General features: G+C 33.7%; 8 protein-coding genes across 11 annotated transcripts in view; 4 read left to right on the top strand and 4 right to left on the bottom strand.

The window, feature by feature from the left end:
• Positions 1 to 641: 641 nt before the first annotated feature.
• Positions 642 to 5,801, bottom strand: LOC18111251 (calcium-dependent protein kinase). The gene is made up of 8 exons (XM_006389563.3): positions 4,813 to 5,801; positions 3,252 to 3,395; positions 3,000 to 3,152; positions 2,790 to 2,899; positions 1,680 to 1,847; positions 1,460 to 1,587; positions 1,095 to 1,194; positions 642 to 1,013 (listed from the first exon to the last, which is right to left on the bottom strand). The coding sequence occupies exons 1-8, from the start codon at positions 5,531 to 5,533 to the stop codon at positions 939 to 941; spliced, it is 1,599 nt and encodes a 532-aa protein (XP_006389625.1). The 5' UTR covers positions 5,534 to 5,801; the 3' UTR covers positions 642 to 938.
• A 5,732-nt stretch (positions 5,802 to 11,533) lies between these two features.
• LOC112323366 (uncharacterized) lies at positions 11,534 to 13,425 on the bottom strand. Its single transcript, XM_024581343.1, has 2 exons — positions 13,384 to 13,425; positions 11,534 to 11,983 (listed from the first exon to the last, which is right to left on the bottom strand). The coding sequence occupies exons 1-2, from the start codon at positions 13,423 to 13,425 to the stop codon at positions 11,534 to 11,536; spliced, it is 492 nt and encodes a 163-aa protein (XP_024437111.1).
• Positions 13,426 to 18,600: 5,175 nt separating this feature from the next.
• Positions 18,601 to 19,970, bottom strand: LOC18111252 (uncharacterized). The gene has a single exon (XM_024581603.2). It carries the CDS (start codon positions 19,823 to 19,825, stop codon positions 19,166 to 19,168), a length of 660 nt encoding a protein of 219 aa, XP_024437371.1. The 5' UTR covers positions 19,826 to 19,970; the 3' UTR covers positions 18,601 to 19,165.
• A 9,469-nt stretch (positions 19,971 to 29,439) lies between these two features.
• LOC18111253 (uncharacterized protein At5g41620) lies at positions 29,440 to 33,241 on the bottom strand. Of its 2 annotated transcripts, none has more exons than XM_024581008.2 (3): positions 32,716 to 33,241; positions 31,731 to 31,844; positions 29,440 to 31,362 (listed from the first exon to the last, which is right to left on the bottom strand). In XM_024581008.2, exons 1-3 carry the CDS (start codon positions 33,079 to 33,081, stop codon positions 29,800 to 29,802), a joined length of 2,043 nt encoding a protein of 680 aa, XP_024436776.2. In that variant the 5' UTR covers positions 33,082 to 33,241; the 3' UTR covers positions 29,440 to 29,799. The 2 variants fall into 2 exon arrangements, with proteins under 2 accessions (XP_024436776.2, XP_006389627.3); XM_006389565.3 differs by having other exon boundaries at positions 31,731 to 31,817; positions 32,716 to 33,240.
• A 9,036-nt stretch (positions 33,242 to 42,277) lies between these two features.
• LOC18111254 (uncharacterized) lies at positions 42,278 to 42,933 on the top strand. Its single transcript, XM_006389566.2, has one exon. The coding sequence runs from the start codon at positions 42,357 to 42,359 to the stop codon at positions 42,732 to 42,734; it is 378 nt and encodes a 125-aa protein (XP_006389628.1). The 5' UTR covers positions 42,278 to 42,356; the 3' UTR covers positions 42,735 to 42,933.
• Positions 42,934 to 46,790: 3,857 nt separating this feature from the next.
• Positions 46,791 to 51,837, top strand: LOC18111255 (uncharacterized GPI-anchored protein At1g61900). Of its 2 annotated transcripts, XM_006389568.3 has the most exons (8): positions 46,795 to 47,108; positions 48,252 to 48,431; positions 48,517 to 49,122; positions 49,681 to 49,926; positions 50,114 to 50,125; positions 50,452 to 50,592; positions 50,725 to 50,769; positions 51,376 to 51,837. In XM_006389568.3, the coding sequence occupies exons 1-8, from the start codon at positions 47,033 to 47,035 to the stop codon at positions 51,444 to 51,446; spliced, it is 1,377 nt and encodes a 458-aa protein (XP_006389630.1). In that variant the 5' UTR covers positions 46,795 to 47,032; the 3' UTR covers positions 51,447 to 51,837. The 2 variants fall into 2 exon arrangements, with proteins under 2 accessions (XP_052301442.1, XP_006389630.1); XM_052445482.1 differs by lacking the exons at positions 50,114 to 50,125; positions 50,452 to 50,592; positions 50,725 to 50,769; positions 51,376 to 51,837 and adding an exon at positions 50,055 to 50,101 and having other exon boundaries at positions 46,791 to 47,108.
• A 4,791-nt stretch (positions 51,838 to 56,628) lies between these two features.
• Positions 56,629 to 61,142, top strand: LOC18111256 (protein DETOXIFICATION 40). The gene is made up of 7 exons (XM_006389569.3): positions 56,629 to 57,039; positions 57,461 to 58,092; positions 58,226 to 58,282; positions 58,380 to 58,618; positions 58,713 to 58,831; positions 59,439 to 59,525; positions 60,758 to 61,142. The coding sequence occupies exons 1-7, from the start codon at positions 56,740 to 56,742 to the stop codon at positions 60,821 to 60,823; spliced, it is 1,500 nt and encodes a 499-aa protein (XP_006389631.1). The 5' UTR covers positions 56,629 to 56,739; the 3' UTR covers positions 60,824 to 61,142.
• Positions 61,143 to 64,117: 2,975 nt separating this feature from the next.
• The window catches only part of LOC18111257 (protein DETOXIFICATION 40), a 12,648-nt gene continuing 8,458 nt past the window's right edge, over positions 64,118 to 68,307 (top strand). Inside the window, exons 1-7 of one of the 2 annotated variants that reach the window (XM_006389570.3) lie at positions 64,118 to 64,423; positions 64,690 to 65,321; positions 65,484 to 65,540; positions 65,960 to 66,198; positions 66,960 to 67,078; positions 67,324 to 67,410; positions 67,576 to 67,900. In XM_006389570.3, coding sequence (XP_006389632.2) covers positions 64,118 to 64,423; positions 64,690 to 65,321; positions 65,484 to 65,540; positions 65,960 to 66,198; positions 66,960 to 67,078; positions 67,324 to 67,410; positions 67,576 to 67,641 — 1,506 coding nt within the window. In that variant the 3' untranslated portion in view covers positions 67,642 to 67,900. Of the gene's footprint in view, positions 64,424 to 64,689; positions 65,322 to 65,483; positions 65,541 to 65,959; positions 66,199 to 66,959; positions 67,079 to 67,323; positions 67,411 to 67,575; positions 67,901 to 68,307 lie in introns of those variants that run through there. The other variant, XM_006389571.3, reaches the window with a different exon arrangement.

Raw genomic sequence — 68,307 nt, 5'->3', positions numbered from 1 at the left:
TGCAATTTGGGAATCATGTATTGGTTCCATGAATCACACGGTTAATTTTGTTGTTAAATAGAATAAACACGAAAGAAAACAAAGTTGAACGAAAACAAGAAAAACAGAAAGGGCTATTTTGGTTGCCAAAATTCATTATTGTTGCCTTGTCAGCTTCCACAAAGACAAGCTTCGAAGGTAGTGTTGTCTATTTTTGTTGCCAAAATTCAATTTGATCTTTCCTGTGTTGGGTACAGATGCCACCGTTGCCTAAATTAGCTGGCAAGCAAGGTGACAGGAAAAGTCCACCAGTGTGCAGGTTCTTCGAGTAAAATCAAACCTCTTGTACAGTGAATCCAAGAAAATCCGAGAGGTCAACAGCACCTCAAATTGTAATTTATTTGGCTGGAAACACACAAATCATGCCACTAAAGGGGGAAACTGCAGAGATTTCTTGGCCCCCAGTTGTAGAGCAGTACTCATCTGTTCTGAAGGGACAAAAATAGTTTCTCTTCCCACATGATATCAAGTGTTAATCAATCACAGAAATCTGATGGCTTGGTGGCGATTGATTAATGCCACCAATGAGTTTGTAAACCCACATTACAGAAAATTCAGGCTGTTATCCGAGGAACGAGGAAAAAAGCCCCGATGCACTCCCAAAGAAAATAGCACGAGAGCTTATTCATTATGCACCATAATTTGTCAAAAGATTATTCGATATCTCATTGGAAAAAAAAAATCAGAGTGAGTTAAAAGGGAACCAGAAAATAGAACAAACAAAATACTAGATATGCACAAACATTACAGCTCAAATCCAAGCAATCCAAACTTGTGCTCAAAGTGCCATTTTTCAGATTCAAAATGTGGGACTGGACAGTGTATCCCTGCGTTCTCAGTGAGATTGCTTTGGTTCTTGTAAACTCTTTTAGGTAATAGTTCTGCACTCACCTTTGGAATTAAAAAAGCTTTCCTGCATGCTGAGTTCCACTTCTCATCATTGCACAGAATTCTTCGTAGTTGATCTTCCCATCCTATTAAATCCGAAGATATTATTAGCAACCAATAATGTCATTATTATAGGAGTCACAAGAGCTAGAAGTATGACCACTTACATTATCTGCATCCACCTCGGCAATTATTTCCTTTATGGTGGCTTCATCTCCCATTCCATATTCCTTCATTGCCGATTCTAACTCATCCCTTGTTATATACCTGTCATGAAATTTATAAAAATGAGCTTTTCTTCCTGGGAGAATCTAGTTTGCCCCGTGTCATAATAAATTGATAAGAGTTACTAAAGTTCCTTACTATGGTATGATCAGAAATCACTTTTACGTGTAAACTAACTATGAGGGAGAAAGTACAAATTACATTCACTTTCACATTCTACTAGTTGAAACTGATCAAACACGGTAAATATATAAAGTCAAGGATTTCCAAACAAGAAATGTGGCCATTGGGGAAAATGAGAACTCACCCACTGCTGTCCTTATCAAAGTACTGAAATGCTTTGTATAGGTGTTCATCTCTTTCTAACTTATATCTATGCATAGTAGCAGAGATAAACTCAATGTAGTCAATAGATCCATTTCCATCCACATCAGCCTGAAATGTATTGCATACATTACTAGAATATGAGTATGAGATACACGAAATAATCAGAAAATTCAGTTGTGTTAAAGCCTGGTATTACTTACAGCTTCCATGAGTTGCTTTACTTCAGCTTCAGAGAGCTTTGACCCGAGTCGAGCCAAACCTGTCTTCAGTTCTTCATAGGTGATGGTGCCACTCTTGTCAGTGTCCATGTTTGTGAACATTGTTTTAAGACCTTTAATTTCTTCTTCAGAAAGATTTTCAGCAATAACCTATGGGATTCCAAAGTATACAATGTTATGAATAGAAGACCAAAAGCAATCCAATATTCCCATCTAGACTCTCATAACTCAACTTGGAAAACATACCTTAGAGTTTCAACTGCTTTTAATAAAGCAAATACACCTTACACTTTTTTCAACTTCGAGAATGACACTTGAGGATATATTATTAAACAATATTTGAAAAGTGAAACTACAGGTTGAAATTACGTGCTTCCTTAATACATCTAATGGCTGATTGAACAAAAATCCCAAGCCTTATTAAAACTTCAAAGGATCTATCAGTAAGAGGAAATTGGTTCAAAGAACTCTTGTGCATAAAGCATACAATTGCAGGATGGTATTCTGTTAGCATCCACACCAGAGATAAGATGTGTCCATCATCTTGGGGAATGGCTGCTATGCATTTTTACTTTGGAAATACAATAAGAATATTTAATGTCAAGTGACAGAAAAAGGACTAGAAACTTCCATTTTACCATTACGGTCACCACCTACAGTTTATATGTTATATATCCAATCCCATTGAAACATAACAATAAATCTCCTATGAGTGAGAAAGTATGTCCTGTGCCTAGGGTCTCCAACTCTGAACTCTTTGATCTCTAAACAGAAAATCAGATGTGAAGGCACAAGGCATTGAGTGACATCTGCTGTGCCCATATGTAGTTAATAACTATGGAAGCAGAATATATGAATATATACACATGCCAAACCCTGCTACATAAAATGCAATAAATTACAATAACTCTTCTTGATATATCTATATAGTTTTTGCAAAATAACTTCCATACATAATCAGCAAAGATCATTCAACCATAGGACTTATAGACACATACGCAAATATTTAGAGCATAACCACAAATCAAAACACAGTACTTAGAAAAGAACTACAAGAACAATAAGGGCATATCAGATAATTTAAAAATTTACCTTCAAAGCAAGCTTCTTAAGCTTATTCATTGCCCTGAATTGTTTCATTCTAGAGAGAACAGCACTATCTAATGGCTTGTCAGCACCTCCTTCCTTAATCCATGGATGCTCTAACCACACACAACCATTGATTTTAGGCACAAAAAGCATGCCAGTGCAACGCAAAAGTCATGGAATACCAGAAACTGACCAAAAATTAAAGCTTCTTACCAAGAACTTGTGTAGAAGTGATTCGCTTTTTAGGATCCTGAGTCAACATCCTCCTGACAAGATCTTTTGCACTGTTAGATATTGAAGGCCATGGGTCACTTTCAAAGTCAATGTCTCCTTGTAGAATGGCATCAAATATTCCCTTTTCATTTTCTACAACACAAATTTAGTCAATTAAATTAATCCAGAGGAAATCTATAGTAATTTATAAGAGAGCTTTTCTAAAAAAAGTTGGCAAAAAATTGTCTTTACCAGCCCAAAAGGGAGGTACTCCACTGAGTAGAATATACAAAATAACTCCTGCACTCCAGATGTCTATTTCCTTTCCATAACTACGGCGCAATACTTCAGGAGCAACATAATATGCACTGCCCACTATATCACGGTAAACTTTACCTGCAAGGTTTTGGAAAATCTCAGTTAACATAATAATTCAAGGTCGATTTAATATTTCTAAGAACAAATTGAGACAATCCTACAGCTTGAATGGAATTTCAAAAGAGCAACATAGGTTGAAATTTGATGAGAACGAAGACAGAAAGATCATACAAATAAGTAAAATGAATGGAACACCTGATGTGACTTTTTGTCAATTGCTAGTGCCACAACAGCTTGTCTCATTTTTTTCAAATTCATCCACCTTGCTATATTTATACAGCTTATATTCTCCTCAGTTCAGATGAGTCATACAAGGCAAAAACAAAAAAAGAAAAAGAATCATTAGGCATTTCTTGATCATCCAGGTCCACCAAAATCTCTTTAGTTTACTTGATATCCCAACCTCAGAAAGATCCTTAATCGACAAAACATGCCATTATAGTGTCTTAGTAACTGTCTTGAGAAACAAAGAGTTCTAACTCCTTTTTCCTTCAGAAGTTAGATAGAACAGGTATAACTAACAAGTGTTTTCTTGTTAGTTAACATGCAGAATAAGGTTGAATCTGTTATTCTTATATAGAAAATCAGCAGCGGATAGATCTACCAGAAATAAACTGACTTGAAAACCTAACTGCTAGCCACATGAAACAGAAAGAGCAGGAAAACAAGTGTTTTCCACTCTTTACTTGTTAGAAATCAGCTGAAAAAAGTAAATTGAGCAGAAGACCAGATATAACTTGTTGTCAACTGCTGGCAGGCAACAGCGTGTCACATTTCCTGAAATCTATCCATCCTGCTCTATTTATATGGGTTACATTCCCCTCAATATAGCTTAACCCAAGGAATTCAAAAATAGTAAAAGAAAAGGATCACTTGGTATTTCTTCATCATCAAACTTCACCATAGCCTCGATATCATTTGCTAATTTGTCTAATATCACCATCAAGCTCAAAGTGTAATCTAATAAACAAAAGATGCTGTTATAGTATTCGAAGACATTTCCTGGATGACATTGTTTCTAACACCTTTTTATGGATAATCAAACTGTCTCACTAGGCTTTTACACATAAATATAGTCAGAGGCAGAACCACATCAAAATTAGCACATAATCCAGCAAATAGGATATGAACAGCGGGCCCCTATTCTCTATTTCACAGTTGCTCATTCTAATAGCAAATAGCCAATCCAATTGCATCACTTAATACCAATTTCAACTCCTTTTCTACTTCTTGAACAAATTCAGAACTAAAATCTGAACAATTCCAAAAATGTAATGCAGAAAAATCCTGAAATTCACTAAAAATTAAAGCTCAGACCTTACACAACACAGCAGATTTTAACACGATCCTCGAACAATTCAGCATATAATACAACATTACATATATCATATAACCAATAACTGAAACAAAAAGGAAAAAACATTAAGAAATTAACCTTCCTCAATGAACACAGACAACCCAAAATCAGTTGCCTTCAGTTTAGCACCCTCAGCTTTGCTAGACAGCAAGAAATTCTCAGGCTTGAGATCTCTATGCATCACTCCCATAAAATGACAAGCATGTACCACATTCACTATCTCCCTACAAATCTTAGCAGCATCTCTCTCTGAATAATGCCCTTTTGCTATAATCCGATCGAAAAGCTCCCCCCCTGCACAAAGCTCCATAACAAGATGCACAGATTGCCTATCCTCATAAGCCCCTCTAAATTCAACAATATTTGGCTGCCCTGACAAGTCCTGCATGATATGAACCTCTCTTTTCATATCCTCTTTATCATTCTTATTCACTAACTTCCTCTTCAATATTGACTTGCAAGCATAAGTATGACTAGTTGAATTCTCTGTGCACAAATAAGTAACACCAAACTGACCTCTACCCAATTCTTTTCCAAGAGTATAGTGTTGCTTGATGTCTTCAAAAGGCTTGCCAAGTATAGTATCAGGAGCTGGCCTTGTTGGGGTTTGTTGTTGTGTCTGTTGAGGTCTTGTTGGTGGGGTTTGTGTCTGAATTTGAGGGACTGTGACTTTCTGTTGGCTTGGATGATATTGAGGTTGTTGTTGTTGATTGGTTTGCCTAGGATATCCAGTTGCTGGTCCTCTATAACCATTAACATCTGGTGTTGGAGCATTTCCTTTGCTACCGCAACAACCCATCTCGAGATTTGAAAAATCTTGAAAGAAATGGAGTTAGAGATTGAGACTTTGGATCCCAAAAGCAGTAAAGATCGAAACTTTGTGAGAATCTGAGCAAAAAAGCAGATCAACTTTTGGGCTATGAAGGCTAAATCTTGAGAGAGAGCGATGATATATCGAAGTGATTTCTTGTAAGTTGACTCTTCACAGCTGCCATAAATAAAAGTCTTTTGAGAAATAATTTTGTGTTTATATCCGGGTAGATGGAAAGGTTAGACTCTGGATGCTGAAGAAAAAATGGGCTCAGGGAGGTTTAAATGCAAAATAATTATTATTATTACTTCATTTAGTTTTGAATATTTTAAATTTTACACTTAATTAAGTGATTATATTATTGAATCTGGGATATTTTCATTTTAAAAATTATAATATTATTTCTGATTTTTCTGGAAAGAAGATATTTTTTTATCTTTTTTTATTGATGGAAGATAATAATTATTTTTTATGAGTAATAACAGGATAATTATGTAAAAAATCTTACTAGCACAAATAGAATTTTTATATAAATAATATTATAAGTTATTTATAAGGTAAGCAAATCACTTGTGTAATACTATTTATTTAGTTGGGTTTTTATGTGCAATTTTAATTTTAATTTTAATTTTTGTGTAGAGTTTTTCTTTATTTTAAGAATAATGAAAGTGTATGGCTGGTCTACCCACTTGTACTACAAGACCTTGTAAACAGTGGGCTAAGCCATCTCCTTTGTATTTCTGGTTTTGATTAATTTTAAAGCTTTTAGGTATTAAATTTTATATTTAATAAGATTTTATACGAGTACCTCCATGTTGACCATCTACATTTATAAGAAATTTATTTACCATTTTTTAAAAAAAAATTGAATATGAAAAGATAATGTTGTAAATAAATCTATTTGTTATTGAACCATTTCTTAAAGGTTTTTTTTATTATTATTAATGTGAGTGTGCGGATCAGCATTCATGTATCTTAACTAATCTCACGAGCTAAAATTAACGATCATTTTCACGGACCCTAAAGTTAACGATCATGTAAGTTTTCAGTGACTATGAAATCATAAAATTTAATATTTGACCTCGATCAAATCTTAGTTAGACAAAACAAAATCTAATTCAATTACATCTTATAACACATTTGATATTTGATAATACATAGATAGATTAGGTAAAATTGTTATTTCTACTTAATATAAAACAATTGCAACACCTATTATGTTATTAGGTTGATGTTTAAATAATTAATTGATAACATTTTAAATTTAAAATTGATTTTTTTTATTTACTGTTTTAACAAAATTAAAAAAAAATTGAATACGTTTTTCGTGATAATAGTTTGTGATGTGGATAAAAAATCTAAATAATATTTGTATAACATATTTTAGTGGACCATATATGACCATGGTTTTTGTAAGCTTTTATTTCATTTATATATTTATTCTAAAAAATTAGATACTTTGAAATGTGAATATTGACTAAGTCTGTTAATGCTATTCAATAATAAAAATAAAAAAACATATTTGAAGTACAAAGAACCCCAACCCCCACATCCCCCGAGTGACAGTACTTTCTTTACATTGAATTTTAACACTTTGCCGTGTAATTATGTTAATTTTTTAATTAGTCAGTTTTTAAATTTATTTTTTAATAATTACAAGTTTGAATTCTCTTTGAATTATTAAAGGTTATATAGTCATTAATCCTCAGAACCCTCGCCCTTGAATTTGGGTTCCTTTTAAGAGTTTTTATAAATTATAATTAAATGTGATATAGAAAATATATTTATGGACAATAATTGAATAATTTTGCATCATTTTCATCATGTGGTCTCTTTACATTGAATTTTAACACTTTACCATCTAATTATGTCAATTTTTCAACTTGAAGGGTAGTTCAACTAGTCAAGTTTTTAGTTTGCTCCTTAATGGTCACGAGTTCAAATCTTTTCATGGCCATTGAAAACTTACATGGTCATTGACTTCAAGACCCGTGGGATTAGTCGAGGTACACGTAAGCTGGTCCAAACACCCACATTAATAAAAAAAAAATTATATCAATTTTTTATAATAATGGAATACCCATGTTGTCATGAGAATTACATTAATCATTTTTTTCTCGAACTAATACTTTTATTCAATGTGATAAAGTTTAAATGTAGACAGTGTATTGATGGAATGAGTATATTGATTTTCCACACAAATTACAGATGAATGAAGAGTTATATATACACATAGAATTAGAGAAGTTGTTTTAGGAAAACTAGCTATAATTGTGGCTGTGAAGATTGTAACTGTTGTGAGCCTTGATTCTGGGCTATTCTTGTGTGATTTGATTTGAGGCAGAATTTGTGGAATGATCTGAGGCAGGATCTGTGGAATGATCTTTAATACGCCCCCGCAAGATAGGGCTGCCATCAGCAAGGCTAATCTTGGTTCTGAGTTGTTCAGTGCGGTGAGTGGACAGGGGCTTGGTGAGGAGGTCGGCAAGCTGATCTTGGTTGTGGACATGATGAACCTATAGCATGCCTTTCTGAGCCATATCCCGAACAAAGTGCAAGTCGATTTGAATATGCTTCATCCAAGAGTGTTGAATGGGATTGAGACTGAGTTGAGTAGCACCCAGGTTGTCACAAAGCAATGTTGGTGGGGAAGAGAGAGATAGATCGAGTTCCTGAAATAGGGACAATAACCAGATGGTTGCAGAGGGTGCATTTGCAAGGGCTCTATATTCCGCCTCGGTGGATGATATTGCAACAACCCTCTGTTTTTTTTAGCTCCAGGATATTGGATTGGAGCCAAGGAAGCAAATGTAGGCAGATGTTGAGCTGTGATCATCATAGTTGTCGGCCCAATCATCATCTGTGTAAGTCACGAGGTGCAAGTGTGAACTTTTTCGAATATGGATGCCATGATAAATGGTATGCTTCAAATAACGTAGAAGTCTCTTTGCCGCTGTCCAGTGTGTAGCAGTGGGTTTGTGCATGAATTGTGACATTTATTGACCGCAAATGATATGTCAAGACGTGTAAGAGAAAGGTACTGAAGGCCACCAATGACACGCCTGAATTCTGTGCTGTCCACAGAGGAAGTGCCATCAATGAGTTGAAGAGCTGTTGTGGTGGACAATGGAGTGGACACCTCTTTAGCACCAAGCATGTTTGTCTTACAGAGAATGTCATGTATGTATTTGTGCTGAGACAAGAAAAGGCCATCTGTGGTTGGAATGACTTCCATGCCGAGGAAAAAATGAAGAGGCCCCATGTCTTTGAGAGAGAAAGCAACGCCAAATTGAGCAACGATGGAGCTCACAAACGTATTGTCATTGCCAGTGATGACCAGATCATATACATACACCAACAAGAAACATAAAACAAAGGCAGTTTTGTAGATAAACAAAAAGTTATCGGCTTTGGAATTTGTAAAGCCAAGCGCCATAATTTTTTTCTTTAGAGCAGAATACCATTCCCGTGGAGCTTGTTTCATACCATAGATGGTCTTTTGTAACCTGCAAACATAATTAGGATAGGACAAATATTTAAAGCCAGGGGGCTGAATCATATACACAATTTCATGCAATTTCCCACGTAAAAATGCATTGTTTACATCCAGTTGGCGCAAGGACCACCCCTGCATCACATAAATTATCAAAACAGTGCGGATTGTGGCCGGTTTGACAACCAGACTGAAAGTCTTTTTGTAATCCAACCCAGGGCGTTGATGAAAACCCTTGGCAACAAGACGCGCTTTGAACCTATCAATAGACCCATCCGATTTTCTTTTGACCCGGAACACCCATTTGCAACCCACTGGGTTGCAGTGAAGGGGTGGTGGAACCAAGTCCCACGTGTGATGGCGCATTAGAGCTGTTAACTCAGCAGACATGACACGTCTTCATTTCGTGTCACGGAGTGCTTGACTTACACAAGTGGGTTCGATGATGGGTGGAATGGGGTGTTTTGAAACGGAATGAAGTTGCTTTGGCTTGTAGATGTTGTTCATGGAGCGTGTGATCAAAGAGCGTGTATGAGATATGTTATTTGTGAGTTGATGAGCTATGGGCGCAGGGAGAGAAGTGGATTGACTGGGTGAGGTTGGAGCTTCGAAGGGGAGGGGGGCAGAACAGTGGAGCATGTGGCGAGTGAGGATTTCTGAAAATTAGGTAAAACAGGGGAGGAGGAATTAGGTAAAACAAAGGGTGAAGAATTAGGGGAAATACTTGAAGGTGATGCAGAAGCAGGTGGACCGTCCAGACGCACTGGTGGTGGTTGCGGCAATGGAAGCGACTTGATGGGCAACGACGACAAGGCAGAGGAACTAAAAAACGTTGCTGCAGGGAAGGAAGAGATGGGCGTCTGTGTTTCATGAAAAAGAACATGTCGTGAGAGATAAAACCTCTTGGTTTGTAAGTCCATGCACCGATATGCACTTTGAGTTTGGGAGTAGCCCAAAAAAACACATAGACATGCTTTGGGTTGTAGCTTATGAGTATTGTAAGGCCTGGTTAGGGGAAAACACAAACAACCACATTTTTTTAATTTTAGATAATTGGGTGATTGGTTGAAAAGACTTTCAAAGGGGGATTTATGGTGTAAAAGAGTGGTTGGTTGATGATTTATAAGGTAAACGTCGGTTTGAAAAGCGTAAGGCCAAAACAAAAATGGTAAGTCAGCATCCTTTAAAAGGGTGAGTCCTGTTTTAACTATGTGACGGTGATGTCGTTTGGCAACCCTATTTTGTTGAGGAGTGTGAGGAGCGGTGGTATAGTGACTAATTCCATGGATGGAAAAATAATTTTTAAGAGCCACAAACTCACCACCGTTGTCCGAGTAAACAGATTTTATTTTGGCTTGGAACTTTGTTTCAACAAGATGTTTAAATTGAGGGAAGATGCTACTAACGCTTGACTTAGCAGCCATGGGATAAACCCATATATATTTGGTAAAGTGATCAACCAAAATTAAGTAGTAGCGTGACCCATCAAGACCAATAATATGGGAAGGACCCCAAACATCGGTGTAAATAAGGTCAAGAGGTGCACGACTTTGAAGACTTGTGGAATGAAAAGGTTGTTGATGGGCTTTATTGATAGAACAGGGAGTACAAAGTGTTGACGTTTGAGAGTCTTTTTTTATTGGAAGGGAAAAAGAACGACCAAAAGAGTGTACAATTTTATAAGAGGGATGGCCAAGTCACTTGTGCCACCCATTAATCGTCATCCTCTCATGCACATTTACAACCATTTTTTAGGAGGAGCCCACCAATGAGTCCGGAAACACACCATTCTCACATGCACCTTTGAGAAGTATCGCCCCCGTGATCTGATCCTTGACAAGAAAGTAGAAGGGGTGAAATTCAATAAAAATGTTATTTTGGGTAGTAAAGTGATGGACAGAAACTAAATTCTTGCGAATACTAGGAACATAAAGTGTATCATTTAATTGAAAATCACGAGTGGGGGAATGAAAAACCAAAGAACCAATGTGTGAGACACGCAAACCTGAACCATCACCGATAACAACTTCATTGGTGCCATTATATTCCGAGTGGACTGATAAATTTATCAAATCACCTGTAATGTTATGAGAAGCAGCGAAATCAATTAACCATTTGGTATCCTTTTGGTGAGAGGTGGAAACACAAATGGCAGTGGGCTTTGAAAAGTGGACTTTCGGACACTGTTTGGCGACATGGCCCAGCTGGTCACACAGCTGACATTTGGGCTGGTAATGGCGTGGACCCGTGGACTTTCATCCATTAGATATTGGATTTCTGTGTTGCGGCACATTTGGAGTCCTATTTCCATTAGATTTGTTGAAGCCCCGATAGCCATGATGACCAAGTGAAGAAGCCATACCCTAGCGATGCCCACCAGAGCGGCTAGAAAAATTAGCCGTTACCACTAGGTGCTGAGTGGTGGTTTCAAGACGACGGAGATATGCCTCATGGCTTGCAAGCTGATCGTGAAGCTCCTCAAATGTGAGAGATTTCTAACGAGCACGGATCGGGGCGGCAACCTCACGAAAATCAGGTCCCAAGCCATTGAGAATGTAGAGAGTGAGATCATTAGCAGAAATAGGATGATCAATTAGGGCAATCTCATCTGCAAGAGTCTTAACAGTATGAAGGTATTCTTGAACTGTTTTATTTTCTCGTTTAATCAACGTAAGCTCCACTTTGAGTTGCAGAGCTCGGGTGCGTGACTTGCTGGCATACATAGTATGGAGTTTTAGCCATGCATCCTTTGAGGTTTTGGCAGTCGAAATGAAAGGGGTTATTGTGGGAGTGGTGAAGGCCAAAATGGCACTAAGGATAAGTTTATCCTGCCTAACCCAGTGAGATTTGTGAAGAGTGGATGTAGGAGTGTTGTTGGATGAGAGGCATGGATGATCACCAGTAACGTAATCGAGGAGATCATAGCCAATAAGAAGAGCCTCAAACTGAGCGCGTCATTGAAAGAAGGTGGAAGGAGTAAGCTTTTCGTTGATCTGGGTAGAGATATTGAAGGCAATCAAGGGAATTTCAATTGGAGATGTTGGTGTGGAGATGGGGTTATATGAACTGAGGATCGAGTTCTTGTTAGAGAGTGACTCTCTTAATACCATGATAAAGTTTAAATGTAGACAGTGTATTGATGGAATGAGTATATTGATTTTCCACACAAATTACAGATGAATGAAGAGTTGTATATATACATAGAATTAGAGAAGCTGTTTTAGGAAAACTAGCTATAATTGTGGCTGTGAAGATTGTAACTGTTGTGAGCCTTGATTCTGGGCTATTCTTGTGTGATTTGATTTGAGGCAGAATCTGTGGAATGATCTGAGGCAGGATCTGTGGAATGATCTTTAATACAATGAACTCAAATTGTTTTGAACCACAAAACAGTAAACCTCCAATATAGATTTCAATTCCATCTGAAAAAATTTATAAGATGTTACATTTCAAACCCTTAACCCAAATTTATAACTGAAAATGCAATGTCAAAAAAACAACAAAAACATAAAAAACACAAATGAATATCGGATGGTGAAATTCATTATTGGGTGTTATATTAAGTGTATATTTATTTATATTATCAACCGCATTTCAAGTTGCAATTGACCGCACAAAAAACATGATATGTATTTGTTTATACAATCAACTGCATTTTACACTAAGGTTAACTGCAAAAGATATTTTTTGCTATGTGTTTTGTGCGGCCAACCGCAGTTTAAAATGTTGTTGGTCACCCACTTACTGTGTTTGGTATTATGGTAGTTTTTATAATTATAGTTTGAAAATAATTGTTTTATAAAAAATATTTTTGATTGAGGTTGGTTTGGTATTTATATATGTTTGGTTAAAATTGTGGTTGAAATTGAGATTGAACAAAAAGTAGTTTAATGTGTTTGGTTAAAAATACTTTTCAAATTGAGGTTATAAAATAATAAAAAAGATATATATTAATATTGATGTTTTTTAATTTAAATATTGTAGATCTAACTACTGCTATTACATCATGAAATAAATAATACTTTATATAAAATATTTTTTATTGTTCCATTAAACTATCTACAATTTCATCACGTACAAAATTCATCCGACAAGAACTACAGTTTCCATTGTTTTTTTAGCGTGCAACAAAATCAAGTAAAATATCATCATGAACAAAATTGGGATTACGATCAAATTCTGCAAAATGCTACGTCATCATGCGATCTCCTTCTAATTTATGTAGTGTCATTGAATAATGTTAAACACTAGTTTTTCGAATAAAACACAATTAAAAACAAAAATAAAATAAATTTTTTTTTTACTTGGTCAGACCCAGTCTAATACATTTAGGTTTGTGCTGAACCTGGACTGGCCATGAATAGTTGAGACGCTCTCCACTGTTCATTTTTGTAAAGTGAGCAATGCAGAGTGAATTAATTCACTCTCCACAAACTTCATAAGAAGAGAATCAGTTTGAAGCTGCTTTTGGTTAACCTTCATTTTAAATGCAAATTATATTGGGTCCCACAAATAATAAATTACGTTTTATAATTTACTAGATGGTTTTTTTTCGTAATTTGCTTCAAAAGCAAAAACAACCACAGAAACAAACACCCGACAAATAATTCATGAAAATATGTTTCAATTGTTTGATATTTAACATTCTTCTTAATTGATAATATTTTTTTTTATCAATGAAATGTCAGTTAACTTAACTTATAAAATACAAATATGCTAGTTTTTCTTTGAATTTTCTACAATCATTTTCTTTTATTTTGTTTTGATTCAATGACCATGATATTTTAAACCATTTTTCATTTATTAAGACTAAATTCACTTCTAATTGATAAATTAGAAGTGAATGTGGTTAACTTAATTTATTGATGATTATAAAATTGCTGGGGGTATATTATTTTTTTTGTAGATTTTTTTTTTTGTATAAAAACCATATCAAAATAGTTTGTATGCAAAAAAATAAAAATAAATTAGAAGCCGCGGGGAACGCGGGTTTAAAAGCGTGTTTGCGTGTGTGAACTAATTAATGACATAAGCAATATGCAAGCCTACCTAACATTCTTTCCTGTCTGTCGTTGTCCAAGACCAAGCCAGTGCTAGCTACGAAACTACACCTGTCTTTCCTCTTTGCTAACACAGCTGGGAAGTGGGAAGTTTAAGCCTTAATTATTTCTTAGTTTTCCCATAAAGCAAGGCCTCTACTCTCGTCTCGTATGAATTCGGTGTTTTTCACGTTTTATTTTATACTGGATATAGGCAAAAAGGGAACATGCGGCCTCCTGTCGGCTTCGTTTGCTCCGTGACTGGGTCCAGAGAAAAAGATTCCAATCCGAAGAACATTTTGTAATCTTATTCCCATCATTGCAATGAAGAAGACTGATGGCTTTTTATTTCTTTCGTCTATAACGTGTGGAACTTGCTCTCCTTTCCATTCAATTCAGCCACTATGGAGCTCTTGATCATTCCTTCCTTCTTCCTTCTCATCTCTCTTGGAATTATTTTCTTTTTAATATTAAAAACATCCTTGTACTTTCACTCTTGTTTATAGTTTAGGGCTTGTGGCCATAAATAGATTTAGTTTTTGTATTATTACTTTAGATTTAAATTCAACAAGAGATTTGAATAATATTTGTTAGTAAATACATGAATCTATATGAATTATTGATTTGTCTGTTGCTCTTTGGAATCTACTTGGTGCCTCCATGGATGGATAAGTGAAAAGGACTCATTCACTGCTCTGTATATTCTGAGAAGTCTTGCGAGCCCATCTACATATAGTGAAGCCTCTTTCCAGGCCTCCCATTAGCCCATAGAGATTATTCACAACCATCTCCTTATTTATACGAGATGGGAAATGTAGGTTAAAAAAATAATTATAAATTGTAGTTTTTTCTTTTTAATCAAGGTTTTAACAGAGAATTTTTAGTAGAATTCATGTAAAACCACCGTGGTGTTTATTTATTAATTAAATATTTTTAAATATGTGAAAGGGACAAAATAAAAACTGCATCACACTGCACCATCCGGAGTTGTAATTTTCTAATTTCCTGCATTGAGGGTTTTTTTTTTCTTTGCAATTTCAACCATTTTCATGCCCCACATTTTTTTTCTTCAACAAGTCCGCAATCTTTTGGCACGTGAAAGATGCTCTAGCTGTATCATACAGTAATCTAAAACTAAACTATAGAAATGCAAGAAAGGTTTAAATAAACTTTGACAGGAATATGATACTACCCTGTAGTTTACATCAGTGGATCTTGGTAATGAAAAAGAAGGAACCTCCAGCGCAATACAGGGGCCAAAACTACTGTTTTTTGTACGTGTAGATTGCATTTTTATGTGCATACAATTTAGACTGTCATGGACTAATTTGGTTTGATCAGGATAACTTAGTCAGAGACAATTAAAGAGTGACAGTGATCGGGCGTGTGTGTGTACACTTGTAGGGCTTACTGCTGCTTAATTTGGAGTTTCAGGTGAGAATTTAAAGTACAGAGGGAGTGGAAAAGAACAGGTAATGCGGGAGCTTGAGATAGGTGAGGGCCTTGTGGTCGATGGTTGTCTGGCACCGATAATTTTGTTGGCAGACAAGTTTGGAAGTTTGATCCTAATCTTGGAACGCCAGAGGAGCTCGCGCAGGTCGAAAATGCACGGGACAAGTTCTGTCAAAACATAATCTGATTGATTGTGATTAAATTAAGGTGGGGTTCAACGACATGCCTTTGTATTAGATTAGTTTTCGGTACTAGCAACTAGGGCCTCCTCTACGTACTTGGGATATGGCTTTCTGGGCTGGAAGTGATTGTTGAGACTCAACTGCAGCAGCTGGTGCTGGTTCTTGGGGTTTAGTGATTCTCGCCTGTCACACACAGTAGCAAATTAGCTTCTGTTCCTTGTTCATCTGCCTCCAAAATCTATAAACAGATCCCGTATTCAACACCTGGCTTGCATAAATCTTCTATGTATAGCTCCAGGACAACACATGGTTGGTTACTAATGGAAAAGTTTTATTTGATGAATTCGGTAGCATTGTGAGTTCACCATTCGTAGATGCTCTGGAGACCAGCTGCTGCTGACATCCTGTTCCAGTATTCAGCATGAAAATATTGAAGCGTAAACAAAATAAGGACAAAACCTTACAATCTTCCCTTGCTTAAACCATTTGTTAAATAATAAATTAGTGAACAGGTTCTATTTTTGAGTTGGGATGGTTGTTCCACACTATTTATCAAAGAAGCTAGGCCCATCTGAATATTTCTCTGTTCCAAGAACACATGATTTATGTTTACATAACTCAGTTTTGACAAAACACACACGTATAGTATTTGTAATTTTAATACATGTTATAAGCATACCTGAAATATGTATTTATATATATTATTCTTTTATTTCATGTTGAATAAAAAATATATTACTCATATCTGAAACTTTATATTTAGAATATCAACATATAATTTTTTTTATCCAGCATAAGTTATGAATATAGTAAAAACCCGACCCATAGCTATCAATTATCATCCATGAATTACTTTTGCTGAGATTAAGGCCCTAAATCTTTATATATATATATATATATATATATATAAACAAAACTGTTATAGTTTAATTAGGCTTCGTTCTGTCCAACCCAACCAACTGGGCTGTTAGATATCTACCCTATGAACATGAGTTTACAATGGGTTCATACAGCCCAGAAAAGGATGGACAGTGATAACATTTTTGTAGAAGAGTGTTAACATCAAGGGAAAACACTCTAATACTCTATAATTTAAAATCAAATCGACTTTATTATCATATATTAATTAGTGCAATAATATAGAATGGTAGCTACTCCTAAAATGCTGAAGTTTTTTCCAGCATGGTATCGCTATCAAATACATAAATAGATAAGATAACACATTTAATGCCCTTATTCATCAAGTCTCAATCTTATGTTGCAGCCAGGTGTTCATGATTTTGAGTTTGGAATTAACAAAAACCACACCTTCTTTAGTATCTTCTCCATCTAGTATTTTCTATGATAATCAGTATTAACTCCATAGAGTGAAATAAGCAGGGTAATACAATTATTTGAATCGGAGTTTGTTTTCTGTAAATATCCATCTTTAGTAACGCAACGCATAATGTTTTTTAAGAATATATTTTATTTAAAAATATATATTTTATTTTTAATAACGTCATGTCAAAAACACTTGAAATAACATTAATTTGATGTTTTTTTTATCGAAGAGATAATGGATTGCATTATAACCATCAGAATTTTAGGTTATCGGTATCTTCCTTTTTCTCTTAAAGAACTCAACTGGAACTGTACGCCACTTCTTCCATTCTCTTTTCGAAGTCATGTCACTTGCATGGATCACAAAAGAACTCAGAATATATGTGAGAATCCGAGAGCATTGATCTTGATGATCATCGTGAAAATCTTGTGGACCCTGTAAATATCCCACAGTACTCTTGTATGGCAGTAGTGGAGTGTTTATTAACATCTTCAAGAGAAAAAAGAAAATACCAGGATTTTTTGGAAAAGGAAAAGCCAATGGCTCTAGACTAACGAGAGCTGTGAACCCAATAAAAAGAGTAGAGTCCTTGTCTCGAAAAAGGTTAGCCATAAGGCATAGACACCTCTTGATATTGTTTCTTTAGCTACAGCCTCTATTGACCTTGTCAAGAGGGTGACCCCCAACGACCCCTCTTGGCACCATCTATCATCATCCATTAAAAGCTGCCTCTCTCCAGGTGCTGCTGGTTCCCACAATTATTGTCCCATTTCTGTATCCCATGCCTTGTTTTTAATTCACTCAAACCGTTTGGGCCATTGGTTTTTGAGCACTCTCTTCAAGAACAAGATGCTAATGTTAGATTAGTCTTATTTGAGCCCCAGAATGACAGAGTAAACCCTATACTGCGAGAAATAATTAACTATCATTGATGAATGAATTGTACTTAATTCAACTGGTATATATTCCCATTATTTTCTTTAAAAAAACACTCGTAATCTATCTATTTTTTTTAGAGATTTTGAAGGAATAAGACGAAGAATTCCCCTACCTTGAATATCTCTGTGCTAATTATTAATTACACAGTATGTCCTGCAGGAAGTTTTCATGTAAGTTAATTTTTGTATAACCTATGAAATGAAGTTATTCCACATATCAAACCCAATGAGACAAAATAATTGAAGCATGGTATGCATTTGTTGAAAGGGATCTAATTCGGAAATCCCATTTAGATATCACAATGATGGCATATGATTCATTCATTTAAATTAAGTATTTAATTCATTATTTTAAGTGTGTGTTTAATATTAAAAGTATTCTTTACTTAAAAATATATCGAAATAGTTTGTTTTTTAATTTTCAACGCACATCAAAACATAAAGAAACAAGGAAAAATACTAATTTCGCGCATTCAAGAACTGATCAATCACGGTATTAACTGGACAGTTAAACCTTCACAGAGCTTGACTGTTAACACAAACATGAACCATGAATGAACAAGGAAACAGGTATCTTTCTTTATCTTCTAAATTTGAGTATAGAGTTAATGTCTAAACAACTAGAACTGATGTAAGAGATATAAATTAATGCCCCGTATGAACAAGAAGAGAGATAATTTTGTTTTCGTGGACAACAATGAAGAAGAAAGAAGAAAGAAGAAGGGAGATTGTAATTTAGTACTTGTATGTACTTGCATGTCCTGCAAGGGTTAACACTGTGCTTAGATTTGCTCTCATTCATGGTCTTTGCTAACTCACAAAAGTAGATGTGTTTTCCACAGCGTTGGACATTTTCTTTTGCCTTTTTTGTTCCCCTTCCATTTTTACATGAACAAGCCTCTCGGCATGGCTAGCTGCTACTTAATGATTGAAATTACCAAATTACCACTAACAGTAAGAGGGTACAAACTCCAAATTCCAACCTAAGCACAAGGACAGAGAAGCAATGGTAATATCGCATTACCCCTCCTTCAGAATCATGCTCGAGCTCACTCGCTACTGAGTTGACTCCCCTTCAAAGCCGAGCCAACCCGGCCGAATCATTGCCCAAGAAAAAATCACAAGCGTTCTTTTTTGTTTTTTTTTTTAACGATAGCGACAACGACTTCCATGTGATATAGCTACAAGATGATCAGCCATCAAACCCGGTCTGGCTCCACACTGCATCACGCACGCGCCTCATGTCGCGGCCCTTTAATGTCCGGCCAACACCCTCGACCACGGAGGCACCGCCTGTTTTCCTGCTCCGTGCATACTCACGTGCCAAGTATTCGTGCGGGGGGACCATCTCTGACTCCTGATCGTCGAACCCGTCATCCGAGTCATGCAACGACTCAACCGAGTTAACTCGATAAATCTTGCTCCAATCAGGCACGTTCACGGGAGCTGATGTGGCCATGTGACGAGGTGACGCCGATGCCACGAGATCGTTCCCACGAAACTGGTGCACGATTCTCGAGGAGGCTGTTTTGTTGCCCCCAGAAGAGGAATCTTCGAAGGCCAAGGACAGCCCCCCCATGTTGCGGTCATCTCGTGGGATTCTACGGCGGCCTCCACTGATAGACATGTGATCGAAACTACTCTCAAGTTCTGCGCGTGGATTCCACGCTCCGTTCGAATTACTAACAGCACTGTCACTCCGGTCAGCCGTGTCGTCCACCATCGACCACACATCTTCCTCACCCAGCTCGGACACCTCGTTCACCATCGGGACTTGGCCGTTGCCATAGCTGTAGTTACTCCCTAACAATCGTTCACTGCGACTTGTTGTTAGTCTCCTGCCCTTGGCCATATAGTGTCATGAAATTCTTGGTGACGAGGCAAAAAAATAAATATATACTACACTATACAGCTTCTATGAAGCACAGTGACGAGATGTTGTCAGGAGTCCATTAGAGAGGCTCTAACATAAGGAGGCCTTGAGGGAGGAGGCATGTATATATAATAACAGCATTTGTATTTCAGTAAAGGAAGCTTGATTTTTCATTTCATGTGAATTTGGAGTTCATTTTGTCTTCATCTCATGAACTCCGATCAAGCAAAATGTATGGATGGTGAGAGCGGAAGACGCCAAATCGGCAAGGAACTGTAAAAAAGGAAAAAGAAAAAAAAAAAGACAACGGAGTTTTTTATTTACTCGACGATTGAACTTATCAATTGAATAAATTAAATTGAGTAAATTAAATTTTTACATGATTTAATATAAAACTCGGTTTAAATGAGTGAACTTATCAGGTTTAACTGAATTAAATGAAATAAATTTTCACACAATTTAATATAAAACTCGTGAATTAACAAATTATCGAGTTTATCACGTAAGCGACATCAGGTTAATTTAATAACATTAATGATGTTTTATATGGGTGTGTTTTTCACTTGCTTTTGGGAGCAAGTGAGGTGCACTAACCAATGAGTGAGGAAAGAAGATTGTTGGGTGCGAAAGGAGAGTGAAGATTACATGAAAATGACTTGCCAAATTTGGATATTGGATTATAAATTGTGGCCTATTTTCACTATATTTAGTCTTCAGGATTTTCATCATATTCATCTCATGGGGCTTTCTTTGGTAGCTTCCACCTGTCAATACTATAATCATGCCATGTTTACCTAATGCATTTCATTTTTTTAAAACGTATCTGTTTGGTGTGTTGTTTTGAAATTCCAGTCATGGAGGATTAGGATGAACATTGGAGGATTAGGATTTCATAATCCCAGGATAAAGAAACACACCATTGTGATTAAGTCTATGTAATTATGGACTAATTAAGATGAATTAAGTCATACCCACTTCAATGTATTGCCAATTTTCTCGATTTTCATAAGATTTTGGAATTAAAATACCTGAATTATGATCGATTAAGTTCATAATTTAATCACCCTACTAATTATAAATTGATTTAGTTCAAATAACATGCAATATCCATTAAAAAAAAACTAATATTAAGATTTATCTCTGCAACAAAATCAAACCCTATAATAGCTCATAGTTTATTTACAATTTAATCCGAATACAACAGATATTGACTTTATCGAATGTAATCAATAGGGGTAATAAATAAGATATGAATATTGTCAAACCTGACCTGTACTTAACACGGAATATATATATTTATATTATATAGATATATACTTAGAACCTTTATATTTTCTTTCAATATGATATAAACATATCTTATTTTTTATTGATTATTGAATAATAAATATTCAATAGAAATGGAAACCAGATGAATATGTATAGTTTTATTATGAATATAGAGAAACCGACATGTGGGTTACCGGTTCCCCTTTTTTTCTTAATAACCCAAACAAGTCACGAGGGTTGATGTCAAGTGTCCATGCCACGTCAGATTTCATTATCTTCCTCCAACGGGCCCCACCCTATGAGCCTATCTTGTTTGACAAATGTTGATATGCAATTCAAAGCAGGCCCCATCATCCACGTGGGCTAGTCAGCACCCAAGCGAGCTCCTTTCCATGCCCTTTCATAGCCCAACACGTGTATGCTTCCAATTGACGTGTGCCCCACTGTCCCTGTCACCATCACGCCACGTGTCAAGAGGTCATCTATTGTTAGAATAAAGGAGGTGATGTGGAGCCGGTGCGTGACGACGGCCATAAAATTAAGCCACCATTTTTGCATATAATTGATGGATTAGGAAGTAAACTTGAATTTGGCGTGTGGTTAAGATAATCGCCCACTTGCAGCTCATGGGTTCTCAAAAGCAAAGTGTTCTGTGTCTTCTTGATGGCCACATTGGACGGCTGAGAATGGAGGTCATGGGTCCTCCAAGGACTTGTCCTTTCTCAATTAAACAAAGAAACCTTATCTCTATTAAATTCAAGTACATTCTTCCTTTCTATCAAGTTTTATAGCTATTAAATTCGGCAAGAGCTACGAAGATGGTCAAGATCAATTAAATATAATATAGTTCTGATTTCAATAAAATAAATTAAATTACTTAATCTAAATTAACTCTTACCTAACTTTTTTAAACTTCGCCTGGATGAGGTCCAAATCGTGCCGCGGACTCGAAATTCCCCGCTGCCCCACGGCTGTGAAGGAGGAGGTGTCAATTGATGAGTGGTGATGACCCCTCCCCTTCTCTTTAGTGGCATGAGGTGGGACCCGTTTTTACTTGCTGGGTTTGCCAGGTGGGACCCTCACCCATCCCTAGCAAGATAAAAGGATTGAACCTATCACTGTTGAAATCAGTATCCTATGCCCTCTGCTTGCACATGTTAATGTTAGGCAGAATTTGTTTTTACTATTGGAATTGCGGGTGGTGTGTTCTAAATGTATGTTTGGTTTTTTTAAAAAAATTAAGCTGATATATTTTTTAGAAGATTTTAATGTGTTAATATTAAAAATATTATTTTAATAAAAAATTATTTTAATAAATTTTAAAATAAAAAATACAGTGATAAAAAAATAGGTCTAAAATAAACCATAAGAGGTGTAGTTCAACTGATCAAATCTTAGGTTTGCTTTCTACAGATCACCAGTTTGAGTTCCACATACATTAGGGCTGCTTGAGGTTTATATGATCATTAACTTTAAGATATGTGGGATTAGTCGAGTTGTGCGCTGACTGACTCGAACACCCATATAAATAAAAAAAATTAAAAAAAAATAGGTCTAAAAAATAATAGGCCATATGAAAACCAAAACAATTACAGTGAATCATCAATCATTTTATTTTCCGACACCTACATTTCTCAAGCGACAAATAGTCGGGAGGGAGAATCTATGCTTAGATACCATGAAGAAATCTTATATGCACGTGATCAATTGATCTTGATTTTGTGTCTTGTCATTGGAGAAAAAAAATGTGAATGTCGACTGGAAAGAGTAAGTTTTTTTGGGGCAAGTGATCTCATGGAAGACGACCCTGCAATGGCACAGTAAATTAGGAGTAAAAAGCAGGAGGTAAAAAGTAGGAAATTGATGAGGTGGCAACTCTCTCGGCAGAAGGAGAACGTGTGCAAATTACAAGTCACAGTCATTCCAGGAACTGATGTAATGTAAGAAGGGGTAAATTAAGTGAACCAACAAGCGATGCATGCATCCCACTCCTTCATTTGGATCCTTTCCATTTCTTATCCCATTAATTTGGCGGCTATATGAGATTCTTCACCACCATATATATAAAATAACATCCAATCTTGTAGGAGCCAACCCCTTGTCATTTACTTTTCCGCCCAACGCCCCATTTCTTGACTACCTTTTCTATTTGTTTTTGTTCTTGTTAGGTTGTTCTTGTTTTAAAATGTATTTTAAAAATTTTAAATTTTTATTTTAAATTAATATTTGTTATTAATTTTGATATGCTGATATCAACAATAATTTTTTAAAATTAAAAAAATATTATTTTAATAAATTTCAGAAACAAAAAACACTTTAAAAACACTCAAATTCAAAAAAAAAAACTTGTTTAACTTTTTCACACTTCCTTCTGATATGATACGTAAATGCACCAACCAAAAACACAAAGGATTCTGTGTTTTCACGTCGATGAACATACGGAGAGAATTAAATCTAGAATAATGTAATTCAGTTTTTATTTTATATGAAGAAAATCAGTGGCCACCTAAGGCAGTATCTCGAGATTCCCATAATATTTATTAAAACCATTGACGGTTGATAAGTTATAATATAGAGGCACCCAGTACGTAGCGCAATTGCATGACCCACCACTTGTGTCCTCACTCACAGAACACGACACCAGAAGCCTTGATTGATTATTATATGTCATGCAATAAGAGAGTTGCCATTGGGATGGCAAAGACAAATATGTAGCTAGGTCATCCTGTTTTTTCCTACCTCCTTAATTATATATATATATATTAAGCCCCAGAACAGCATCACCCTCTGCAACAATATTCCAAATTAACCTTAAAACAGCAAGCACACACATGTGATCTCATGGTTCACAGTTGAGTATATACATTAATTGGCAGGTTGAACTGCTCAAATCAGAATCTGCACCCTTGGATGGATGATTATTCTTTATAATATGCAAATTGATTGACCAGATCAGTGGCTTTGGTACGTAATGATTGTACCTGGGTGGATTACAAGGGGATTCTTGTCTTTAAAAACTCTGCTGCGTCACTGTGTGCTGATTAATTTAAGTGTACCAGGCGGGTATCTTGTACTAAGAAAATTGCTTGAAATGCCATGGAAAATGTTCCTGTTGAAGGCTTGTCAGGAGCGACGACAAGCTTATCAAATTTGATTCTTGCACGAGCTACTATAAAAAGAAGGGAGAAAAGAAAAAAGAAAAAAGAAAAAAAGGGGTTCTGTACTGTTTCTAGAATCAAATTTAGATCCACGTACTTGCCTTTGAAGTGCGTGCCAGATGCAGCACGAAAACTATAATTTAATCCTTATATTTTAGTGAATTAAATTAAATAGTCCCTCTGCTCTTGGAAAGTAATTAATTGCTCTTTTATCCTTTAAAGTCATCAATAACTTAGCTGATGCAACCAAACCTGTAAAAACTGAAAGTTATGAGCATTCAAGGAGGGATTTTAGGTACGTACTACGTGCAACATTGATAGGTCTGTCAATGACTTGATGTTTAGAGACTAATTAATTAGTTTATGACACTAGAGGGCTTAATTAATTTGTTTTTAAAACTACAAGTACTATCTTATAACTTGCTCCAATATATATACATAAACCTAAGCATAGCGTGTGGCTTAAAGCATTACGGAAAATGCATTGACTTCTATGAATATAAAGACTCCAAGAAAAAAAGGGACACTAAAAAAAAGTTGATAAAAAGAAAAAAAGGGTTTTACGCATGGTTGGTGCAATGTATTCAAGCTTTATCCATCATATAAATGGAATATTATCATTCTAAATTTAATTTTAAAAAAGATTCGATTTTGAAGAAAATTATATTATAAGAAATAATTTAGGTTTAATTGAGAGCTGTGAATGTACATATACAAATTTATCTATAAACAACTTATTTATAAGATCGTTGTGATTGGAAAATAATTTAGTTTAATTAGAGAAATGTGGGGTTATGATAATTGTTAAAAACAAAACAAAATAGAATTTGAATTTTGTTTTTTTGTTTTTTTTTTAATTTAGCTTGAAACTTTGAGTTACACAACGTATAATATTGTGTAAAAGAGAGTTTGATGAGATCACTGTCCCCGGCTGGACAAATAATTTCTATTTTGTTGACATAAAAAAATATTTTTTAACATATTTATAAAAAAGAATATTTTAAAAAACAACCTAGACAAAACTTTCAAACAGCAGGTAAATTAATGATCTCAAAGTACATGGATTTGGGTTTATTTACGTTGTTACAATTTACATTGAATATGTTACATATGATGTCATCGAAGTTATACCCACATGATCTACAGGGCAATTACATTCATAGTCGACGAGAATTTTGCCTTTCAACGTAAGCCTGAGAAGACGAGTCACAGTCAAAGATTATCAACAAGGAAAGATGAGTCCACTGAGTGCAAATTGTGAACAATTTCAGTGGTGGCGACAATGGTGGTGGTGGTGGGATCCGTTTTATCCCTCCCTCCCTCCCTCCCTCCCTCCATGATAGGTTAAATTAAACAACTAACTTATTGTTATAGATATATGACGTCCATCTCTACTTTGGTATTGTTTCTTTCCATTGGGTCAGCAGCCAGCCATCCATATAGTCTCTTCGGCCATTGATGGTGCCCCAACAGCACACGAGATAAGCTCTCCTTGCTAAGAGTTTGATGTGATAAAATTAATACCTCCATAGTTTTCTATGCAACAAGCTTGATGGTGCTGGCAAAGTTAAATTGACGCATCCTTGATTGATCTTAATGTCCCCCTAGTAATTAAAATAGATGTAATATTGATTATATATTAGGATCATATTTCCCACACTATATCCATTAATGTAGAGGAAAACGAAGAAGAGGGCGTCGACGGGGCCGGAGGGCCATTGCATACCATGATTTATTACCACTCATTAGGGAATCTTCTTAAGGTAATCAAATCATGTTATTATAACCTCAAATATTAATTTATTTTTTTAATTTCAATTATTCATTATGGTTTCTACTCCATGATGACCTTGATTACGATCTCTTTGCCATAATTAAAAAGACAATTCAATGGGAATCTTGCCCTTTCAACGCTGAAAAGGGATCGAGCAATTAGGTGACTGCCACTTCACCATTAAGATTTGGTGCAACTAGCCATTAATGCCATGCCACAGAATATGATTGTTCAGTCTTTGCCTCTGTTTTTTAAATGCAATTCAACCTCTTCTTTAAAGTTTTTTTAATTTAATATCTTTTTTTCTAGTGTTAAGAATATAAAAAATACTACTTTAATGTATTTTAATTAAAAAATATTGTCATAAAAATATTTTAATTCAATCTTTTTTTAAATATATTTTTTAAATTATTTCTTGCTTGAAAAACCATCAAATACGAATGCGTTTTTTGGCTGATGAAAACTACTCTTGGTAGTTGTGAAGTCTCACTCTCAGGATGATGATAGTTGGCCAATGAATACATGGAGGGAGGGAGGGAGCCATGTCAATTAACTGTTTTACTTTGTTTCAGTTGCGATGACAGTTAACAGAGAGCTTGCATACTTACCTCTCATGGGGTTTCTAGCTAGCTAGTTATGTGAATTGTGAAGTGCTGGCTGCGACTCCCACTTGCGGAGGACTTGTGGTTCCAGCTGTTGCGGCAGGTGCCTTTCCTCGTCAAGTGGGAATTCTTTCAATCTTGAATGACTTTAACCCTCTGCTTCTTTTCTGGCCTCGAAAAAGGGGAAAATGATTGATTGATTCGGTCGGCATCACTCCCTCGCAAAGTCCCTATTGCTGATAAAACCAGTAGTCACCTCCAGCCTAAATCTTTACACAACTCATAATTTCTTTTTTATCATGCTTCCGTAGAGATGCTCAGGAGTTGAAACATATTGATGATCCATGGATATATGTTTGTCACTTCCTTCCTTAATTTGGAAATATTTCACAGAATACATTCATGCCTTTCGAAGAAACTAACTCTTGCCTAATTGCCTGGGCCATGGATTCAAGAGGGACAATAGCTTAGCATGGGAGCACTTTCTCCATCTCAACATGTTTCAGTTTATTAAGCCCTCGTGTTGAACAATATTTATTTTATCGTATTTTGAGAATGAAAATCTTTCATGAATGATAAAACGTAGATTTTCTTTTAGATTAAAGATTAGTAATGAAACTAAGGAGTTTTTTTTTCCCCTACTAAACATGGTGGCTATGTTTTTTATAAGAAAAATTCTTCCTGACATGAATTGCAATAAATTATATTCATCTCTATTTTTCCGAGACATTTAGTAGAGGCTGTTAACTCGAATGTAAGATCTATTTGGAAAAATATATGATTCATAAAATTATTGGATTAGTTCGGGTTAGTTATTTATATTAAAATAATATTATTTTATTTTTTATATTTATCTGTTTGGGTTTGGGTTTGGGTTTGGATTAGATCTGGTAAGATCAGTCCAACGAGTCGATGGCTAACACATCAATTCAGCTCGGATTTAACAATCATTCAGCACATCATCTCTTTCTTTTCCACAACTGGATGTGATCTACTTCTCATTTTCAAGAACATATTGATGCTGGCCTCTTAAACCATTAATCATGACCACAAAAGGAAAAGAATCAGTAGGCTTAGATGAAAGCCATAACTGGAGAGATGGGAGCCATGTGAAGCTTAAACCAAATCACGCAATGCCCCTTCAAGCAAAAGAAAGCTCTTCAATCGCTAATTCAATTTGTCTCTTGACCCACCCAAACCCTCAGCACAGCTGGTGTTGATAGCCCTCAAATAAGGCCCAGCAGAGAGTGAGCGTCAGATCAAGAAACAAGTTTTCCAGACTTGTAGTTTTCCAATTAAGGCTGCATGTGCAAATGGAATGGGCATATATCTTTCTGGGCTGGCTTATTGATCTGACATGCATGCATGACAACGCATCTAACATGGTGACAATCGAGGCACAAGGCAATTTTGGAGTCAAGATTTTGTTTTTACTCTGCAGTTAAAAGAAGAAGTGTGCATTTCAATTTTGAGGGTATTCTGTAATTCTAACACGTTTTAACAAAATTTTTGAGAAAATAATATATATATATATATATTTTTTTTAAAAAAAAATAGTATAGTTTCAACCCAACCGCGTTTGAGAATACCAATTGTTTTAAAAATACCAAATTAATTAACAGCCACAAAAATCAATTCAACTTTTCATGAAAATCCAATGGCTAATAAATGAAATTTAAAATTTAATGGCTAAGAAAAAAAAATCACCGGGGACATACAAAAGTTCCATTTTCGACATACCAAATACCATTAAAAAGATCTCGACGAGACAACTCCTACCACGCCTTAAAAGACCATCAAATGTGATTCTAATTTCTTAGGGGATTTTTTCAGGAATAATTTAGGGTTAATTATAACCTCATTTAATGGTTTTCCAAGACGTAGTTAAAATCATCTCTTCAAAATCTTTCAAACAATATCGAGTGTGTCAAAAATAAATCTCTAATGTGTTCCCGGTGATCTATTTTTTCTGTTCATTTTTTTATTCCCTCATTTCTCTTTCATGCCAAATATTTTTTCTCCTTAACCATTTAATCTTAACTTTTAGGCATTGAATTATCATAAAATTTTGAGTTAATTTTTAATAAGGTTAATTATTTTGAAGAAGAGAAAGCATAGCTATTCTCAATATCAAGAATGGCAATTGCGTGCAAAATTAATATCAAAAAACACGATTTTGTCTAATTACTATTTTCAATAATGATTTTATACAGTATTAATATTAAAAAACATGGTTATATTCAATCTAGATTATTTTTCAAATACTTTCCAAACCCATGTCTTGCTACCAAAATTCTTACCAAACTACATTTTTCAAAAAAATCCCAATTTTGATGGGGCGGGTAGGACATGCTTGATGTGGGGACAAACAGTGGCAAGCATGTAAGTGGGGGTGCAGAAAAAGCAAAACTATATCCGAACATCTCAAGTTTTTCTGTATCTAGATGTTGCAGAATCTCACATTTATCAGATTGTCCTTTCTTGGGAAAGGGCATGATGCAAGTAACCAGAACTTGACAAACATAACAGTATCTTGTCTCCCACCAGCATGAAAACAAAAAAAGCAATAGTGCAACTTTAGCAGCTAGCCACTAGGAATTAGGAAAGGATTTTAACATAAAAACTACAAAAATGAGTAACAGAAGAACAGTCACAGATGCCCATTTTTCCGTTTATGGCTTCATCAAATGGAGCCTGGTAAAGAGGAACAAGTTAGCAACTGGTGTCTTCTATTCTACGTACAACAACATTAAGATTAATCTAGACAAAGTAGATGGCAGAGGATGATGCTATTTCTGTAACAAATAGATTTATAGATTTTCATTGTGTATTAATCCGACTACACAGCGAGAGTATCCGAGTATACTTGCACTATATCTTTAATGACTTGTACGAAAATAAGCTGAATCCTACAAGGGCCAACAATTCATTTATGATACATGGTAATTGTAATTTGGCAAGTGAGGATATCTTACCAGTGTTGAGAATGACCAATTAAACAAAAACATGAGAAGGCCGATCGAAAAATGTACTCTTGTCTACTTGAGGTTTACAATTTTCTCCACAATACTCCAGCATTGGCTTTTGGGCAGATGCCACATTGTTGTGTTGGAAAAGTTTAAACAAAAAGATTTTGTGATTGTGCTTCACCTAAGTCTTCTGTTTAAGAACACCGCGCAACTGAGTTTTCTGGCTTTCCATCCTGGCTTCCAGAAGCTTGGCCTTCAAGCTATTCTTTTGGGTAGCTCGTGGCCTTTTAATGCGTTCTCTTATTCCATGAGTAACATGTGGATTCACTAACTCTGGTGAGCTCCACTGCTCCACAGAATCTTGGTGCCGAAGCCTATCTTCCCATGACTTTCTTCTTGGATAAGTCTCCTTATTAGAAATGTTCTCGCTCAAGACCATTCCATCACTGTCATCAGCTGTTATCTCTGAGCATTTGTTATTATATTGGCCAGATCTCGAAAGCTTAGATATGGCAGATGCCTTACACATTGATTCTTCTGGTACCAAATAGACGTCACTACTTTGTGTGTCTGGAGAATTCCGAGGAGCATTCTCATCACATTCTCTTGCAACCTGCCAATCATTTTTGCTTTGTGTAAGCTTGTTAACTGAGAGGTGATTCTCATCATGGGAATAACTTGAACCTTGATCCTCAGCGTGATTCACAGCGTGGTGGCCTCTTGCATCTTCTTCTAAATGACAGTTATCATCAATAATAATAGTCGGCCCTTGCTGCAAAGAATGGTAGTAGTGCTCATTAAAATCCGAACTGGCAAACTGGAGTTTGGAAGCATTGCTTGCAGGGCTGCTCTTATTGCATTCTTCAATCTCCCTTTCATTGGCTTCTATTTGCTCGAGTTCTTGATAAATAGAGTATATGTCACTTGATTTCGGCGGGTTATAAGAAAATTCCTTTATCTCTTTAACATCTACCAATTTAGCTGCTTGTCTGATTGAATGGGCGGTCCTTAACTCCATCACATCCAAGGTGGCAATTCTTGACCTCAGAAAAGTTTCAAGGTCTGCTATTAACTTGTTCATTTGGAAATACTTATCTTCAAGGGCCAATTTTGCATCAATCAGCTTCATCTGGACACGTTCTTCACGCCAAACCTCAGCCACCTGCAACATCTTCCTCTCTTCTTCCATTTCTTCCTGAATCTTGATGGACTCAGTCTTGAATGTTTCAACTTCAGCTTTATCTTCTGCAACTTTATTGGCAAGTTCATTACAAACTTTCTCCATTATTTCTCTGGCTCTTTTTTGTTCCTCATAGTCTTTCTTGAACTGCTTTGCAGATGATTTGACATTTGCCAACTCAGTGATTAATTTAGAATTGAGAATTTCCAGCTTTTGACGTTTTTTTCTTTCCCTGCTTAATTGATTGTCTAAAACATCAATAACTGCACGAATTTTCTGAGGTTCACTGCTCTGCGATGAGGTTCTTTCTTCTCCGAGCTTCTTCAGTAAGTGTTTGATTTTTTTCTTAGAAGACTGGCAGTTGGCTTCAAGCTCATGAATGCGCAATCGAGCTTGCACTAGTTCTGCGTGCATGGCAAAAGCAGGCACCATAGCAACATGATTTTCGAGAAGTTTAGGATGGCTATAAAAGCAGAAGATGTCACTGCATATCCCTGAGCATCTCGGATCCCACTTTGTTGCACCCTCCATGTTATGCTTAGTATACAGTGATGGGGATTCAATCTAACAAAATAAAAAGAAAAAAAGCAGAGATGAACACGTACAAAACTACTTCACCAGACTGGAAATTATATGATTAAGCCAGAAGTAACATGGTAGATTCTGGTTACCAAGCAAGTCATCAAGTGAGAGTACAAAAAAATTAAAAGACCTCTTGGTCAATTCTTGGGACCAGATGTCATGAATACAACAGCATGAAGATGGGATGAGAAGATGTAAAGGGCATATTATCACAAAGTTCAATCTACTCAAACCCTGCATATATGTATCAGACATTTTTAATGGGTCCAGTCCAGACGACCCTATTGAGAAAGCTAGGTTCGGCAAGGAAAAAGTTAAATACAGTGATATTCTAGGTAACTAATGCATACCTTGCACAGGATCCCATGGTTTGAATTGGACACGAATTCAGGGGTGCGCAAAAGATTCATTTTCTCTGCGCCATATTCGCTGCTAATCTGATGGGAGGGAAACACCGTGTTTAACTTTCCAACAACAGGATGCAATTAAAAGCAAATGGCATCATTCCAAAGTCTCGAAATTGTTATGGAAACAAAATGTGAACAGGCATTCAAATAGAATATGAACAGATCCGCACGAAACCAATGAAACCATTACATTATTTAAGTTCGATTAGATCTTACGACGAGAATGCACAAACACGAACTATTACTTACGAATAAGAGATTTATGAGTTCAGTCATTGCTTGGATGAATTTTAATCAGCCCGGATGCACTTGAAAAATAATTGGACTAGCTCTTCTTCTTTTTTATCACACTTTTTCATGACAATAAAAATGTAGAAGAAGGAGGATCATGGAAAATTCATTATACCATAACGAACAGGAAGACTCATTTCAGAATTTCTTTTGAGTACAGATTGCATATAGATGAAAAAAACATTGCAATCTTCCTCTTATTGTGGTGGTAAATTTTCATTGATGAGTTAAAAAAAACTAAGAAAAACAAAGCAAATTCTGACCTCTTTATTTTTTTACCAACAAATTCTTAGCATCTAGAGTGTAGACAAATCAATAACAGCCCGTGAAGAAAAATAAGAGTGAACAGAAAATTATAAGAAACCAAGTAAACATATGGCCCATTGCATTCCATTTGTCACCTGAATCCTCAATACAACAAAGAGCTACCTGTCAAGTCTCCATCATGAAGAAAAAGATAACATGCCAGCCAAAAAATAAAGAAAAGAAAAGAAAAGAAACTGCTTGGATTAATTTCCCAGAAAATGAAACTTAACTTTCTCAGCAACCAAACATGCATTCAATTTAAGAAAAAAAAATCATTCAAAAAAAAAAGGGGGTCATAAATCTAAATGAAAACATTAATAAAAAAAAATACCTCTAACCCCAATTCATCAGTTTTCCCCTTCCTCAAGTTCAAACCTTTATCACCTCCACCACCACCACCACCTGCCAACCTCAGCCTCCACAGGCCAGCGGCGAGCTTCCTAGCCGAAACAGAATTCCCACTGCCACTACAACTAACACCGCCACCTCTCTTTCCAGCCCCCGCTCCTCCGCTGCCACCACTGCTGGAGACAGCAGAATGTCTGCTCTTGTTACCATCTTGAATAAGCTTCCAATGCAAAAAAGGGGTTGCTGGGGTGGTTCCATACTTCCGGTGATCGGATACGGTGGTGTTCCTCCGGCGGCGGCAGGAGCTGGCAAGAATGTCTGCTCTTGTTGCCATCTTGAATAAGTTCATTTCTTGGTCTTATAAAATGGTGTCATTGACTCCATTTGGAACACAAGGAGAGAAGTTTGGAAGAGATCGTGAAGATGGTCAGTTGTAAGAAGGGACCAAAAACATGACAGACTCGAGTTTCCAAGTTCTTGTTCCTGACCAGGTGAACTCTTGTTTCCTTTATTTATATAACGTCTGCATTTGTTTTATTTTCTGTTTTTAGTTCCTATAAATTAAATGCTGCTAATTTATGATATTACGTGTCAACACATTTCATATGAATCGTCAAAAAATTAGGGAATATTTGTTTTTCTGGTTGGATTTTTTTAGAAGTCCCTTTCAAATAGTGTTTTATTTGAAAAATATATTAAATTTTTTTTAATGATTTTAATATATTAACTATAAAAATAAAAAAATTAATATATTTTTAATTAAAAAATAATTTTATAAAAGTAAATTCCACCGTATTACTAAACATGCATTGGTATAGTTTATAAGTGAATAAATAATGAAAAGATTTATCCTAAAATTTATAAATATAGGTTTTTATTATATAGTAAGTTAAGTGAATGTTATAAATGTTATGCTAGCTGGACTTTTCTTGAAACACTTTCTTGAAACTTAATTTGTCAGTAAGATTAATTTTTTATTAAGTTAATTTCTTTTAATTTTCATGATTAATTATGATATTTGTGACTATTAGAATAACAATCTGTTTAATTCAAAATATATAATTTTTCATATAGTTTTATTAAAATATTTCAAGTTTATATAAACATGTTATTACACAAAAAGAAATTTATACAAAAACAACTTTTTTTTTCCTTGGTCTTTTATTCTTATTCTTTCATAAGTTTAGATGACTTAGTTATATCTTGAAAGTGTTGTCTCTGTGTCAAATAAATAAACACTTTTAAGATAATGCTTTCACGTCTCTAAACCAATTAATTTTATCTTTTTATTTATTTTTATACCAAACAATTTACCAACACACACTAGATTACTGGATGAAATGTATTTCTCTGTCTTTTTTACTTATAAAATTATATTTGGTTGGTATTTTATGATAGAAATGATAGATATAAAAAAGAAAAAATCATATTTAGTTTGAGGGATAGATAAATCTATTCTTTTTTGGGTGAATTCTTGTCATTTCAAAACAAAAATGAAAGAGATATATCAGTTATATTTCAGTCTGTTTATTTAACAAAATAATAAGCAACAATACTAAAAGACAGTAAACAAACATAATTAAAAGATATAAATCAACTTCAAAACCAAAATATATTTATTTTATTTTTTTATTTCAGTCATTTTAATGAAATATGTTTATGTCCTTTTATATTTGTCCTTTTTATTTCAAAATATTAATTAAACACGACCTAGTATAATAATTAACTAATCAACATATTTTTTATCATATTAATTGATATATTAATGTGGTATGTTAGTATTAGTGAGTTATTGGTTATCATATCAATATATTTATCATCTTGGTAATTAACATTTTGAATTAATAATAATTTAATAAGCATAGTAACAAACCAATTAATATGATCATTGCTAATTTGTTTCTTAGTTATTAATTTCTTTATAAATCCAAGGAAATAATAGTAAAAATATTTAAGGATAAGATGATTCATTAATTCTAATTTGAGATTCTTAACTTTGGAAATATATAAAGGTAAACATTGTGATTCAATGCATCTATCAATTCAAAAGTTACAATAAAATGAACTTTTATATGGTTTGGTATATGTTTTTCTTTGTTTTATAGAGTTTTTTTTTTTAGCAATTCATTATTTTCAAAATAAGATTATACAAACCAAAATTAACTTTTATATCTAGTAATTTTACATAACCCTTCCATATCTGTACTTCTAGCATACTGTTTGAAACCAATTTTCTATTATAATTTAATTTAATTATAGTATTTAATTTAAATTTAATTGATAAATAAATTAAATCCACATGTTTAAAATAAATAATTTTTTTTTCTGTTTGTATTACTCTCATTACTTTTCATCTTTTTCCTTTAAGGTCATGTTTGTTTCCCGGAATTCATTTTCCGGGAAACCACTTTCCAAACTTTTCTGTGTTTGTTTGCCATTAGAAAAGTTGGTCAACGGAAAACACTTTCCGGTCAACGGAAAACACTTTCTGGTCAACGGAAACACTTTTCGGTCAACGGAAAACACTTTCCAGTCAAAGAAAAATTTGGTTTGATTTCTAGGAAAGTGTTTTCCTTTTTGGCTGTGTTTGTTTTCCGGAAAGTGGTTTTCGGGAAACTACTTTCCAAACTTTCCTGTGTTTGTTTGCCATTGGAAATTTGGTCAACGGAAAACACTTTCTAGTCAAAGGAAAATTTGGCTTGGTTTTCAGGAAAGTGTTTTCCTGAAAAATTTGGGCGGAAAACACTTTCCGGAAGTTGTGAAAAATTTAGAAATGTCATTATTTGCTGATTATATCAAATTTGATCCTCAAACTTTTGATTGCTATATATAATTTGTTTTGAATATTTATTTTTCAATTTCATCTCTTAAAATTTAATTTTTATATTAATTTTGGTCCTTATTTTTATAATTGCTATTTGCTTTTTCCTTATCATTTTTTTATTGAAATTTTTTATCTATCAAATTTGGTCCTCATTCTTTTGATTTTTACTTATTTTATTTGAAATAATTTATGAAATGTTAATTATTATTATTTTAATTTCTTCACCTTTTATTTTTTTTAATTTTTTAAATTTGATCTCTATTATTTTGATTATTATTTATTTTATTTGAGATAATTTATGAAATTATATTTTTTTTCAATTTCATTCTCATTCAACTTTTTAATTTGTTCTTAAAAAGGAAAAGATAGGTAGATAGGTATTTTAAAATGATAGTTTTTAATATTAATTGTTTTTATTTAGTGTAGTAAGTGGTTGAACTCTAATTATCGAAATCTGGCACAACACATTCATGCATTAAAAATACTGTGTTCATCATAGAGTATTGGTACGGTGATTTAAAAGGATTTAGTACAGCCTCAGCTACTAGCTGTATATGTGTCTGTTTGTTTACGCGGCTACGACTGTATTTTAATTAAAATATAATTTGTAATTGTTTGGTAATGAAAAGATAATAATTTATTGTTCATGGGTTACACATGATTTTTACGTCCGAAACGCAGGTAATGAAAAGCGAGGAATTCCTACTTTTCACGCACTGTGCATGCTAATTGCACTGTTCACTGAATAGTGCAATTAGCATGAACAATGTACATTGATACACTGTTCATTTAAAAAATAATGAACAATATAATTCATTTGCACTATTCACGTGAATAGTTTTTTTTCACTGTGTTAATTTTATTAACAGTTTTTTTAAAAAAAAAACTAATTTAGAGTAAATTAAATTTATTCGCACTGTGATGTGAACAATATTTTTTTTCATGATGTATGTAATGCAATAATAAAAAATATTTAATGGAATTATCGGATGAATTTTGTACGTAATGGAATTATAAATAGTTTAATGGAATAATAAAAATTATTTTATATAAAGTATTATTTATTTCATGATGTAATTGGAGTAATTAATTCTACAATATTTTAAATTTAAAACCATCAATATTAATATATATATTTTTAAATTATTTTATAACCTCAATTTCAAAAGCATTCTTAACCAAACACATTAAATTACTTTTTCTTCAACCTCAATTTCAACCACAGTTTTAACCAAACACCTATTTTTTCAAACCAATATTAACTAAAAGTACTTTTTATAAAATAACTTTTTTCAAACCACAACCACAACAGCTACCGCAATACCAAATATATCTCAAACTAGGCTAGCGATGAAAAATAATTTCTTAGTTAATCTTCTGATCAACATAAAATTCTTATTAATCCTCCAGTCTTAGTATGGATACAATTTCTTTGACTGAACTAGCTTTAGAATGCTCTTAACAAAGACAATCCACGATAAGGTAGATAAAAAAAGGAGCAAAATCGGTCGAGTTTTTATTTGGAGATTTTTTATTGTTATTATTAAATAATAATATCTAAGGGCTTAGGTTTTTTAATTAAAATGATAAATAGTCACAATTCATATTTTAATTAACAAGATTAAACATAAAATGATATGAGTTTTAACAAGTTTCAAGTTTAAAGAACTTTCACATGAAAGAATTTATAAAAGAGAGAGTGATATAAATTATACCTTGTAACTTCATTTAAAAATTTAAATTATTGTGTTGAGATAATTTTTTAATTATTATTTAGCTATGCTATCATTTAATTAAAAAAAAAACATGTAGGATAAAAAATTAAAAAATAAAATAAAAACAAGTAACGAATTTTTCATTGTTAACCATCTTTTTTTTTAAAGTTCGTGCCAAATTCAGAAGTTATATGCCATGCATAGTTTTCAGACCCGCTCGGTGGCCGGCCCGGTCCAAAGCCCGGGTCCTGGGTCACGCTAGATTTTTCTTTTTCTTATTTTTTCTTTAACCCGGCCCGGTTCCAGTTCCGGGTCAGCCAGGTTCCGGGTCGATCCGCCGGGCTGGACCAGGTTTTAAAACTATGATGCAATGTCTAAAGTTTTTTTTTTTAAAAAAAAAAAAAACAATGGCCATTGTGCTATAATAACTACAAATCGTACGTAGTAAGTGAGAGGCCGATCGATCCGGCTGGCACAATAGCCTCTGAAGTTATGAAATATAGTTCAATGCTTCTAACATGTTTTTCTCCTTTGTCTAAGTCTTAACTAACATATTTACTTCAGACACCGAAAGCTCATAAGGAAATCTTCGAGATTATTTAATTAAATTTAATTGTTGCAATGTCATGGAGTTGTTCTTCGTCTTTCCTCAATTAAGTAAAGCTCATTACTCACGAGAGGCGTTGAGACCAAATGCTATGCCCTTTACTCTCCTTAGAGAGGGAAGAAAGCTGGATGGAGGCTGAGAATTCGCTGCTCCTTGGCTTTACATTATAGGAATTTGGGGTTTGGGATTAAAGAGCTTTCAATGCTGAAGGCTGGTTTCAGCAAATAGCCATGCATGAGTACCATGATATTGAAAGAACCAAGAAAGTCTTGACAGCTAAGGAGAGGAATAAGGTGGCTTTTCTAGAGTTATGTAATTTGCTGTTAAAAGTTTAATGGTAAGGTAACCATGTGTACCATGTTATTGAAAGAACCGAAAAAAAAGATGTTAATTTAATGATTGCTATGATGCATGAGAATAATGTTCTTAAAACTATTTTGATTGAGAGCAAGATTGTTAAAATTATGAATTAACTTGTAAAATTTTATAATTTTACGAGCTAATATATATTTAACATGCTAAATCAAATTAAAAACTCGAAATTAATAAAATCAGACTTAACTCATGCAAAATCAGTAAAATTGGTAAATTCAGTAAACTCGGTCTGATTTTATGAGTTTACTAAATTTATGATATGAACCAAGTCAAATCCAAATTTGGTCTTAAAATGTCTACTGACTGGTTTTGCGAGATTGAACATACTTTTCAAACCGTATACTAGATAAAGTTGAAATTTTACTGGGAAATATTAGATACATGAAACTATATTGTGGTAAATTTTCAGGTCAAATAGAGTTAGGGAACATAATATTTCAGAGGGTCAAATTTAGTAAACTAATATTGTCAAACATGTCAAACAATACCTTCGTGTACTGTTTGAGATATATTTAGAATTATTGATGGAATTTTGCTTCGATTAAAGTTGTGATAGAAACTAGACATCTGAAACTTTCCAATTATATATCGTAAGTCCAATAATTCATTCTAACGAGAGAGAACGACATGTTTGAAATCAGGAGAGAATGACATGTTTGAAATCAGGACTTAAATCTGCCAAGAATATACAAAAATTGAAGATTCAAGCTACATGAAATAATTTTAGCATGAAGACTTTTTTTATTATTTTATTTTATTTATTTATTTTATTTTTAATAATTATTTTTAATTTAAATTTTTTCTAGCGCATTAGACATTGTTTAGGGGTTTATTTCATTATTGAATTTATGTTAGTTAATTACTAATTTAAACCCATTAGCTTGCAACCCAAAAAAGGTATATCAAGACTTATTGTGATGGAAACAACTAGGTTGTCACTAGGTTTATGTGTGCTTCCTACCTTTCAGTTATTCTCCTGTATTGATAAATTTTATTCTAAGACTTTTTATTCTCAATGTCATTAATTTATTAATTCATACTATCTATCTCTCTCATTTTATTTAGATCACACATGCATTGATTATAATATTGATGACTTATTTATCAAATTTTAATGTAATTTAATTTCTTGACCAGAATTATCAATATATAATTAGTTTAAAAAAATTACTTATAATTTTAGGAATTTACAATCTGAATTTATATTATATTTTTCATGTTGTGTCAAAAAAATATTTTTTACAACCCTTAATTGAGAGGTTGAGATATATTTTATTTATATAGAGATACATACATGCACATATGACAATACATGAATAGAAAATAAAATATATCTGGAAAGAAATCAAACAATGAATCATTCAAACCTACAATGAAGGGTTAACTACTATAATCATGGATAGAATAACTGACTACTATAATCACAGAGAGAATGAGTGAATATCATGAGAGGATTCTCACATATCCTTAATAGTAGAGAATGTTTTTTTCTAATTTAATTTTTCTATTAATTATTATTATTATTATTACTATTATTTAGTTTTTTTATATAAAGGATTATAATAGACTTTTAGTGAAAAATTTGATGCATTAATTTTGAATATTTTAGGTTTCTTTTTTTATTTATAGTATTCTTTATCTTTAAGAATTTTAACTCGTAATAATAAATAAATCCTGTTATCCTTTAGTTTTTGCTAGAGTAGTAATACTACTTAATTTTTATTTTACTTGATTGTTATTGTTAATCGTTAGCCAAATAGTGGATTTGTCTAATTAATGGCCTTTTAATTGTGACATTGCAAATAGCCATTGATATCAATTACGAGACAACATTTCAAAGAAGGCTATTCATACGTTTTGACAGTTATAATGATTGAAAATTCAATAATCATTGAGATTATTTATTTTTATTACGTGGGATTCACTATAATTTAATTGTGATCGATATCCATTATTCTATGAGTGTAGAATGATGATAAATTGGTTTATCCAGTGCGGTAATTTTCTATAATTATAGCTTCATACTCTTTCTCTTATCTTGTCACCATAATGATGGAAATTAGATTAAAATGTAAGAATTAGAGAGTAAGTATTTGAGTGTGTGGTAATGGTTATTTTTCAAAGTGTTTTTTACTTGAAAAAACATCAAATAATAAATATTTTTTATTTTTAAAAAATTATTTTTGATATTAATATATCAAAACGATTCAAAAACATAAAAAAAAAACTTTGAAAAACAAAATTAGATTTTAATAAAAAACATGTTAAAACTCACTCTAATACGGTACCTTAATAAAAAAAAAATAAAGTTTTTAGTATTGCAATTACTTTTTCTTTTGACCCAATCATAGGAAAAAAACCATTTTGTTAATGAAATAGTTTTTGATTTTTGCATTGTAGCTTGTATATAATTGTGTTTCGAGATTTAGTTTTATAGAAGCTAAAATTAATAATTTGTTTTTTATTCATAGAATTTAGTTTTTTTTTAATTTTGTATGTAAAAATCCATCTCCTAAAAATTTATCTATATATATATATATATATATTAATCACAACAAAAAATATTTTTAATTATTTTTTAACCGCAACCCTAATTACAAGCACGCACCTATAATAGCTATGTTGTTGTAGTTGGGATATTTTAATATTTAAAGCAGACAATAAAAGATTTCTAAGTACTGTACTGAAATTGTAAAAAATAGAACTCTAATGACTTTCTTTATGTTTTTCTCATGCCATAATCGTTGATGGTTTTTACAAAATTAATATTTAGCATTTAAACCATGTTCGTTCTCAAATAATTTTGTAATCTGTCATTTAAATTATCTGTTACATATTCGTGGCAGACATGGTTGAGGATGACTACTGGAGATCAAGTCATCAAAAGTGAGGGTCAATCTCTGAACATTTCTCTTTCTCAAGCTTGGTTGCGGGCTGGCTCGCTCGCTCTCTTTCTTTTCTTCCACTTTTAGATTATTTTTATCCCATAGTCAGAATATTTTATATATATATGACAGGCTACGTACCTGATAATCTAATTAGCACATATTGACCAGCTTGCTACTTCTAATAATCCAATTATATAGATATAAACAATATATATATAAAAAAAAATCATGATATCTCATTGTTTACCATCCTGATCAGATAGAATGGCTAGTAAAGTTTGATCATATCTCATTGTTTACATGTCTTATCCTACGTAATATAATAAATAAGAGGTTAATTTGGAAATGGTTGAGCGGCTGCGGTTCACAGACCAAAAACATCAAAATAATACTCTTGATTCGGGAACATGGTTGCAACCACTGTTACACTTGTGTTTTTAAACAAGATTCGTACCCGTATGATGTTTTTTAAACAAGGTTAACAGCTTTCATGTTATATCATACTATAAAAAGTAAAATTTTTAATGTGATTTATAAATTTAATTAAAAAATCAATTAAAATTTAATGCAAGCTGATATGATAATATCATGTTATTGTAAAAAATATCAAATAAATATAATAAGGTCTGTAATAATCGGATTAGTGTTACACGAGGAAAACGCGCGCGCACATGAGGGTTGAAAAAACAAGTTCATGCTTACTCGTCCAACCCAAAGATGCCATCTAGATTCCATAATTCAACTAAATCATTAAGCTTATTTTATTCATAAATTCATAGTCACTTGAATGATTTGGATATGTTGAGTAGAATGAATATTTACAGGGATGACAAATTCAAACAAAATAAAATATCAACGATGAAGTCATGTATAATATTATAGCCAAGCAGCTGGCCTGTGCCTACCCAATGATTTTCCAACATGGCTAGCTTATATATGCTGCAGGAGTCGATTTGCTGATTTCATCATTGACAACAAGTTTACATGGCTTTTTTTGGGTCAACAAACAGCCTCTTCGAGCGACACCTATGACCATATCTTATCATGCCTCGATCCATGGTGCTTGCTCGCGCACCTTCTTGGAAATAAGGCTAGCTATATTTCCCTTCTCCCATCAATAAATAGCACAACCCGGCCGCTTTCTCTGTCTAAAATTGAGCTCTCCTTTCTTCATTCGCTCAGAATTGTCTTTGCATAGCAGAACAAATTAGCACCATGGGAAATTGCTGTAGAAGTGCATCATCATCGGTATGGGCCGGTGATGACTGGGGGTCGATGATACATGATAAGCATCAAGTCACAAGGTTTGATGAAGCTGATGATCACGAGGAACATGGCGCTAGCATTGGAAGAAGGAGGCCGCTTGACACGAGTTGTTCGTCTTCAGGCTCTACCAGAGAGGTGAAGATCAAGATTACAAAGAGGGAACTAGAAGAGATAATAATGGCAAGGGTTAACATGCAGGGGTTATCCATGGAAGAAGTCCTGCTGGCTAGGTCGATAGAGTACTCTAGTAGTGATCATGAATTTGAAATGGAGCATCCTCATGGCGACTGGAAGCCTTCCCTCCAAAGTATTCCTGAGCTGAATTAGATTAGCTACTTTGTTGATGTTGTAAATGTAGTCGCCAGAACCCAAGTTCATTTACCTAGCTAGCTCTAGGTTTGTGTTAGGGTAGCTCCAAAATTAACCCTAGAGATAAATAAATCTTGTATATAGGGGAAGGTTGAAGATTTTGTTATGTTTCATGAATGTACAGAAATTCTTTATTATTCAATTAATATTTTTTCTATGGATTGTTTTTTTGCTTTTTTTTTTCCCTTAATAGTTGTTATAGTTTAACCAAATTAATAAGATATAATAAAATTGGATGGCCAGTCTTTTTTGATGAAAAATGATTGAAAACTTCAACAATGATTTCATCAGCGTAGTTATATGTAGTTCAAAATTAGGACAAGAGAATCACAAATAAGTAGGAAAGAAGAGACATGCTATTTATCCTTTTTATTTCCAAATGATAAAAAATTGATATATTTATTTTACTTAATTTTTTTTTGATCAAGTATGTTTTTATCTCTTTTATATTTGTTAATTTTATCTTGAAACATTAACCAAATGAAACCAAAAACCTTTAAAAATAATAGCAATGTCCTCCCAGTTGTTTAAAATCTTGACAAGATATATAACAAAAAAAAAAAGGGATCAAATTAAAGATTTGCTCAATGTTTGTTACTATGATTTATTTTAGAAAATGATTTCTATGGAAAGTAAATTCCTAAAAAATAGATTATTTTTCAATGTTAAACAGTGTCATGAAAAATGAGTCACTTTTCAGTGTGGCTATATCATGAAAAATAAATTGGAAAGTAACTTATCAATATTATAGTTTTTTCCAAGTTTATTAAAAGAATATGGATAAAAACTGAGAGATGAAAGTGTTGAAGGAGGATGAAAATGAAAGAAAAAAATCAATTTTAAAAAAATAGCAATTCAAAAAACAGGGATCAACTTGAATTAAAAAAATAAAAATAATAATAATTAAAAGCAAGAAAATGAATTACCAATCCAATAGATAAAAAAAACTTGAATTAAGAAAAAATAATGTTTAACGAGATCCAGCCCATTAAAGAGCAAAGCCCTGCATTTCACCATCAAACACTTGGCCTAGTAACCTCACTGGACTTTTCTCAGCCCAGAAGCTGTAATTACAAACAAAATCCCAACGCGATTGTCAAAGGAAACACCCGCATTAATGACTAAAGTGTACGAGAAAGAAGCTGCTGGCCTTGTCATAAATGCCCATGAAACGAGCACCACAGCCATTAAACCCCACCACACTGCCCTGCCCAACCACCCATATTTCACCACTTTTATCCTAGGGTTCTTGGACATGATTAAAACTCTCTCGAGGTTCTAATGTACTTGATTAAAGCTTTCACGAATTTCACATCATCGGATGACTATTAGGTGAGTCCCTCTCATTACCAATCTTTTCATGTTTTTTATGATCGGAATATTAATGACAGGAAATTCAACGATGTATGTGCACTTTAAGAGGTTGGATTCCCTTGATCACCAGTTTTCAAATATCAAATAGCATCACAAATAGTTCAATTACTAGGTTTTATTTTTTATTTTTATCTGTGCTACATTTAATAAAGATAGTAGGAAGTAAAAAATTCAATCCATGATAACTAAAACACTTTTAAAATACTTAAATGGTGACACGTTAGATGACTATTTTTAAAAAAATATATTAAGATGGTGACATATCGGATTGATCCATACCAATCATAGTTAACCCGTCAAATCCACAATCGATGATATGAGATTGTGATAAAACCATGAGATCCTTACAGAAACAAATTAGAAAGTTTAATTACAATGAATCATTGATTGAAAGCTAAAACCAAGAAAAAAATATAAAAAAAATAACTCGAATAAACTTATATCAGAAAAAGGTGCAATGACGTGAGCTAGGGCAAATCTTTTCAGAAGTAAGTAGAAAGATATTAAGGTGACACTAGGATTTTTAAAGAAACAAAACATAAGTTAAAAAAAGGCAACCTAAATTTTATACCATGAAAAAAAATACTCAAGTAAATTTTCTAAACTTAAATTAATATTCTAAAATTATAACCCATGAAATCTTAGACCTAAGCTTAACTAAGAAGGTTAATTTCCAACCCAATTTAATATTGAATGACAAAATTTTAAAAAAAATTAATATAAAAAACTTGTTATAACCACATTGACTAATAGCAATAAAAAAAATAAAAATCAAACATGGTAGAAAAAATAAATAAAGAAGAATAAAATCGCAAAAAAAATTTGAAGAGTTAATCTGACTTTTTCAAGGGGTAGCATGCAAAATCAAAGTGGAGGAAAATTAAAAAAAAAAATAATAATGTCAAACCGAATGGAATTACCGTGCATACATCATTTAGAGAGAAAGAAAAGGCTTAGACAAATCAATTGATGCTATAAAAGCACAACTGTGACCACCTGTGTCATATGCATCGCTCAAAGTTGGTGAAACTACTACATCAATAACTTTTTTCTTTTATTATTTTTACAAAGATATAAATACCTCTAAAACTAAATGATAATGAGGGAAATTGAGTCATGATTACTAATATGATCTTCAAGTCATGGTTAAAAAATTTTGATGGTAAGGGATATTGAGTCATGACATTGTTTATAGTAAATTGAAATTCTTATAGAACTCATAGATCATGGTCAATTGTTTTTTAAACTTTTAAAGGAAATATAATAATTTAATTGTCATAAAATTTTTAAAAGATAGCGCTACCCTAAACAAATAAAAAAATGACCAATTAAATTTTATAAAATGATCTTTTTACCCCTCAAATCCCTCACGTCTAGTTTATTTGATTTTTTGTTGTTGTTACGGGCAAGATTATAATTTTATTATTGTAGTCCCTGGTAAATCATATATATAATAGTTTTCTATATTTTTAGGTTTTCGTAATTATATTTATTTATTTATAAATATTGAGTTGTACGTACTTTTAGTTTTAAGATGAATGACAACATGCGATTTTGAAATATCTTGTGGAGTTCATGAATGTGTTTAGAATGCAACTGCAAATATATATTTTCTTAAATTATGTTTGGTGATTAAAAAAAAACACTTAAACTATGATACAAGACAAACACTATAATTTATTATTGAAAAAATATTTTTAATATTTAAATGATTGAAATTTTTTTTGAATAAAATTTTATATTAATAAAGACAAAACTTATTTTTTAAGATAATATTTGATTACTGTCTCAAACACAAGAGATAAATACAATAGAAAAAGAGGTAACATATTTTTTTACACTTTTTATTTTGAAATTATAGAAATTTGCTTTAATTTTATTTTTAAAGATATTTTTTTTTATATTTTTATCTTTATTTCTTTAACTGAAAACTTTTTTATTTTTATTTTTTATATATTCTTCCTATCTTAAAACATTAACCAAATATATCATAAGATACTATCTCGAAAACATAGAACAAGAAGACAATTGAAACATATGAATATGGCTTTATCTTTTGAAAAGAAAGAGATTCACTTTAAAACTATTTTAATATTTTTATTTTTATATATTTGTTTTTGTTTCAAATTTAATTTTGTTATTTTTATATAAATCTCTTCTATATTAGAATACAATCATTGGCAATTCAAGTGATTTTAAAAGTGTATTTGATATCATGTTTTATGATGTTTTTAAAAGTATATTTCATTTAAAAGTATATTAAAATAATTATTTTTAGATTTTTTTTTTACTTTTAATATTAACACATCAGAACCATTAAAAAATTACTAAAAATATCAATTTAATTTTTTTTTCAAGTCAAATATATTCTTAAAAGACACTCAAACACAATTCTAATAAAAAAAAATGTTTCTTAAGTCACACTTCTTTGCTCATCAGATATAAATAGAATATAATAAATCTTCTTTATTAACCTTTCTTCAAACACATGCCACTCCTGCCAAGTGTACAAGACTCCAATGTGGGGACTGGGGAGAGCTAAGAAGTGGAGAAATAGAAAGAAAGGGCAATTAATGGCACTGCTGTGCTATTAAAACTCTCTTCTATGTCATTATGTTTTGTAGGGCCCTCTAATGAATAAATAGTAAATACTCTCTTTTTTAGTCTTTAGTGTACAGCTATGCTGAAACTGCACTTGTCCCCACACCACTTATAACATTAACAAGCTTTGCTTTCATGGCTTCTTCTCTCTTCACCCATACACGAGACCTTTCTCTGAATTCCAAGTCACAAACTTCTTACCACTAAGCCTTCCTTTTCACTTCGTTTCAGTCTGTTTTGGGCTTCTTGCTGTTGTTTTTGGCTTTAATTTCAGTGGAGGAATGAATGAAGGGGTGTCTCTCAAGCTGAAGCTGAGTCTGAGTATGGTTTTTGTGGAGGTGCTTTTGTTGATTTCGAGTGAGTATTTATCTTTTATTTGCTGTTATGGTAAATGGGTTTTGGTTATTATTGCATGATCTGTGAGTTTTCTCAGTTGGGTGGTTTCAAGGTGATGGTTTTTGTGGGGTGATTGTAATTGGGTTTTTGGTAGTCTTATGGCTCTCTATGATGGGATTGTGCAAATGGGGTTTCTGGAATTTATCAGTTCTGTGGTTTTTTTGCCTAAAGTTGTAGACTTTGTGTAGGGTGATTGATCGTATGTTATCTGATATGCAATATTGACTCTTTAACTTGCGGCCCTTTATCGAGTTGCTTTATCTCCTGTTGATAATTTTAAGTTACAATTGTTGTTTGAGTGTAGTGTATCTTTAGCTGTGTTTTTAGTAATGTATAATATAATGTGATGGTGTTGTAGGTTTAGTGCTCAGTTAGGTTTCCTTTCATATGGCAATGACTAATAAAGAGAGAAGATGTTTGGTCAGGTTTGGGTTTGAGTTCATTTAAACTGATTATTTGGCAAGTTTTGCATCACTAACTTGCTGCTTGAAACATTGGGGGTAATGGTAATGCCTTTCTTTTATATTTGGATTTGATCTACCTGCTATTTTGGGGAGGAGTTGGCTTTCTAGTTCTTAACATGATTTAGATTATATGGTTCTGAGAAAAGCAAAACTTTTGTTACTTACAACCTACTGACTGTGTAGTTTGATATCCAACTTTAAAAGAACCATTCTTTAACAAACATTATTTTCAGGGGATAGATCAGAAATTTTCCTGTCTTTGGCAATTTCTACTTAGTATGGTGATCAATGTGGCTGGTGCATGATTGATAGGCCCTATGAATAACTGCTATTGTTGCTTTTAATGCAGGCAGTGAACAACCGTTTAGTGCTTCATTTGTTTACAAGATGCTTGTCTTGCTGTATTAGATTTGCTCTTGAACTATCCTCTCTTGCCTGTTTTTTCTGCACACTAAACAATCAAGTATCATGATCTGCTTTCCTTTTTTTCACTGATTGTTATTTAGATTGAATGATACCTTAAATTTACATTCGATTTTCAACAGTGGTTGCAATGTAGTGGTGCATCAAAGCTTTTATTTTTATATAAAATCTTGATTTCTTGAGTTTTCATCACAATGAGCCAATCTTTCTGCTATAGGTCTGAATGAATGTCACTGCAGCCCATTCAATGATTTTGGAGGTCCATTGTCGACTGACAGAAGAGTAGATGGTTTTCTTCCTGAGATCTCTCCAGATTCAGCTCCTCAGCCCCTTCTTCCTCTTCTTGCACCTACTCCTTTAGCACCTTTCACAAACAGTACTGTCCCAAAGTTATCAGGTAGTCTGGTCAGTTTTGATTTGGATGGCATTTGAGTTGAAAGGCCCAGTTTTGTTTTAAATATGGTGATCTTCTCCTTTTGTAGGACAATGCACATTAAATTTCACTGCTGCCCAAAGTTTGATGAGCACAACATCAATTGATTGTTGGTCTGTTTTTGCGCCATTGCTGGCTAATGTTATATGCTGTCCACAGTTAGAAGCCACTCTTGCAATACTTGTTGGCCAATCCAGTAAAGATACCAATGCTCTTGCTTTAAATGGGACTGTTTCAAAGTATTGCCTTTCAGATATTGAGCAAATTTTGGTGGGTCAGGGTGCAGCAGCTAATGTGAATAAGATATGCTCAATTCATCCTTCAAATCTCACTGAAGGGGCTTGCCCTGTCAAGGATGTCAATGAATTTGAGGGCACTGTGGATTCTTCCAAGCTACTTGCTGCCTGTGAAAGTATTGATCCTGTTAAAGAATGTTGTAATCAAGTTTGTCAAAATGCCATATTAGAAGCTGCGACAAAAATTGCATTAAAAGGTTCTGAAGTGTTGAGCATAGCTGGGTCCCGTGGTTTAACTGAGCAGTCAACAAAGGTTGTTGATTGTAAACAGATTGTACTCCGATGGCTGGCTGGTAAACTCGATCCTTCTCATGCAAAGGAGGTTCTCAGAGGACTATCTAATTGCAAAGTTAATAACGGTGAGTTTGAAATTGTGGATGTCACAAACTTGTTTTTATGTTATGGCCAGAAATTATCAGAATTACCGTTGGCCATTTATTCAGTTCCAGGAATCCTGTGATGACAGCATGTGGTACCTCTGTGGATTATCAAATAATTAGTCAACTCTTCTTCCAAGAGATATCTCTTAACAGCAAAAGTGATTATGTATCTATTAGTGTGCATGCAAGCATATAATGTGCATCAGCATACTGCATCTTACAAGTCTTTTGTTGTCTCTTTGGTGCTTTGTGCCTTAGCAGTCCAGCCACCACTGTGCACAAGAAGCAGAATTTAATTGATGGTGGTAGTGCATCCTACTTCCCTTTTGGTGAAAGTAGTAATGACGTCTTTTATTCATTACAAAAAATTCTCACTTTCCATATGAGATGTACTACTATATTTTTGAGCATTGTTGATTTTTTTATGGGGGTCTGCACATTGCCCTTGATTCTTGACTTTACCCAGTAGTGGAAATCCCTTCAGCAGGCCTCAGCAACTACTCTTTTCTCATTTTTCTCTTGTGCTTTCTTTGTCAGTTTGCCCTCTGGTTTTCCCTGATATGAGACATGTTGCAAAGGGCTGTGGGAATGGGATTAGTAACAAGACAGAATGTTGTAGTGCCATGGAGAGCTACGTGTCTCACTTGCAGAAGCAGAGCCTCGTAACCAACTTGCAAGCTCTGAATTGTGCTACAACTCTAGGAATGAAGTTACAGAGGTCAAATATTACAAAAGATGTTTATAGCCTTTGTCATATAACCCTTAAGGATTTCTCCCTTCAAGGTTGGTGTTTTCAATTTTTTAACTAACTTTTTTTTTTCTTTAGTACCCTCTCCCAAATCTCAATTTCCCTCTGTTGATATATTGCAAGCATTTTCTTTCAGACAAATTTAAATCAGACACTAATGCAGGATTCTTTTCTTATTTTGCTCTTTATATATGATTCTGGTGATCAACAATGACACCTCAGTTGCAATTCAAGGTATGGAATCATACTATGAAGTTTTCGTTTCATTTTCAAACTTAGCATCCATATAAGCATGTCAAATTCTGAAAGCCATCATGCTGCTGCTAAGGATCGCCAATATGCTTCTTATAAGTATGCAACTAATGCCCGTTGAGCACATGGCATGGAAATCTGATCTTCAGCCTTGGGTCGTGGGCAGTTGATTCTTAACAATTTTCTTGTGTTTTTTACCATGATTGTAATTGGCAAGTCTATCATAATTACACAGAGCATCTTTAGCTTGAATTATTTTATACAATTGAATTTAACTTGTTTGCTTCATCATCTTCTCTTCCATTTAGAGTCTGGATGCCTTCTACCAAGCTTGCCTTCTGATGCAACATTTGATCAGTACTCAGGGATCAGCTTCATTTGTGATTTGAATGACAATATTCCTGCTCCATGGCCATCTACATCTCAGTTATCAGCATCATGCAATAAAAGTATGTCCAACCCATCATTGTTAGTTCGTTGGATGGTTCTTCATTTAATAATTGAAGTTATTTCTTCCATTTAAGTTCTTATTTCTCCTCTTCCATATTCTTTGATGTTAACCTGAACTTATTGATTTGCAGCCATAAAAATTCCAGCACTTCCTGCTGCTGCAAATGCTCAAAGTGGTAAGAATATTCTAACTTATGCCCATGCTTCCTCTGGAATACCATTATGCAGAAAATGAATCTAATGTGTTTTAACCATTGAAATTTGTAAAGCTTGCTCTAGTTTGTTTAAATTTGAGTCCTGCATGTTATCTTCGCAAAAACATCTTTCATTGTGATTTGAAAAGTAGGAAGGCTGTTGTAAAATAAGCTGTTCGAGTTACATGCATGAAAATCTCATTGTATTCGCTCTTCTACTTCTGGCTTAGCATGTGAATTAGATGGCACGTATGTATTTTCATATTTACTTAAGAGCTAGAAGCTTTACCAACTTCCATTGATACCAAAACATTCTGTTTAATTCCAAAAACTCCACTCAAGATAAATTTCTGGCAGATCTTAATCCTCCTCTATCAATAACACAAACTTCAGTGACGCATGAAAGTGTACCCTATCTACATCTGAGCTATTCCTCAAATGTCTTTTATTTTTTTTATTTTCTTCAATTGTCCAAGTTAGTTTTGCAACCTATAAACTGGATTACAAGAAGGGCCTTTCATTTTCCTCACCAAGTACGATTTTAACTTCACGATGGCCACTCCCTGACAAAACTTATCTGCTTCACAGGTCTGTACAATGAAGATGTGATATTTTATGTGCTGTTTGCTGCCTCATCTGTTACCATGATGCTCTTGTAGTCTATTGTTTGAGCCATTCCCGCATCTTCCCAGCACCAAGAATGTTAGCTATTGCATGACACAGTTTTTTTACTGGTTGTGGAATGAGGTTAATGATCGATAGAGGTCTCACATGTCTAACTCCCATCCAACCAACCAAGCGTACCAGGGAGAGTCTCAACCCGAAGTGAATCGATCAAGTTTACCTTTTCTGATTGTATTAATTCGTGATTCTTGCATGCTTGTTGTAATAAAATTTTTGTAAAGGAATACTAGGAAAGAGAAAAGATATAATATTGTATGTAGCAAAATCAATATAAGATACTGAATGCATCCCTATTTGACTGTCCTAACCATGTAAAAAAATTTGGATTGCTGATCAGTTTAAGAGCTTACTCTTCTTGCTCAAAAAGCATGTCCAAATGTTTTCCCCAAATTATGTCTGCTTCGGACAGCATTGCTTGGCATATAAATCTATCAGCAAAATATGAAGTTGTATTCTGGTTTACGATGTTTATCTACACTTGAAAACAGGCAAGGCAAGGATGCATTTGGTTAGCAGATTGCACTAGATTGAACATGGTGAAACTGTTCCATGGGGAGAGGCGGGCATAGATGAGGCCGCGGGTAATTGTATAGTTGCCTTTAGGGCTATAGGCTATTCTACTTAACCCTATAATCTCTTGAAAGGTAACCTCTAATTCTTAACCTTGAATCGAAAAAACTACCACATCATTGATTTAGTTTTTGCAAGCTAAAATCTTGGTTGCTTTCTTAATTACTGAAAAATAAGTATTAAAAATTTGAATATTCAATATTATTTAGATTCTCCATATTCATTCAATCAAAATCTCAGTCATATTACTTTTACTTGATTCTCACAATTTTTAATTGCAATCTCACAATAATGTAAAAAAGACTAATACGATGCTAAGATCCCTTTACTGATATGGCTTTTTCAATATACTCTTTGTGGTTAAGGAAATGCAAAAATTAAAAAAAATATATATCATACACAAAGAGGAACAAAATCAGATGCTAAAAGCTTGGAATTTTTCCTTTTGTAGTGCTCATGAAACAGGATGAAAGTTATCAATTCTTTAAAGAAATTATTGTGAGCAAAGCTGTCAGCGAAATCCTTTTATCTTTAGTAGTCTACGCCACAATGGCTTCCCCATTTAATTAAAGGAACAATTCCAATTTATGCCTTTTCATCAACTTCCATTTTCAGCTGCATATCCAGATATTGCTTGGCATATCATGCATGGTTTTCCACTCTCGTCCTCGAATCGAACCTCGTGTGTGTGAAAAACCGGTTGAATACATGAGACGGGATGGCAAAAGGCAGCCTCCTCTGCCGGAGTGAAGTGGATATCTGGAAGTGATCGTCCAAGCTTTTTCTATCTCTCAAATATTTTCCGGTTACTCTCTCTCATCTTTCAACATCTAAGGATTGAAATATGAGAAAGAAGATGTTTGGGATTGAAATGTAAAATGTTAAAACAACAGGGGACATATAAATAACGTACAGTAGTTTTATGGCGCAATGGCTTCCACACATTAGGAATCAGAAACTCGGGAGGTCTGCCAATATACTGTTTAAAACTAGACGAGGGAGCAGGACAAAGGTGCACGACATAAGAGGAGCTACTCCCACACAGACAACTGACAATGCAATCTCTACCCAGTCCTTTATTTCCTATTATCATATAAATCTTAAGATATTGCGAGCTATATCACATTCACATGCACTGTCTGCATGATGCCAATGACCCTGCAGTATTTGGATTTCAAGTTGGGTATGCATTATTGCAGGAGAAGATTCTCCTAATTAATTAATTATAAGTCTCCTAATTAATTAAGGTTAATCATTTTTTAATCAAAATGACACGATTTCATTCTTCTTCTTTTTCTTAATTTTTTTTAGTGATTACAAAATCAGGTTTAGATTGAATTTAGCTGATCAATTGGATTACGAGTCAAACTACTGAGTTGTTCTGAATCAAGCTATGAATTACATATTTCTTGGATTCATCTGTAAAACCAGGGCAGGTCGAGTTAATAATGATGTTTTTATGGTAAAAGTCATCATATATGTAGAGGCAGGGAAAAGAAAAAAAACAATCTTTCTTTCTTTCTGTTCTTGAGAACCAAATTGGGAAGGGATGTGGTATTCTTGCATTGCAGCCCGCCCGCCCGATGGCTAGGCAGTTGTTGGTGGTACTCTGAAGTATCCAATTTGATCTTGATTTGATTAAAAATAATCAATTCGCTAGCCTTTTCTTCTTTTATGAAATTTGAAATCTAGTTTGAGTAGAAAACCAGCGAAAAGACAAGCAAATAGCAGCCATTCAACATTTTGATTCTATGGCGATAGTTACATGAATTAATGGCTATAACACATAGCTTCATAAGGAATAAAAAACAAAAATCTCCATTATTTCCTACTTGTTTTCTTCCTTGTTTGAATATAATTAATTTGTCCACACCTTCTCTCTCCTTTTCTTTTCATTAACGTGAGTATTCGGGTTAACTTATGCGCACCTCGATTAATTCCATGGAACTTAATATTAACGATTATGTAAATCTTCAATAATCATCATATTAAAAACCATATGATTTGAACCTGAGACCACAACCACATGGTTTGAACCTGAGACCAGACGAGGAGCAAATTCTTTGGTCCAAACTTTCTTTACACCTTCTCCTTTACATCTCAATGTTGTGGCTGGTTGCTTTTGCTTTCTTTTCCATTCACACGAATATTCAATTATTTGGAAGAATCAGATCTTGACAAGAAACTGATGCCAAACATCATAACTCATACACGGAAAACTCCATAAGAATCATGCTACAAAAAGAAAACAAATCGTAAGAGTAAATAATTTGGTACGTGAAAAACATTAAAATACATGGGAAAAGTTATATATATATATATATTTGATTTTATGTGGATTGTAATAACAAATTGATAATTTTATCATAAAAAATCATACAATATTGTATTTCAGGAATAAAATAATAATTTCACGTGGTCCACATGGATCGTTTTGCTACTTTTTTAGAATAATAAAAGTACTCTATTATTTTTAAAAATAAAAAAAATAAGGATGAAATTTAAAAAAGCAAGAAAAAAACAAGAAAAAAAAACAATTGAAAAAAAAGAGTTTCACAGTTTATATAAACAGTAAACTCTATATTAATTCTCTATAGAAGAACTAAAAAAGTAATATGGCTACTGGGGCTAGTTCCAGCTGGCTTTCAAGACTTTTTTTCTTCTTCTTTAAATGGATTTGAACTTGGTTACTTAAATGGGTATAACTCTGTGATGCATATCCTCCATTAGAAGGCGTCTACTAATCTGAACTGTAACATCATAGGCTCCAATCTCTCTGATCTACCAAACTCCAATTTGTTTTTGGCGTTGTGGGTCTAGCACTGCTTTTCGATTTGCTTTGTTCAGTTGTTGAGATGAGTTGTCCCAGAAGACAACGCCTGGAAGAACCAGATCAGATGCTTAAGAGTATTTTATTAGGATCCCATGACAGTGATATTGTTCAAATCCAGCAGACGGTCTCCATGATTAGTCAACAATATCAGCTGGCAAATTCATAGCTTCAGAGGTTAGAGAATTGTAGACAAAATAATAATAATAATAAAAAAGAAGGGTGATCTTGAGATGTTTGAACTCAAGACGTGATCATGACGAACTTCTCAGTAAAAATCCCAGTATTTATTTATTTATTTTTATATATCGAATTCAGTGCACAATACAGGCATCCTAAAATAAGTTTTGGAGATTCTGAAACAAATCAAGCCATGGCAAGTCTTTGTGTGGCTTCGAGCACAAGAAATTATGTTGTGGAGAAGAGAGAAGGGGTAAATACAAGTCAGTATCGAAAAGACAGGACGACAACAAATTGGTCCCCAACTAGTTTCCAGATCCTACTATTCTATCCCCAGCCTTTTCTTGCCATTCCCACTTAGGCTAATTATTTTGAAGAAGGTGTTAACTTTGTTCAAAATCACGTGAAAATTAGATGTTTGACAAATATTGATAGCAATTTCATTGAATTTTATGGGACCATTGTTTGATGTGTCTGCTGGTGGATTCAATCTCGGCTGGTGCTTTCCATGCTTTTCCTTACAGAGCTCGATTTGTATTGAGATGGTTGTTGTTTCCTTGCTAATCACTATTAAACGCTAATGAAATTATGAAGTTAACAAATGCTAATTAATTAATTAATTAATCAGGGTATAGTACTATATATTATTCCTTTACAATGGCAGGTAAGATTTTTTATGAGTTTTTATTTTTATTTCAAGTTTTTAATTAATTTCCTTCGTTACCTGTAGATTCCATGCCCTTTCCACGGTCCATATGTTTTATACTTTTTTTTTTCTTAGTAATTGACATGGTTCATGTTTGTGTTTGTATTTAACATATGTAACATGAAATTGCATTAAAATTTTAGTCTTTTTTGTTTTTGGATGCTGCGATGAATTATGATATGGTACCCTGCATTGACCACCATTTAACCCTCTAGCAAGTAGTCTAATGATAAAAACTTGAGATTAAAGGGTTTGATCTTCTGTGATATCAGGTTCGAGTCCTGTGATTGTTAATATAATGATCACTAGAGGTTTACATGGTCGTTAACTTCAACGTTTGTGGGATTAGTCGAGGTACACGCAAACTGATCCGAACACCCACTTTAATAATAATAATAATAATAATAAAAAAGAACATTCTTCTCTCCCCTGCATTATTGCAGTGGTCCAAGATCGATATCGACTAGATTACATGAATATCTTTTCTTTCTGAAAGTTAAAAGATTTAAAAGAGATTTATTTATATTATGATCGGTTAATGTTTAAAAAAATAAATTTATATTTAGAACGATTTTAAAATAAAATCTCTAAAGGTTTTCATAATATATTTTTTCTATATGAACTTTTTTCATTTTTTTGAGAGATCACAACGAGACTAAAGTTAAACACATCTATCTTAATAAAGTGGGTTTAATCTGTCTTAAATGTTGTGTTTCTTACACATTAACATAAATCGAAGTGGGCTTAATCAGACGCAGATGCCACCTCATGAGTGAGCAACTAGTGTTCCATTTAACGTTTGTGTTACCTATCGTTGACCAAAATATAGAGAAAAAAAGAAAAACAAGAGTGTATTCCTCTATAGATACTGTAGAAGAATACGATTAAAGTTATGTAGTTGAAGACAAAACATTTATTTGAGAAGCTCAAGGAAGCTAAAGCAGAGGGGGAGAGAAGAGAGAAGGAAAAATTGTCAAGGATCATGAATTCTGAGCCTTTGAGATTGAGCTTCAAGCTCTCATTCCATGACGAGACAAGGAGCAGCGAGCTTGAACAAATACTAGCAGATACTGAAGCACCATATTTTAAGAGAATCCGTTCAGCTTCCTGGGTTGAACTGAAATTGCTTTTCCACCTTGCAGCTCCAGCTGTGATAGTTTACTTGCTCAATAATGTTGTTTCCATGTCTACTCAGATCTTTTGTGGTCACCTTGGAAACCTTGAGCTTGCTGCTGTCTCTCTTGGTAACACTGGTATCCAAATGTTTGCCTATGGTCTTATGGTAATACCTCTTCTCCCCCCCCCCCTCTCACATATATATATGGATGATTGTGATCATTAGTTAACTAAGAAAAGGAAGGATAACAAGAAGAAAAGATAATTCTTGTTTTGATTTTCTTTTCCTTTCATATTTCTTGTATTAGCTAGAGTAAGGATTTGGAAGATTGGCTTTTCTCGTGTGTTTTTTTTTGAAACCTTTAGGCCAAAAGTGGACTGAGGAGAAAAGGAAAAAAGGAGAATTTTATGTTTTGTTCTCCAGAGATTTTGTCTTCCCCTGTTATCTCTGTTTTTTTCCCCTTCTTCTTCAAGAATTATCCCTTTTCAGGCAACAAAAATGGCGGGGGTTAAAATTCTTTCATACCTTCTCTATCAAGTGGAGAATTGCCCTCTAGTTATATTAAAAAAGCTTGCTTTTCTTGCAGCTTGGTATGGGAAGTGCAGTGGAGACACTATGTGGCCAAGCATTTGGGGCACATAGATATGAAATGCTAGGTGTATACCTCCAAAGGTCAACAATTCTCCTCATGGCAACGGCTATCCCTCTAATGGTGATCTACATATTTTGCGAACCTCTCTTGATGTTATTAGGTGAACCAGTCAGCATAGCATCAGCAGCTGCAGTTTTTGTCTATGGACTTATCCCTCAAATTTTTGCTTATGCTGCCAATTTTCCTATTCAAAAATTTTTGCAAGCCCAAAGCATAATTGCCCCTAGTGCATATATATCATTGGGTGCCCTTGTGGTTCATGTTTTGCTCTCCTGGCTCGCAATCTTCAAATGGAACTGGGGCTTGCTAGGTGCTGGCCTTGTCTTGAGTTTATCATGGTGGATCATTGTGGGGGGTCAGTTTGTGTACATTTTAACGAGTAAGAGCTGTAGAAAGACATGGCAAGGTTTCAGTATGGAGGCCTTTAGTGGGCTTTGGAGCTTCTTCAAACTGTCTGCTGCATCAGCAGTAATGTTGTGTTTGGAGACTTGGTACTATCAGATTTTAGTATTGATTGCTGGGTTGCTTAAAAATGCTGAGGTTGCATTGGATGCTCTGTCAGTTTGGTAAGCAATTAACTAGACTTGTTTCTTTCGTATTTTCCATGTCTTGCCCGCCTCAAGAAAAGTAAAGGCATTGTTGCTTCTTGTACGTTTATTGACTGACTTGTTAACACAATCTACTTCTCTCTATTTGCAGCATGACATTATCAGGATGGGTGTTTATGATTTCAGTTGGATTTAATGCTGCTGCAAGGTCAGTTTTTGTTATGAAAGAGATCAAGGAAAAACGCTTTCATTTTGCTGTAGCATATAGCATTGCAGGCAATTAACATATACATGGTCTTAAACAGTGTGAGAGTGAGCAATGAGCTAGGAGCAGGACATCCAAAATCAGCATCATTTTCAGTCCTTGTAGTGACTTCATGCTCATTTATAATTTCAGTAATCGCAGCCATTATTGTGCTGATATTTCGAGACTCCATTAGCTATATCTTCACTGAAGGTGAAGTTGTTGCTAAAGCTGCCTCTGATCTCTCCCCATTCCTTGCTGCTACTCTCATACTAAATGGCATTCAGCCTGTCCTGTCCGGTAAGATCTTTACCAAGTATTTGTTTATTTTTCTTTAACAATAGGTGCAATGGATCTTCGGTTACAAAATTACTGAAATTTCTTTGTGTTGAAGGTGTGGCTGTCGGATGTGGATGGCAAGCATTTGTTGCATATGTGAATGTAGGATGCTACTACCTTATTGGAGTTCCAGTAGGAGTGGTTCTTGGTTTTACATTTGACCTTGGTGCCAAGGTAGGATCACTGCCTTTACTTGACTAGCTTATGCTTTTTTGCACCATGCTCCATGTATAATTATGTTTCAAACTGTGTTTTGTAGAAGCTAAGATAACTACTTTTCATTCATGAATACCTGTTTTTTATTTATTTTGCATGCAAAATCTATTCCAAAACAATTTCAACTAAATATATTTTTTAAAACCGGACTATAAGTATTTTTTTAAAATCTATTTTTCTTAAACCCGCAACCACAAAAGCTCTAGCAATGCTTAAAAAAAAACACTTTATTTTTCCATGTAGAGATCAAATTTACATATTCTGCCAGGTAAAAAGAGTTAGATGCTAAACTTACGAGTTAATTCATTTGATAGTTGTAAAGTATGTCTACTTTAGCTCCACTAATCATTGTTTATCATTCGTAGTGTATATATATCATCATTTAGTGCATGCCCCACCTTTAAAGATACTGATTTTTAATCATGTTCTATAGGCTCTGATGATTAAAAGGAAACCCTAAGCACAGAGCCCATCCTTCAATGTTATTTGAAGTGCTAGCACAGTGAACGTAGAGAACAAAATGTTCGAAGCATAATTTAAGGTATCTAATGTATTTATTTTGCAGGGAATATGGTCAGGCATGTTAGGAGGGACCGTTTTGCAAACTATAATCTTGGTGTGGGTTACTTTGAGAACAGATTGGGATAAAGAGGTAAAAACTCAATTCTCATTTTCATCACTTTGGGCAATAGTAATTAAACAAAATCATTTTGTTCCAACTTTAAAAAGGATCTTCCGATCACAGCATATAAACTTTCGATAGGATATTAGACATTTAGTCTAATTCAGAGTCAATATCTTTGCAGCTTAACCGAAGTTATTAAACTGCCTGGATTCCCGACCTAGTCCAAGACCCAAGTAACTGGATATCTTTGTAGCTTAACCAAAGTTATTAAACCTTGCTGGTTTCCAACCTAGTCTAAGACTCAAGTGGTAATTGGTTAGATGAGTTAATTCAAATTAATAAAAATTCACCTTCTTTCAATTTTTTTAAAAATATCAAATAATGTTGTTTGGAAGAATTTTTTTATAAAAATAAAATATTGTTTTGATCTAGGTCGATCGGGTCATTTCCAAGTTGAATATTTTTTTAAATCCTATCAAGGCTAGAATCTGGGTTGATCTAGTCACAGATTTAATCGCTTGATTGATCAAATTTAGATCTTGTTTGATGCAACGGTTGAATTGTTGTTTTTTTAATTTTTGTTGTTTTATTAATGTCAAAAATAAATTTAAAAAAAATATAAAAAATATCATTTTAACATATTTTTAGTAAAAATCTATTATCCTCCCAGACAATCTTTCAATAACTATAGCGGTCGGGTTAATAACTGTGATTTTAAACCAGGGGAGTTGAAGAAATTAACTTGTTAGTGAGCTCCAGCTTCCAATTCTTACTTGAATTTTCCTGGGATAATCGCATCATCACAAATCACCATCTAGAAGAGATTGGTCATGTCCATATAAATCACTTTGGCCACAGCCACAGTAATTATTGTAGGCCAACCGCAATTGAATGCAATCATCTCTTTTTCAATTATTGAACACAATCTGCTCTCAATACACGTCCCAATGCTTATTTATGTTTCCAATGTCTGACATCCATGCATGTAATGGATATGCCATGCTTTCTTAAGCGTGGTTTGGAATATTGTTTAAATATTAAAAATAATTTCTTAAAATAAAAAAATATCGCTTATGTAATTTCAACTAAAATTACTTTAAAAATTACTGCAATCATAAAACACCGAGCTTATATCACCCTTACCCTTTATAAAAAATTACTACTATGTATATATAAATTAAATGTGAATGATTTTGTTTTCATATCATATTATCCGTAAAATGACTAGTAACATTATCAATTTGTGTCGAAATTTACAGGTGGAGAGTGCCAAAAACCGGTTGAGTTCATGGGATGAAAAAGGGCAACCTCTTCTTGTGGAGTAATTAAAGTAGACTTTGTGATGAGTGGGACTGCGGTTTTTGGACTCATCATGTGCAGAAGACATTGATTTTTGTCCTTCCAGTTCAGTCTCTGGGGTTGATGATGGATAGGAAGGAATAATTTGTGATGATGAGAATGCTATCTCACTCATGAATGATGTTGGAGGAATAATTCTTACAACTCAAGAGAATCGAAAGTAGTGGTGTTCTAATTGGAATTGTGATGTCTAGGGAGAGGACTTCTACAGACAAGACTTTTCCTTTTGTAATAATAGATGATTTTTGAACTAAATAATGCAATCACGGAGGAGTCTATGATTTACATCTGTCGGATCTCTATAATTTGGTGACACACCAAATTTGAGATTCTGTGATTCGCACGGTTTAATGTGTTTTTGATATTGTATTACAAAATATTTTTTTGTTTTAGATATTTTTTTTATTTAAACATATTAAAATTATTTAAAAACATTAAAAAAAATTAATTTAATATTTTTTTAAATAAAATACACTTCTACAAACCATTCAAAATTAAAAATTAAAAATTATCACACTTCTGAACAACCATTTAGTTAACAAGCATGCAATCATGAACATTTTATAGATAGATTGTGTAGATATGCATGTCTATCCGTTAGATTTATATATTGAAGAGCCATCTTAAATTATAAACAATCATTTAATTAACAAGCATGCAATCATGAATATTTTATAGATAAATTGTATAGATATGCATGTCTATCCGTTAGATATATTGAAGAGTCGTCATCTTAAATTATCAGAAAAGTCTAAATCTCGAGAGAAATCATTTAGTTTAAGACTTGTATAAGCTTATAAATTAATACTTTATTAATTTAATCAGAGAGAAAGAAGAAGATTAGAGTTGAATTTTATAATAATTTTATGTCATTATGATAAGTAGAAAAATCTAAATATGTATGTCATATGGATAGAGATGGTGAACATGAAAGGGTTAGATTTTAATTGATTTAGCAATATTTATGCCTATAATTACTCAATGACTAAGACTTTTTATAGTATCCATTAATTTTCCAAATGATGGGATCAAGAAAATGGCTGCAGACACACGTATCGTCTTCTTCAAAACATGACAAGGATCGAAAGCAGCTGGAACCAATCAAGATATTGGAGGAAGAGAAACCTAAAAGAGAAGTGTATCATTTAGTCCAAAAGCAAGTTCTTGACCACAAACCACTGTATTTTCTAGACCACAAATCATTTACTGACCATGCAGTGGCCAGGACAAAATAAATCTAATAATTCACGTCTAGGATTTTGTGTTTCAGAATTTTTGCTTGCTTACTAGAACGTTCAATTTCAATGATTCTTGGACACCATATATAATTAAGTAGGACCATTCTCCAATTTCTATGTTCTTTTTTCCTCTCACGAGGGACGGCTTCCAAGTTTGAACTTGAAATTTCTGCGTGAAAATTAAACTCCGAATTGTAGCTGAATGTTCTTCGCAGATTTTAATTATATGTCAAATCCCCATCCCCAACTCTTGACTTATGATGATTTTAAAATAAATTTCGAAAATCGAAATTGAGGAACTGGTCCTTAAACTCTTGACTAGTCTTTTATGGTGTTAAATAAATTAAAAAAAAACAAGTCTTTGTGTGATTTCGAGAACGAGATAATATATATGTGTTTAGTAACAGAAAATAGTTTTTCTTTTTCTTTTTTATGGATTTTTCTTTATATCATGAATACAACTATTTTTCATAAGAAAATCTAACCCATGATTTATAATTATCATGGTAATATTTTATATTGCTAAAAATGCTTGTATATAAAAGAAAAAAAAATTGTATTGTTCATATTTTTTCTTCATTTTGAAAAAAATGAAAAACTTATATTGGAAAACGTCTAGAACTTGTGTTTTTTAAATTCAATACAGCTTTAGAAAAAAAAAAAACTATTTTTCTAGTTTTCTAGATAGAGAAATAATGCATTTGAACATAAAATTCTAGTTTTTCTTTTTCCAACTTCAATTTTCAGAAAAATTATAATATTATCCTGTTTCTGAACAACTCTTATGTTGCATGCTATAGAAATAGAGAAAAATACAAATCAGTCCCCAACATGTAAAATCACTAACAGATTAGTCCTTGACCTATCCTATCGTACTAATTTATCCCCAACCCTTTTGCCTCAGCAAGTTTTTGATTTGTCTGTCTCCTAGCTAATTTTTTATTGGACGTTTTGACTTAAAGAAATTAAATTCCGAAACCAAATCTTATTAAATACCTACAAATCAATCATAGTTTCCTTGCTAATCACCACCGATCAGTGAGACTATGAAGGCAATTGTTTAATTGAATAGATCAAACTTATTACCATTAATTTGAAACTGGTTTTGATAGATCTATGATTGTTCTTTGATACCAATGATTGAACCCACCGCAAACCACAAAATCCACTATGTATTTGTTTTTTAATTATGGATTTGGTGTCTAATGTTGTGTTTGAGTTCAGCTTGTGAGACTTGGATTAGCTCAAAATTTTACTATTTTTGTTTTTTGTGGAGGCAGCAATGGATGCTGATGACGATTCAAGAGGAAAGCATATGATTAGAGAAGTAAAAGAGAACAAGAAAACTGCCCTGGCATCAGTGCTCGATCGTCACCAAAACCCAAATCGAAAAAGCCAATGAGAACATACGTATACCAAAACAAAACAAGAATCATAATCATCATGTCCATTGCTGCCTATAGAGAAAAGGAAAATGATCTGGCAGCACCGCACTAGCATCGCTGTTAAATGAGTAGTGGATGACTTTTGCGCAAGACTTTCACATTAAATTTGAAAAAAAAAAAGAGGTAATAAGAATACATTAATTGTCAGTTACAAAAGATAAACTGCTATTTGGCAGTCTCATATTATTTATTATTTTTTTAAATTGTGCATTTTGTAACCCTAGTGCATGCACGCGATGGACCTCTCACATGTTTTATACTTTACAAAACTTTTCTTTTCATTTTTCACACGCAGCCCACAACAACGTGAAGCACATTCGACAAAATAAATGATGTAATGATGGAGACGTAGCAAGGATACCAATTAAATTAACCACACTGATTTCACATTTGACTTCATGAATGCAGTTGTCTTTGTACCATGTTGACTACATAATGTGGAAAGGAGGAATCCAAGAATTTACAAGTAGCTTCGTCGATATAAACTTTAGCATATAAGTAGTATCTGTTATGTACATCAAGACAAAACATTTATTTGATATAGAAGCTCAAATCACAAGCGCAAAAGAGGAGGGAAATGGAGACTGATCCTCCGAGATTAAGCTTTAAACTCTCTGTCCATGATGATCATGAGACAGTGAGCGATGAGCTTGAACAAATACTAACAGATACTGAAGCACCATACTCTAAGAGAATCCGTTCAGCTTCTTGGGTTGAACTGAAATTGCTTTTCCACCTTGCAGCTCCAGCTGTGATAGTTTACTTGCTCAATAACGTTGTTTCCATGTCTACTCAGATCTTTTGCGGTCACCTTGGAAATCTTGAGCTTGCTGCTGTCTCTCTTGGTAACACTGGCATCCAAGTTTTTGCCTATGGCCTTATGGTAATTAATACCTCCTGATCTCTATCTGCTCTTGCACATGTAATGAATGGTCATGATCATTCTCTTTTCTTCTCTTCTCTCTCTTTTGTTTATTCCTTTCCTTTTTACCCTTTTAAGCTTTAGTTAGGATATTTGGAAGTAGTGTAAAGAACTTCATGCATAATCCTCCAACGGTTTGTCTTTCTTTATACTTCTTGTTTTTTCTTTCTATATCAAGTGGAGAATTCTCCTCTACTTTTGCTAAATAAGTTTTTTTCTTGTTGCAGCTTGGTATGGGAAGTGCAGTAGAAACTCTGTGTGGCCAAGCATATGGAGCAAATAGACATGAAATGCTAGGCATATACCTCCAAAGATCAACTGTTCTCCTCATGGCAGCTGGGATCCCCTTAATGATGATCTATATATTTTCCAAACCTATCTTGATCTTACTTGGGGAGCCAGTCAATATAGCATCAGCAGCTGCAGTTTTTGTCTTTGGACTCATCCCTCAAATTTTCGCTTATGCTGCCAACTTTCCTATTCAAAAATTCTTGCAAGCACAAAGCATAATCGCACCTAGTGCGTACATATCACTAGGTGCACTTGTGGTGCATGTTTTGCTCACCTGGCTTGCAGTCTTCAAATGGAACTGGGGCTTACTAGGAGCAGGTCTTGTGTTGAGTTTATCTTGGTGGATCATTGTGGTGGCTCAGTTTGTGTACATTGTAATGAGCAAGAAGTGTAGAAACACATGGAAAGGTTTTAGCGTGAAGGCCTTTAGTGGGCTTTGGAGCTTCTTCAGACTGTCTGCTGCATCAGCAGTAATGTTATGTTTAGAGACGTGGTACTTTCAGATTTTAGTCCTGATTGCTGGATTGCTTGAAAATGCTGAGGTTGCATTAGACTCACTCTCAGTTTGGTAAGTAATTAACTAGACTTGGTTCTTTCGGAATATTTTATTTCTTGCTACTTTCAAGAAAAGAAATTCAAGGAAAAGGTATGGTGCTTGACAATGTCGATCTTGCTAACAGTACTATGGACTTCTTGTGAACACTATTCATTCCTCTCTTCTTTAATGCAGCATGACAATATCTGGATGGGTTTTCATGATTTCAGTTGGATTTAATGCTGCTGCAAGGTTTGTTGATCTTTCAGGTTCTATATTTTTTGTTTGATTAATTACTATAATTGGAAAAACTTATATAGAATAAAACAATTATTGGAATAATTGATATAGATGTAAAACAATCTATATCTATCAATTAATCCCATAATTGTTCCATCCATGAAACTACGTACACCCATCAATTATTACAGTTGTTTAAAAAACAGTAGGACATCATGATGTCTTGTCAATAAATAGGTTAACTGGTTTGAAATTATTATGTTTCTCATCTGCTTATGTATGGACGCTCGCAGATATAATTTTCAACACACCATGATATTGTCCTAAAGTCAGTGTACAACATGTAGGGGAATTGCGATTTTACATACATATATAGGAGCACCATTATTTACATGAAGATAGGCAATTAACATATACTTGGTCTTAAACAGTGTGAGAGTGAGCAATGAGCTAGGAGCAGGACATCCAAAATCAGCGTCATTTTCAGTCCTTGTGGTGACTTCATGCTCATTTGTAGTTTCAGTAATCGCAGCCATTATTGTGCTGATATTTCGAGATTCCATTAGCTATATCTTCACAGAAGGTGAAGTTGTTGCTAAAGCTGCCTCTGACCTCTCTCCATTCCTTGCTGTCACTCTCATACTAAACGGTGTTCAGCCTGTACTATCCGGTAAGTGTTGTACTGTGGATAGTGTTTTTTTATTTAGAAATTTATTGAAATAATATTTTTTAATTTTTTATATTAATATATAAAAATCATCTAAAAATACCCAAAATCTAAATTTGATGTTTTTTGAAATTAAAAACAGTTAAAATAATAATTGAATCGCAGTTAAATATTCCTCAATAGCTTCTTTGATAGCTGCCATCTTCTCTAATAAATTCTGCAGTTACTAATTTAGTTTAGCAATTGTGCTGTAATACATCACTCTTGAGGGTTAGCGATACCAAGCACAGATAATTTACTGCAAAATGACTGAATATATAGGAGTGAAATATTAATGGGAGGTGTTTTTTTAATCATAATAATTATTAAACGAGTGATATTCTAATTTTCATTCAGTAATTAAAAAAAAAACAGTAAAGTACCAAAGGCGGCAGGCTCTGGCCTCAATCATTGTGTACCGGAATTAAAACCTTTGCTGTTGCCTCTTGTCATTGCAACAAAGTGTCTCTCAGGGGAAAAAAATCTTAATTTTATGTCTTCATAAGACAAGTAATTGCATAATTCCGAAGCCAAGGGAGGTAGCATTGGAATGTTGACAAAATCGAGGAAAGAAGAAGGGAAACATCAATGGTTGTCATTAATTACAGCAAAGCTTAAGTACTGTTCTGTCGTCGAAGATGGAACTTCATGTGGTCTTCATTATGATATATAAGTACATATGTTCTCAAATCTAACTGTTTCCTTCAATTTTGTGCCTGCTGAAGGGGTGGCTGTTGGATGTGGATGGCAAGCATTTGTTGCATATGTTAACGTAGGATGCTACTACCTTATTGGTATTCCGCTAGGGGTGCTTCTTGGTTTTACATTTGACCTTGGTGCCAAGGTACAAAACTATCGCATTCATCATTTTTTTCTTCTCAGTGTAGTAAATCAAATGAATTATATCTGATTTATAGAGATTGACGTCCATTTAAAATTTAATTTTTTACACTTAAAATGATTATATATATATATATATTTTTTTTTTTAATATTAAAACTCACAATTAAAATTAATTAAGAGGGTTCTAAATAGTGTGGTAGAGATTTTTATCATGAATGGTTGTTATATAGTTATTGTTTTCAACAGGGTATATGGTCAGGCATGTTGGGGGGCACAGTTCTGCAAACTTTGATTTTGCTGGGGGTCACTTGGAGAACAGATTGGAATAAAGAGGTACGTACACACTAATTAACATCTGATAATGTTAATTATGTTAGTCTCCCTCTTAATTACCACTCTAATCAAACAAAAGCCACTCTCCTTGGTTATGTGTGTGTGTGTGTTTGGATTACGCAAGCATTTTTATTATTATATATTATTATGTCGCGTAATTTTCAGGTGGAGGGTGCCAAAAATCGGCTAAGTACATGGGATGACAAAAGTGAGCCTCTTCTACAGAAGTGAATGGATCATACGTTTGAAAGAGATTATTGTAATCCAATAATTGGGATTGGCACACAAGACAAATTAACGCATGATGATAAGAATGCGATCAACTTCAATTAATTATTTCTAATGGATATTGATCTTGTATGGATCCTCATGCCCTGCATGCCCCGATTATATGTTAAGGAGTTTATTGCTGTTTCAATGGCTCTTGGCCCCTTCAATCTCACTCTTATTTTTTTCTTTTGTCAAATTAGTGCATGTTTGTTATATTTTATATTGTGAGTTGAAATTAGTATTAAAAAACAAAGTTTATTAATTAATTATTGTGTTTTTCAAAACTTGTGTATATATATTTTTTTTAAAAAACAAGGACCGTCATAATACATTGTTTAGATGTAGGATAAATAGACTTGATTTGGAGAAGTGTCGAGTGGCCAAATGAAAGTTCCCATAAAGACTGGATCGAGGAAGGAGATCCTTTCTCAATTGTGAAAGGAGAGACTGAACCAGAAATTCTAGTGTTGTTGTTATCTGCTTCTTTCTGCGGTTGACGCCATCAAAATATATATAGGAGAAAGCTTAGTGATTCATTTGAGCTTTGAATGATTAGATTTAGCCTTGGCTTATTATATATTGGAAAGATGGTAGTACATTAGAAAAAGAAAGGAGAGAGAATCTGAG

This window comes from Populus trichocarpa, chromosome 11, assembly GCF_000002775.5.
Source record: "Populus trichocarpa isolate Nisqually-1 chromosome 11, P.trichocarpa_v4.1, whole genome shotgun sequence".
NCBI lineage: Eukaryota > Viridiplantae > Streptophyta > Magnoliopsida > Malpighiales > Salicaceae > Populus > Populus trichocarpa.
This window is presented reverse-complemented; position numbering and strand designations above follow the sequence as displayed.

Bases quoted from the DNA above. Each gene is read 5' to 3' on its own strand.
- LOC18111251 (XM_006389563.3), bottom strand. From the start codon at position 5,533: ATGGGTTGTTGCGGTAGCAAAGGAAATGCTCCAACACCAGATGTTAAT. The intron at 2,900-2,999 runs GTAAGAAGCTTT...GTGTGTGGTTAG, and splicing joins CACTTCTACACAAGTTCTTG to AGCATCCATGGATTAAGGAA. The intron at 1,195-1,459 runs GTGAGTTCTCAT...ATTTCATGACAG, and splicing joins TTTGATAAGGACAGCAGTGG to GTATATAACAAGGGATGAGT.
- LOC112323366 (XM_024581343.1), bottom strand. From the start codon at position 13,425: ATGAACAGTGGAGAGCGTCTCAACTATTCATGGCCAGTCCAG. The intron at 11,984-13,383 runs GTTCAGCACAAA...TGACGCGCTCAG, and splicing joins ACTATTCATGGCCAGTCCAG to TTTGAGGCTCTTCTTATTGG.
- LOC18111252 (XM_024581603.2), bottom strand. From the start codon at position 19,825: ATGGCCAAGGGCAGGAGACTAACAACAAGTCGCAGTGAACGATTGTTA.
- LOC18111253 (XM_024581008.2), bottom strand. From the start codon at position 33,081: ATGAACTTATTCAAGATGGCAACAAGAGCAGACATTCTTGCCAGCTCC. The intron at 31,845-32,715 runs GTATTTTTTTTT...GTTGTTGGAAAG, and splicing joins CTGATGAATTGGGGTTAGAG to TTAAACACGGTGTTTCCCTC. The intron at 31,363-31,730 runs GTATGCATTAGT...TTATTTTGTTAG, and splicing joins ACCATGGGATCCTGTGCAAG to ATTGAATCCCCATCACTGTA.
- LOC18111254 (XM_006389566.2), top strand. From the start codon at position 42,357: ATGGGAAATTGCTGTAGAAGTGCATCATCATCGGTATGGGCCGGTGAT.
- LOC18111255 (XM_006389568.3), top strand. From the start codon at position 47,033: ATGAATGAAGGGGTGTCTCTCAAGCTGAAGCTGAGTCTGAGTATGGTT. The intron at 47,109-48,251 runs GTGAGTATTTAT...TTTCTGCTATAG, and splicing joins GGTGCTTTTGTTGATTTCGA to GTCTGAATGAATGTCACTGC. The intron at 48,432-48,516 runs GTAGTCTGGTCA...CTCCTTTTGTAG, and splicing joins TACTGTCCCAAAGTTATCAG to GACAATGCACATTAAATTTC.
- LOC18111256 (XM_006389569.3), top strand. From the start codon at position 56,740: ATGAATTCTGAGCCTTTGAGATTGAGCTTCAAGCTCTCATTCCATGAC. The intron at 58,619-58,712 runs GTAAGATCTTTA...TTTGTGTTGAAG, and splicing joins CATTCAGCCTGTCCTGTCCG to GTGTGGCTGTCGGATGTGGA. The intron at 59,526-60,757 runs GTAAAAACTCAA...CGAAATTTACAG, and splicing joins GAACAGATTGGGATAAAGAG to GTGGAGAGTGCCAAAAACCG.